General features: G+C 52.2%; 2 protein-coding genes across 3 annotated transcripts in view; one reads left to right on the top strand and one right to left on the bottom strand.

The window, feature by feature from the left end:
- Nucleotides 1–1,264, bottom strand: part of ZNF746 (zinc finger protein 746) — a 19,088-nt gene extending 17,824 nt beyond the window's left edge. For both annotated transcript variants that reach the window (XM_082661840.1, XM_082661841.1), the window contains exon 1: nt 1,214–1,264. In XM_082661840.1, coding sequence (XP_082517966.1) covers nt 1,214–1,237 — 24 coding nt within the window. In that variant the 5' untranslated portion in view covers nt 1,238–1,264. The remainder of the gene's footprint in view (nt 1–1,213) is intronic.
- A 51,453-nt stretch (nt 1,265–52,717) lies between these two features.
- Nucleotides 52,718–68,086, top strand: KRBA1 (KRAB-A domain containing 1). The gene is made up of 18 exons (XM_082661556.1): nt 52,718–52,766; nt 53,157–53,276; nt 53,937–54,071; nt 54,688–54,843; nt 55,562–55,693; nt 55,900–56,082; nt 56,989–57,144; nt 57,767–57,985; nt 58,472–58,645; nt 59,137–59,238; nt 61,366–61,518; nt 62,067–62,249; nt 63,053–63,247; nt 63,330–63,461; nt 64,393–64,497; nt 64,928–65,167; nt 65,421–65,510; nt 66,687–68,086. The coding sequence occupies exons 1-18, from the start codon at nt 52,733–52,735 to the stop codon at nt 67,568–67,570; spliced, it is 3,393 nt and encodes a 1,130-aa protein (XP_082517682.1). The 5' UTR covers nt 52,718–52,732; the 3' UTR covers nt 67,571–68,086.
- The last annotated feature ends 2,138 nt before the right edge of the window (nt 68,087–70,224 follow it).

The following is a 70,224-nucleotide window of genomic DNA, read 5'->3' as shown; positions in this document are numbered from 1 at the left end:
CATGCAGTTTTCTTACATTTTAACGGGGCCAGGGAGCCTCGTGTGAGGCCTTCACACTATTTGGTGAGAGGTGGCGACTGTTTCTACTCAAGCCCAGCTCCTCGCTGAATAGTGGGTGGACAAGATGGGGCTGGCCTCAGACTCCTGCCAGGGAAGCGGAAACTCTCTGCTTGAGAACAGCTGATGGGAAGAGAACTCCAAATCCTTCAATGGCTCCCCACCCATAGGATGAAGTCCAGGCAGGCCTTCAAACCCCTTCCAACTCTCCCTGCAGCCTCCTCTCCCCGTGCCTCCCTACCAAAGCCATCTTTTCCAGGCAAACGACTTCTGTCTCCTCCCGGCACTGCCTGCCAGTCTGTGTCCAAGCCTCCTCCCTACCTGAAAAGCTCCACGGGTCCAGCTCAGCCTGATGAAATCCTAGCCTTCCCTAAAAGCCCAGCTCAAATCACAGCAGCACAGGCCAGGAAGGTGCACGCACCTCCTTCTGCCTTGCTTTACCATCACCAGTGTACCTGTTTCCCCCAAAGCGCCAGTGTGTCCCAGCACACAGAGCGACCCTGTCTTTCCACACCTTTTCTAGCCGTGCGATCCTGGGCAAGTTAACTTCTCTAGGCCTCGGGTTTTTCTTTTTTATGACAGAGAATCAGAGCCTACCCCCTAGGTTTCCTGTGAGGACAAAATCACGCCTAACAGGGCTGGTGCCGTGCCTGCGTCCCTCTACGAACGAGAGCAGCTGTCTTCCGCCCCGACCCCGAGCGAGCCGGGCACGCAGAGGGGCCTCGGTGCCAGCGGAATCGCCGCCGCTCGGGACGCCTCCCAGGTGCCACCAGGCCGCTGGGGGGAGCTGGGGGGAAGGGAACGCAAGGCTGAGCGGTGGGCAGAGAAAGGAGACGCGGGGTGGGGGGCGCGGAGACGAGGGGGCCAGCGGATGGGGCGGGGGCAGGAAGCCCCGGAGGGCAGCAGGAACTCGGCGTGGGGCGGCCTCTGGTGCGCGGACGGCCGGTCCCGCCCTGCTCAGGCTCGGCCCGGAACGGGGGGCCTGGCCGGCGGGTGCCTAGGCCCCGGCGGACCCCGCGTCCCGCTCGCTGGAGCCCCAGGCCCGGCGGCCCGGCCCGACCCCCGGAGTCCCTCCCTAGGGCCTGCGGCGCCGTATGCTGGGCCCGGGCCGCCCGGGCCCCGAGTCCGCACGTCCGTGCGCGCGGGCCGCCCTTACCGGAGCCGCGGCCGCCTCGGCCATGGCCCTGCGCTGTCCGGCTCGGCCCGGAGGAAGTCGCCGCCGCCGCCGCCGCCGCCGCCGCCGCCGCGCGGCCGCACGCTAGCCGGCCCCCGGCCTCTCCGCAGGCGGCGCCTGCCCGGCCCTGCTGTCCCCACCCGCGTCGCCGCGCTCCTCGCTGGCCGGCCCGCGCCGCTCCGCCCGCAGACGCGCCGCCGCCGTCAGCGCCCGGCCGGTCCACACTGCATCCTGGGAGCCGGCGCAGGCCCGTGAGGCTTCCTGGAGGCAGCGCGGCCGCACAGCCCCACCTGCAGCCCGGAGAGGCGAACGGCAGGCGCGGCGCCCGCCCCGCCCCGCCCAGCCCCGCCCGGCGGCCCGTTGCCACTGTGCCACCCGCCTGCCAGCCGAGCCCCGGACACTGCCCGGCCCGCCGGCCTCCCGACCCACCGAACCCCCGACCCGCCGACGCGCCGACCCACCCTGCCGCTGACCCGCCAACCCCCCGGCCCCTGATCCACCGGCCCGCCGATCCCCCTGGCCCCTTGATCTTACCGACCCACTGGCCTGCCACTCCGCCGACACCCCGATCCCCCGAGTCCCCGACCCCTAGGCCCAACGAACACGGCCGGGTGCGCGCTGAGTCGCCGACCGGACTCAGCGCCAGACCTGCCGCCCGCCGCGAGAGCCTCGGACTTTGGTCCCCCGCGCCCCGAGGGACTCGGTGACCAAAAAGGATCTCCCCGCTCCAGTGGGGGAGCCGGGCCGCCCCCGGTGACCACGGCGACGGCGGCCGCCCCCCCCCCATGCGAACCCCAGGAGACCAGCGCCTTCTCCCCTGGGGCGCCCGCCACGTCGCCTCTGCTGCTTGAGGTCCTGCGGGGCGATCTGGGCTTCTTGTGTGTTTACTTACTTGGACAGCTGTACCTCATGTCTACCTTTGATTTGAAATGGAAAAAATTCTTCCAACAATAGGAATATAGCTCACTAAATCCCTGTGGGCAGCCACTTAGAACTTTCTATAAAGTGTGGGTTAGCTATAAAAAATATTTTTAATGGGATGGACAACGGAACACAATACCATCACCTAAAATTATTTTGGTGAAGAACTTTGTATGGGAAGATGTTCATGATATTTTAAGAGAAGTCTGTCCAGAATTATTATATTATTATATATATATTATATATAGTATATATAATATATATAAAATGATTATAAAATGATTACATATATTATCATTGGAAGGTTTGGAAGCATATAGTCAAGTAGTTTTCTTTAACAGTGAGAACACAAGCCATTTTTATACATTTTCTAACTTAATTTTTAAAAATTTCGTAATAGTAATATTTTTAATAACAAGAATAGTATTTTTAAGACAAGGAGAGAAAAATAAATTTATCAGTCGGAAAACTTAAGAGGCGAACCGGGGCCGGCGGATGGAAGGAGCCTTTGAATGGCGCCCCCATGTGGCCGTGAAGATGCATTTCCTTTGAGAATTTCCTCTAAGTGGGACTCTGCTGAAGAGGGACCTGCGCACCACGTGCTCTGTACTCTGCTGGGCTTCGGGTCTGGCCGCCGGGGTCTTAAGGTGCCCTTTGTTTTCGCTTCATCAGCCTGGGCTGAACGTACAGCAAGGGCGTCATCCCGGATGCGTTCTTTGGGTATGAAAGTGGACTCGCCCCAGGCATGGTGGTGGGGCGACACTGTATTCACACGGTTGCGAGAGGTCTGTTCCGAGTGCCTGATTTTCTTTTTCTCACTGATGCTAGCCCAGCTGTTTTCTCATGTCCCCTCCGCCCCACACCCAGCTCTCCGGGATTGCCTCTCAAATGTGGGGTTGAGGGTAGGGGATAGGGATTTCCCGATTGGAGCCCCTGCACCCTTTTGCCTTTTGGAGGAAACTCCTGAGCACGCAAAGTCGACCCTTCCACTACAGGAGAATGTTCTGGAATCTGCCCCGAGGTCCTTTACCTCCCCCACCAGCTCTTCTTGCACGTGATCTTTCCTTCCCAAATAACACATCTCCTCTACCAAGGGTGGACCCCTGTTTTGTGGGCCTGAAGCTTGTACAATTTGGGGAATATTGAGAAAAAAACCTTCACAAAATTACAATTTTTAAAAATTCGGTACAGAGCTGGTACAAGGGATGGTCTCTGAAACTCTTATCTAAGTCAATTTTTACAATGATGGTCATAAAATGAAGATTTTTATATTTCTACCCTTTTTACATTTATTGGTTGATTTGTTGGTAAAGATTTTGTAAAGCTTTCCTTTCTCTACCTAAAAATTTTTTTAAAAAAAACCTACTAACATGGATTCATGGATTCTCTAATTTAATGAGCTATAACACATTCCTCCATTTGTTTTGATGCTCAGATTGTCCCAAATTTAGCTAGCGGCGAGTCTCTTCAAGCTGGCCCTGTGTTCTGTTGACGTGTTCCCATCAGTTTTTGAGCACGTTCCTACTGTCTGGCACAAAATGTTCCATGGTTCACATTTTAGGTTTCTTACCCAGCTGTGGAATCAGCCAAATCTCCAAGTTTCTGGTTCTTTTTTTTTTTTTTTCTTAATTAATTAATTTATTTGTGGCTGCGTTGGGTCTTCGTTGCTGCCTGCAGGCTTTCTCTAGTTGCCGCGAGCGGAGGCTACTCTTCATTGCGGTGCGCACGCTTCTCACTGCGGTGGCTTCTCTTATTGCCGAGCATGGGCTCTAGGCACGCGGGTATCAGTAGTTGTGGCACACGGGCTCAGGAGTTGTGGCTCATGGACTCTAGAGCGCAAGCTCAGTTGTGGCACTCAGGCTTTGTTGCTCCACGGCATGTGGGATCTTCCCGGACCAGGGCTCGAACCCTTGTCCCTTGCATTGGCAGGAGGATTCTTAACCACTGCACCACCTGGAAGTCCCTCTGGTTCTTTTAAATGATATTTAATAACCACAATATGGGCATTAGGAGTGCTCATTGCAACTGAGATGTTGTTTCTAGCACCTTTTCAGAGGGCAGAGTTAGAAAATGTACGTGTGTACTTGTGTGTGTGTGTGTGTATGTGTGCTTGTGTATTCACACAGCTACTTATGATTCCAGTCCAACTCCACAATTCTTCCTTGCCTATCTTCATTCCATATTTATACCTCCTGTCTCCCACAATTAGAACTCTGGTTCCCCCAAATATCAGTATATTTACTCAATTTCTCAAAAACGTAAGTTTTGTGGGGGACTTCCCTGGTGGTCCTGTGCATAAGGCTCCACAATCCCAATGTAGGGGGACTGGGTTCCATCCCCGGTCAGGGAACAAGATACCGCATGCGTGCCGCAACTAAGAGTTCGAGTGCTGCAACTATGAGCCCGCATGCCGCAACTAAAGATCCTGCATGCTGCAACGAAGACCCCATGTGCTGTAACTAAAACCCGAGGCAGCCAAAATAAATAAATAAATATTAAAAACAAAAAAACAAAACCATACGTTTTGTAAGTTACACCAAAACAACTTCCTAGGTAAAGTTCAGTATCTATTTCTCCCCTTAGAATATATACCACTAAGGGTGTTTTCTTCTTTGTGGTCATGTTACTGATGTGATATAACATTAGGTTTTGGGATTTTGTTTATATTTATTTTCAGCTTCATCTCTTCATACTTGAGTTATTTTTTTGAAATGTAAAACAATTCAAAAGTCAAGACTATATAAAATTGTACACTCAGGGAAGACCGATTCTCTACTCCATCCCTTATATCTCATTTCCATCCACCTTGAATAATGTTCTATTTCTTGATCTGGGTGTGAGATTACACAGGTATATTATTTTTTATTATTCATAAGGCTGAATGATTCATGCAGTTTCGTACACGCATGAAAAAGTGAAAAAAAAAAAAAACCACAGTGAGATGAGCCAGTCAGTATTCATCAGAGAAGCAGAATCACTATAAGTATTACTGAACAATAACAATTGTTATGGAAATAAGACCTTACACAATTATATCATGAGCTGGGAGAAGTAACAGTCCAGAAGGGGGAGTTGGAGGATCAAAGAACAGTCACTTATGAGCCTCCCTAAAGCAAGGCAAGGTGGAAAAGTCGGAGGTGAAGAGGGATCTGGGAAGCCAAGCATATCCCACCCCTGGAGGGGAACTGTGAAAGGGCTGGTGAAAAAGTTGATAGGAAATCAACACTTCTGCTTAGTTACTACTTCTGTAGGTCCTCAGCCAACTATCTGGTGGTGGCACTGGGGCTCCTGTTGATGGACACGCAGCTGGGAAGAGAAGCTGGACACGACGGGGGTGGTTGCAGATAGGCTGGGATCTGTTGGTGTCTGTGTCTGGCTGTCACACACCCAACTGCAACAACTTTCAGAGAGCAGTGTCTGCTGCTTCACTTCCACCTCCCAAATATCATGCGAATTCTATTTGGGCCAACTCTAACTCTAACCTCTACGAGGAAATGATTCCGGGGAAGTAGTTCCAGCTATCCCAAGCATAGGTGAAGGTGTTCAATATCATCAGTCCTCACAGAAATGCAAATTAAAACCACAATGAGATTAAAACCACCTCCTACAATTGCACACCCCTTCGAAGATCTAAAACTAAAAAGACTGACCCTACCAAGTGTTGACAAGGATATGGAGCAACTGCCGATGGGAATACGCTCTTGGTTGAACGTAAAATGTTACAATCCCTTTGATCCAGCTGTTCTACTTGCAGATATTTACCCAAGAGAAGTGAAAGCATGTATCCAAAGATTTGTATGTGAATGTCATAGCAGCTTGATTTGTCATAGCCAAAAACTGGAAATAACACAAATGACCATTAACGGGTGAGCGGTGAGTGGGTAAACAAAACTTAATATATATCTATCCATACCGTAGAATACTACCGAGCAATAAAAAGGAGTGAACTATTGATGCATGCAACAACATGGGCAAATCTGAAAACAGTTATATTGAGTGAAAGAAGCAAGACAAAAAGAGTGCATATTGTATAATTCCACTTTTATAACCTACTAGAAAATGCAAAGCAATCTATAATAATGGAAAGCAGATCAGAACTTGCTTTGTTCTGCTTGCTCCTGTCAGTGTAGCCCTAGCCACGTCCCTCCACACTGGCAGCATTGGTTTTCATTCCCAGCTTTCGTTTGGCACTCCTAGGACCAGCCTTACCGTCAGTGCTCTGTCTCTGGGAGACCAGCCTTCTGAGCTCCTGAGGTACCAGCACCAGCTGGGCAGCGCCGCATCCTCACAAGTCTGAGTCCCAACTCTTCAGAGCCCCTCCCTCCAGCTTCTGCCTTCTGCTAACTGCAACCTCTTTCCTTCTTCTGTCAGCACAGGGAGTGAGAGGTGCTTCCTGGAGTTATATCTCTGCATTACCTTGCAGTTCTCTCTTTGCTGTTTTATTTCCTCAGTACCTATTTAACCAATTCCCTGTATTAAATTCTCTCTGTTGAACTGCCTAGTGTACTTTCTATTCTCTGACAATATCTCGACTGACACATGATTGACAAATCTCTTTTTCTGATCTATGACTCATCTTTCCACTTTCTGTCTGGAGACTTTTAGTACACAGAAGTTCTTAATTTCAATGAACTAGAATATATCAATCCTTTTCTTTATGGTGTTTATGTGTGTCATGATTAAGAAATCCTTCTCCTACTCCAAAGTCATAAAGGTTTTCTCTTATATTTTCTTTTAAAAGTTTGAAGATTTGTCTGTTATATTTAAGTCTTGAATCCTCCTGGAATTTATTTTGTGTATGGATATCCAATTGTCTTAGCACCATTTATCAGCAAGTCCACCCCCTTCCCCTCTGCCCTATCATATATCAGTTTCTCTCTATAGATAGGTCCATTTCTGGGATCTCTATTCTGCTTTATGGTGATTTGTCTATCCTTGTGCCAACACTACACTGTCTTACAGGCTTAAACTGTAATAACTTCATATCTGATAGGACTAATTTCCTTGTCCAGCTCTCATTCTTCAGGAAAACACTAGCTATTCCCAGCTCTTTCTTTTCCCACATAACTTTTAACATCAGTGTGTCAAAGACTATAAAAATCACAACCGGGACTTTGACTGCAATTACGTTAAACCTATAGGCTAATTTGGGAAGCATTAACATCGTTATAAAATTGTTATTTTGTCCTACCCCCAAACAGAGCCTATCTCTTCATTTAGGTCCCCTTCAGTGTCTTTCAGTGAAGCTTTAAAATATTTTAAATAAAGGTTCTGTACAGCTTATATTTATTCCTAGGGGTCCTGCGTTTTTGATACTATTTTTAGTGACATACTTTAAAAGATTTTATTTCTAACTCTTCATTATTGTGTATAGGAATTGATTTTTAATAACCTTATCTTGCAATGTATTAAACTTGATAGTTCAAATGACTTGTAGATTATTTTGTGTTTTCTATTGAGATAATCATACTATCTATGAACAATGGGTGTTTTGTTCCTCCTGTTGCACTTTTTTTAATCTTAATACATTGCCTCTGGTTTTAGGTACAATGTTAAATGGAAACAATGCTAACAGACATCCTTGCCTTGTTTCCAGTTCTCAAGAGAAGCCTTATGATGTTGACCACTGGGTGTGACGATTGGTGGAGGTGTGTTTATTTGTTTTAGAGATGCCCTGCTAGATATTTTTTGAGTCCTGTTTGTTTGTTTTTTTCTAAAGATGTAATTAATTAATTAATTTATTTATTTATTGGCCCTGCCACACCGCTTGTAGGATCTTAGTTCCCGGACTGGGGATTGAACCCGGGCCCAGGCAGTGAAAGCTCTGAGTCCTAACCACTGGGATGCCAAGGATTTCCTGAGTCCTTTTTTTTTTTTCTTTTGCGGTACGCGGGCCTCTCACTGTTGTGGCCTCTCCCGTTGCGGAGCACAGGCTCCAGACGCGCAGGCTCCGCGGCCATGGCTCACAGGCCCAGCCGCTCCGCGGCATGTGGGATCTTCCCGGACCGGGGCACGAACGCGTGTCCCCTGCATCGGCAGGCGGACTCTCAACCACTGCGCCACCAGGGAAGCCCATGAGCCCTTTTTTTTAACAAGAGAAATTTTTATATGGGTATTCTTCTAAGTCTTTCCATGTTTTTAAACTTTTCAGTAAGAGAGGGGAACATTTCTAAGGGAGCCAGAAGACTGATGAGGGAGAATAGCTGGTGAATGAGTTTCATGAAGTGTGAACTGGCTCATCTCTGGCAAGAAGGAGTCGAACCCAAACGCAGGGGCATGTATTTGCACAAGTTTGGAGAAACAGATGTGAGAATACCAGAAGTGTTCATGTGGCTGGTGGTATCTGAGATATTTTGCATTTATTCCATACTTAGGTATCTTTGCTAATTTTGCTATCTTTACTTCCATCCAACAAATATTTATTGCATACCTACTTTCATGCTCAATGTTGTGTTAGTCACTGTAGAAAAATAGAGAGATTACCTTTTTACTTTGCAACAATGTAAATAACGTCACTAAATTAAACTGATGGATGATGGGGGGATATTTCGCTTGTCCAGGGTTTCCTTTGCAAGCCCCTGTACGTTCCCGACGCTGGTCTCCTGGACACAGATATAACAGGCACTTTCAGCACCTTTGGGCAGTTGTCTTTACTGTACACTTTTGAGGTCTACGTGGCCTTTAGATCTCCGGGGGGTGTTGGCCAGGGGCTAGGTTCACTCCTTAGGAGCGCAGTGCTATGCCTCCGGCCAGGGGTTCATCCAGCAGAGGCATCCCTGGTCCTGATTCTCAGGGAAGTCCCTGCTGCTCCAGCTGTGCTGACCTTCTGGATTGAGGCCCCTTGGGACAGCTGGGACAGCTTCCTGGGCCCCAGGATGACGGTTGTGTCCTCTTCGGCAAAAAATTCAAGTGATTTGTCTGGATTCAGTCAAGACCCTGCCAAAAGCCAAGAAGTAGCTGTGATGAGAGGAAAGAAGAGCAGAGAGGATGAGTCGGGCAACGGAGCCCCCAGTCCATCCTGCAGGATAGCGGTGAGCGTGGAGAAGACAGAGCCGCAAGCAAGTTGAAAGCAGATGGAGCTTCCTGAGGCAGGAAGGAAGCAGGGGTGGTCCAGCTCTTAGCAACCAGCAGGTGCCTTCCAAGTGGTACCAAGAAAAATGAGACTGCAAGATTGTGAGCAGAGAAGGTTTCTGGGGGCCAAAATTCGGAGGGGGATCTATGGGGAAGAAGAAGCTAGCTTTCTGTAAGGCAAAATTCCCCTATCTCCAGAACGTTCTGAGAATCAATAGAAATTTCAGTGCACAGTGGATGTGGGCATTTCCACACAGGTGAAAGGGTATTTATTAGATCCTCTTAACAAGCAGGGGGCTATAGCTCAGTGGTAGAGCATTTGACTGCAGATCAAGAGGTCCCTGGTTCAAATCCAGGTGTCCCCTGAAATAAGCTTTGTTTCAGTACCTACACCAAATGGCACCTTCAGGTGGGCTCTTCTTACTCGGCAGATTGAAGGGTGCCATAATTGGTAAAGGAGGTGGGGGGGCGGGGAGGAAGGAAGCTTGTCTAGCTCATCTCCTGGGCGGGGGCAATGGAAAGTCCTAGAACCAGAAATGTGGTTCTAGCCAAGATCATGTGGACTCAAGGCTCACCCAAGCACTAGAACTACCTGGGATTGTGGGAATGTAAACATACACGTTCCCTGGGCCCCCTCTCCGGAGATTCAGGTTTTGCTGGCCTGCAGAGTTTTCCTTTTCAACAGCACGCGTCCTTCTTATCGTCCACTCACATCACAGAAGCAGTAGATGATTTTCCCGGTGCCACATTAGGCACCTCCTGATCTGGTCATTCTAGAAGCCCTTCTAGGAGAACATCAGCGGCTTTAGATGACTTGCCATGAATCGGGGGGGGAGGAGAAGCTGCAGGGCTGCCAGGTGGGAGGGGGTCCAGGCTTGGGGGAAGGAGAAGGTGAGAGGGAACGGGTTTAGTTTGCGGCGGAGCTGTCCTCATGGGCAGATGGAAAATAAACAGAAGTGCTGATGAGGCTCCACAGGTGCTAATTAGACAGTTAGAGCAAGCCTGCGTGGTTGAACCACACTGACCCCATCTTGTCAGCTTCATCTCAGGCCGGCAGTCCTACCCCCTCCCCTTCTGCATGACTGAACTTCAGCCTACTCAACAAGGAACGCACCCAAGACAGGTGAGTTCCTTATCACCTTTTACCCTTAGCCTTCATCTGAGGTGAACACTGGAAGAGTGCCTTTTGTTAACCCAGGTGGTTAATGGTCATGAGATCCCCAGGGCGAGGAACAAACCCGGGTTCCCGTCAGTGTGGACATGCTTCTGCCTCAGTAGTCAGATTTTAGCTTTGGGCCCTTTAAATCCCCCTGTACCCCTGTGGGCAGCGCAGAGTGCAGCTGCCGATGCTTCAGGCTTGCCGTCCGCCAGATCCCACCCTATGGAAGTCATCCGCAATAAACTTCGTGTGTGTACTTTATGCAGTCGCCCGCTTCGTTTTTCAGTCTTAAAGTTCCTTCTTGGTTAGAAGGATATTATTCAATATCTCCACCTTCCAACAACACCCTTTCAGGTTTCTACGATTGAAGAAATGCCTTTTTACCTCTGGGCCCTGTGGATTGAGTCTTCGTAGGACAGAAGAGAGGTTGGACAGTTTAGATCTTTGCCAGAAAGCCTCTCTAGCTTCTTGCAGCCCCAGGTGAACCTCTCCAGGGCTGACCCAACCCGATCCCCGTTAACACTTATCTTTAGAGCCTTGCAGATGTCACCTTTCCTGTGGGCACATCCCACCTCACCATGCACAGGCACCGCCGTTGGGGGCAATGGGAGCTTTGATGCCTCTTGTATGCTCCGCCCATTACGGAGCACAGGGCAGTGCTTGCAGGAGGCCCCCAGGGCTCCAGTCTCTCCGTCCTGAGCTGCTTCAGCAGGGTCAGCACAGAGCAAAGATCTAAAGAAAAGGCAGTGAGGGGGCTGTTTGCGGAGCACGCTGACTGCCGGCGACTGGCTGCTACATACTAGGGGCTGCAAGCCACTTTCAATCGTGAGGCCGTGTGCCACGTCTAGGGGCTACTTCCCTGCCCCCTGCATTCACGCAAGGACCTCAGTCACCAGCCTTGGACAGGGACCCTGGAAATGCACCGTGGACATCTGCTTCCGGTCTGAGCAGCAGAGATTCACAGAGCCCATGGGGATGAGTGAGCTGCAGCATGTTTCCTCAGGAAGATGAACCAGGTGACCTGCTTTAGAGAGTCTTTCAGTGCTGACCATGGAATATTGGAGGAAGGCTGGCAAAGGCAGTGGTCTCCGTCCTGTTCTCATTGGTGCTCAGTTATTCTTTGTGGCAGCATCTAGATGGTGGACCAGTTGTCTCTTGCAGGAGCTCCTATTTCAGGTCAATAAACCCACATCATGACCATATGGGGGTGCTTCTAGCTAGCTCACTCCTGCAGTCCACAGACTTCAGGCTATGAGTTTACTGCACTGTTTTATTCCACTTGAAATTCTGATTCTGAATGTCAGGGGACCTCTCACTCCACTCAAACTCTTCATACCCTCAAAAACAATAGTTAAAAGCAAAGAGCTGAAGTCAATCCTGCATCATCCCTGGCAGGTTTTCTCCTCCAAAGCAAGGGAATAATAATAACCAATAATAATATAGTCGTAGTTGCAATCCGCTTACTTAGATAAAATATTAGCCTAAGAGACATGAGGTTATCACCAACTCCAGGAAAATTAAAAAGATCCAGGTTAGGGACTCGGAAGCTCACCAACCTCCCCAGCTGTCCCCACCAGCACCCTGGGGATTAATGCACGGATACAAAGACCCCACCAGCACCCTGGGGATTAATGCACAGACACAAAGCTGAAGAGACACCCTCTGGTGTACGTACTGCATGTGTTTCCAAAGAGGTTGGGCAGGATCTCTTCAATTCGCTGTTTTGTAGTGCAGAACAAGAGAAAAACAGACAAATAAATCCTAAAGGCCGTTCCAGTAGTGAATATCAATGCTCCTCCAGGCTGCTGCTGTCACCACACACTGAGGAAAAGGGGGAGATGCAGGCATGTGAAGGCGTAGGCTTGTGGGACTCTGGGGCCTGGGGGATGAGCTCTCTGGACTGAGTTTGTGGAGGAATAAGTTGCTGGTCTTACCAGCTCTCTAGAAATAAGTAGAAACGTCCAGTATGTTGCAGGAGTTCTGGGTGTGACCATGAATGTGAAAGGTGTTTATGAGACACCTATAATAAGTAGGGGGTGTGTAGCCCAGGGGTAGAGCGTTTGACTGCAGGTCAAGAGGTCCCCGGCTCAAATCCGGGTACCCCCTGCCATATTGGATTTTCTATTCATGGAAGCTGTTACTCATCCCATTTTCCTTCATCCATCAATCAGGATCCTACCTGAAACTGGAAGCTACAGGTCAGCCCTTGTACAACAGCAATCTGGGTGGAGCCTCTTCTCATGTCTTCCTGCACGAATACTCTAGGTATCTATCCTCCTCATGGCATCAGGACTTTTTTCTTCTGTATGTTTCTCATTTCTCCAACTCTATTGGATCCTCAAAGAGAAGGCAAGGCCCCTGATGCAGACTTTTTTAGGGCAGACCAGAGAGCTGTAGATACAGATGACTTCCCAGGAACAGGCAATAAATGGTAACCCTAGGTCCCGGGTGGCACAGTGGTTAAGAATCTGCCTGCCAGGGCTTCCCTGGTGGCGCAGTGGTTGAGAGTCCACCTGCCGATGCAGGGGACACGGGTTCGTGCCCTGGTCTAGGAAGATCCCACATGCTGCGGAGCGGCTGGGCCCGTGGGCCATGGCCGCTGAGCCTGCGCGTCCGGAGCCTGTGCTCCGCAACGGGAAAGGCCACAACAGTGAGAGGCCTGCGTACCACAAAAAAAAAAAAAAACGAATCTGCCTGCCAGTGCAGGGGACACGGGTTCGAGCCCTGCTCCAGGAAGATTACACATGCCACGGAGCAACTAAGCCCGTGCACCACAACTACTAAGTCTGCACTCTAGAGCCTGCGAGCCACAACTACTGAGCCCGCATGCCACAACTACTGAAGACCGTGCGCCTAGAGCCTGTGCTCTGCAACAAGAGAAGCCACCACAGTGAGAAGCCCGCACACTGCGACGAAGAGTAGCCCCTGCTCACAGCAACTAGACAAAAGCCCACGCGCAGCAATGAAGACCCAACGCAGCCAAAAATAAATAAAATTAAAAAAAAATGGTAACCCTAAATTATCACTCTCACCCTTCCTTTCCTCCAAAACAGGTTGGCACAGTGGAGTGGGGAGGGTGGTCAGACCTATGAAAACAAACGGCTGGGAGCCCAGGTAGGGTAGGTGGGTAGTTTTGGAGACCTTCGTCCAGCTCTTGGGCTAAACCAAGGCAATGGGAAATGGGTTGGGGGTTCATCAGGCAGCTTCTCTCCTTTTCTCCTTATTGATGACCCCACCCAGGGACTGAGGACTGGAAAGCTGCAGGCCTGAGGGGAGATGTCTTACTAGAAGCCCGGTCTGGCAGCTTCCAAAAAGCCAGTCCTGGAGGAGATCTATAACTTAATTTTGCAGAGTTGAGTGTTACCACACAAATGCAAGATGTTAATTAGACTATACTAGTGTTCTTGGGGGTATAGCTCAGGGGTAGAGCATTTGACTGCACATTAACAGGTCGCTGGTTCTGGTTCTGGCACAAAAACAGAAACATAGATCAATGGAACAAGATAGAAAGCCCAGAGATAAACCCACGCACTTGTCAATCTGCGACAATGGAGGCAAGAATAGACAATGGAGAAAAGATAGTCTTTTCAATAAGCGGCGCTGGGAAAATTGGACAGCTACATGTAAAAGGATGAAATTAGAACATTCTCTAACACCACATACAAAAATAAACTCAAAATGGATTAAAGATCTAAATGTAAGACTGGATACTATAAAACTCCTAGAGGAAAACATAGGCAAAACACTCTTTGACATAAAGTACAGCAATATTTTTTTTGATCCGTCTCCCAGAGTAATGGAAATAAAAACAAAAATAAACAGATGGGACCTAATTAAACTTAAAAGCTTTCGCACAGCAAAGGAAGCCATAAACAAAATGAAAAGACAACCTATGGTCTGAGAGAAAATATTTGCAAACAATGCTACTGACAAGGGATTAATTTCCAAAATATACAAACAGCTCATACAGCTTAATATAAAAAACAAACAAACAACCCAATCAAAAAATGGGCAGAAGACCTAAATAGACATTTCTCCAAAGAAGACATACAGATGGCCAAAAGGCACAGGAAAAGATGCTCAATATCTTCAAGTATTAGAGAGATGCAAATCAAAACTACAGTGAGGTATCACCTCACACCAGTCAAAATGGCCATCATTAAAAAGTCCACAAATAATAAATGCTGGAGAGAGTGTGGAGAAAAAGGAACCCTCCTACACTGCTGGTGGGAATGTAAATTGGTGCAGCCACTATCGAGAACAGTATGGAGGGTCCTCAAAAACCTAAAAATAGAATTACCATATGATCCTGCAATCCCACTCCTGAGCATATATCTAGAGAAATCTCTAATTCAAAAAGATACATGCACCCCTATGTTCATAGCAGCACTATTTACAACAGCCAAGACATGGTAACAACCTAAATGTCCATCAACAGATAAATGGATAAAGAAGATGTGATATATATACATATATATATATACACACACACACACACACCATGGAATATTACTCAGCCATAAAAAGAATGAAATAATGCCATCTGCAGCAACATGGATGGACCTAGAGATTATCATACTAAGTGAAGTAAGCCAGTCAGAGAAAGACAAATATCACATGATATCACTTATATGTCGAATCTTAAAGAAATGATACAAATGAACTTATTTACAAAACAGAAACAGACTCACAGACATAGAAAACAAACTAACAATTACCAAAGGGGAAAGGGGGGGAAGGGATAAATTAGGAGTTTGGGATTAACATACTGTATATAAAATACATAGGGGCTTCCCTGGTGGCGCAGTGGCTAAGAATCTGCCTGCCAATGCAGGGGACACGGGTTCGAGCCCTGGTCCAGGAAGATCCCACATGCCGCGGAGCAACTAGTAGCCTGTGCGCCTACAGCTCCGCAACAGGAGAAGCCACCGCAGTGAGAAGCCTGGGCACCACAACAAAGACTAGCCCCTGCTCGCCGCAACTAGAGAAAGCCCGCGCACAGCAACGAAGACCCAACGTAACCAAAAATAAATAAATAAATTTATTAAAAAATAAAATAATATAAAATACGTAAACAACAAGGACCTATTGCATAGCACAGAAAACTATACTCAATACCTTGTAATAACCTATAATGGAAAAGAATCTGAAAAAGAATATGTGTGTGTGTGTATGTATATATACACACATATATATAAAACTGAATCATGCTGTACACTTGAAAGTAACACAACATTGTAAATTAACTATACTTCAATAAAAATAGAGGTCCCTGGTTCAAATCCAGGTGCCCCCTAGTTTATGCGCAATTTTGGTAGCTAAACTTAGCTACATGCATGTTACATGGGACCCCATTGAAGATTTAGGAGATCCCCATTCGTTGGGGTTTGTAGGAACAACCCTAGAACCTCCCTCTTATGGTGGCATAGTAGGAGGCCATGTGATGTCCCTGGATGCTATTGGGCTCATCCCCTTGACCCCATTATAATCAGTAAAGGGCCGGAAGGCATTAGTCCAGTGCACTCCTAGGAGGTTTTAGAAACTACTCAATGGTACATACAACTGAGTCACTTTGCCGTACACCTGAAACTAACACAACATTGTAAATCAACTACAGTCCAATATAAAATAAAAAATGTTTTTAAATGCCAAGAAACAACAACAACAACAGTTAAATGAATAAAACTATGCGTAAGTAGTGGGCATGGAGATGTCAACCAGAGTTTCTTAGTCTGCGGACTAGGTCTAAGCTACTCTGCGTCCTGTCACCCAGCAGATGAATGAACAGCTGGTACCTCTGCAGTGCTGGAGCCGCACCCCCGGCTTTGCGGTCCTGAATCAGTGGGGTTGGCCCGCAGGCAGCAGGCAGGGGTCTCTTCCCCTTGTCCCCCGGCCAAGCGGGTCCACGGGGAGCCCTCTGTCCGCAGCCCTGAATCCTCCTCTCCCCCATCTCTCTCTCTGTGGCCGAGAACAAAACCCAGAGAGCGATCAGTCCCTCAGTTACGCTCCTCAAATGCTTACTTTGCCGGGCAAGAGGCCAGGCCTTGAGAGGACCCAGGGATGAGTGAAATCTAGACATGACGGTTCATCCTTCACTCTTTCTCGCAGGGAGGAGTGATTTGCAACATGAAGATATGTTAGATGTGATAGAAAGGAGCTTAGAGCGCAGCTGGGCTGCTCTGAGGGCTGACTTCGTGACAGCTTTGCAGAGATGGGGGGGTCAGCTGGGTCTGGAAGGTACATGTCCAGGCAGTGTGGGGAAAGGGCATGCCAGACAGACAGTGTAAAGAAACAAAGATGCAATGCTTTGGGAGTGCTTTCTGGGTGGAAAAGGTATATGTGTGCATGTCTGTGTGTATGTGTGTGTGGCTGTGGGTGTGACCATGCATGTTGGTGTGAGTGTGTGCACGTGGGGTAGGTTGTAAGTGCGTGTGTGCCGTGACTTTGCAGCGGGGAGGGGGGAGAGAGTGTGACTGTGACCTACTGTTGGAGGTGGATGATTAGATCGAAGAAAATTTGTGTGTAAAATACGTTCCAGAGTTCGGACATTGTTCTGTGGGCGATAGGGAGGGCTGTGGCTGCAAAGAAGCGAATTCATTTCCTTTATTTCAGGAGGTCACTTGGGAGACATCGCAGAGAGCGGCTGGGAGTTTGCCTAAAGACGGTTCCTTAACTGATAGTATTTTTTGAGCACCTACTACGTGTTAGTACCATGCTGGGCAATTTATCTGAAGTTGCCATATTTATACGTCACGAGAAACTTATCCCTATTTAAGACCAAGAAATGGAAGCTTACAGAGTTCAAGAACTTGCCCAGTGACACATACAGAGTAAGGAAACAAATACAGAGGAGAAAAGGAATTCCAGAGGAATTTTCAGGTTATAATATGTGGGACATGGTGACTTATATAAGATATGCAGGATGAAGAATAGTGTGTGGGGGCAGAGGTGGAAAATGAAAATTACTGTTATCCAGAGAGAAATACAGCAGCAGGTACAGGGGAAGGTGGGAAACCTAATTTAACTTAGGCTAGAGACTTGAGCATACTTTTGGCTGTGGAGGGAACAGGACGGAGAAAATTGAATCAATTCAGTCCTGAGGACAAGAGTACAGATGGAGCCATTTATTTTGGAAGGGGGAGGGGAGGGGAATGTTCTTCTCTGAGATGGAAGGGAGAGGACTAAGGACAGCTGAGGAGAGATGTCTCTGAGATACGAAGGGAAATCAAGGAGTTGAGGTTTAGCTGAATCTGTTCTGTCTGTTAAGCAGAGGTAACCTCTTGTGCTGGAGCGAGAGCACAGACGCGGGGGTGGGGGGGGGGAAGAAAGCATGTCATTGGTGAGCCTGCAGTGCAAACAAAAGCAGTCGGAGGGTCTGCGGTGGGGAGGGGTGAGCTGATTCTGCACCTCTCTGAGGGCCAACTTTCATGGGCACTGAGAGCATCGCTTTACCCAGATACATCTGTCCCCACCCAGGTCAGCACAGGGCAAGTGCCAATGATTTTATTCTCTAGCTCTCTGTTTTTTATTCTATGTAAATTCCAACCTAAGGAGCTTAGGTTGCTGTCAACAGCAGACAAGGTTACTGGTTCCCTCGTGTACATCCCAGTCCCAGTTTCTGTCAGCCACACGCTAACCATCTTTTTGGTGATCCCCTCGGCAGAGGGGTCGATTAGCTCAATGGACACTTGTGGATTTTTCGCCAGTTGCATTCCAGGGTTCAGGGATCTCATCTCTAACCTCTGAGGGTCTTTTCCTATAGTCTACAAAAGAAGACAAAGGAGAGAAAAAGAAACTAGGGCTTGCAGGACAAAAGAGATAGAAAATTTAAACCAAAATATTGTCAGTATTAACATTAAAAATAAATGTATGAAATACCACAGTAAAAAGACAAAGAATGCCACTGAATTAAAGAAACAACTATATGTTATTCCCAGGAGGTAAATAAAAAACATAAGGATATAGACATATGGATAAACCTACGGATGGGCGGTTGCCAAAGGTGGGGGTAGGTGAGGGGTGGGAGAAATGGGTGAAAGGGGTCAAAAGGTTAAAAAATTTTTTAATGAAAAAAAAATCCATTTTTGGGACTTCCCTGATGGTCCAGTGGCTAAGACTCCACGCTCCCAATGCAGGGAGCCTGGGTCCAATCCCTGGTCAGGGAACTAGATCCCACATGCCACAACTAAGAGTTCACATGCTGCAACTAAATATCCCACATGCCACAACGAAGATCCTGCACACAGCAACGAAGATCCCACACACAGCAACTAAAGACCTGGTGCAGCCACATAAATAAATATATATATATATATATTTTTTTAAATTCATTTTTAAAAAGAGAGAGTGGAAAGAACTAGCTTCCTGCAACAGAAGCCAAGAGTACACTAGCTATTCCAGTATCAACAGAGATGGTTGCATTAATACTACTCTGGTGACTGCAATCAGATTCCAAGTAAGGATACATCTGGCTTTCAAACAAGAAAGGATCTCATGCCAGAGCTCAGTAAAGCAGTGAAAGCCAGGGATCTGACTGGATTGGGAAGGTGAGAATTATCCGGAACTGTAGTAATAATGGCTAGTCATATTCGAGTGCTTACTACACATCAGAGACTGTCCCAAGGATATTATCTTATTTAATCCTCATATCAATTGATATTTCCCCCAATTTACAGATAAGAAACTGAGGCTCAGAGAGTTTTTCGAATTTCCTTTAAATCACACACTCTGGCTTCTCTGCCTGAGGCTAAGGGGTCATGGGGTGTTGGGATTTCTCTTTGCTGAATATCAGTAAAATTCAATGTAGAGTTTCTAATACATATAGAATAATATATATTAATAATAATATTATATTATTGTTATTATATTATATATAATATTATATATGCAGGGGATCTTGGGCAAGAAGTTTAGCTTCTCTGGGCCTCAGTCCCCTCATCTGTGAAATGGAGATAATGAGATCCTGGTCCCCAGGGTTTGATGTATAATAAGCTGATATATGTGGAGGCTTCTCGGCTGCATACTGTTGACAAGAGAAATCCAGAGGACTTTAGCATCATGGTAGGAATCAGTGTTTCCCCAGCTTCTTGGCCAGGAGAGGAGGGGAAGTGGCTGCTGGGCGGCTAAGGCCCCAAGGGGGAAGCTGGGGGGTAAGAGGGAGAGATTCCAGTAGGCGGCAGAGAGAGCTTGCAGGAGAGAAAGCTTACCAGCTCCCGTGACAACAGCAGAAGCAGGGCCTTGGCGTGGCTGTAGAGATGGAAGGTGCCAATCAAAGTAAGCTCATCGTCTAGGTGGGATAGGGCTTTGTCCACAGATCAGAGAGCCTCTGGGTAGAATGTGGTTCTTCTCCAGCAGCATTTTTTGGTCCCTGAATTATGTTAGCTTAGGTCCATTAATGATTTGGGGGATTCCTAAGTCTACTCACCACCTAATTCTGACTGTTTCTAGGAGTGGGTCATTCTCCATGATTCTCCATCTATATTAACTGAAGACGTGGCGGTTGGGAGGGTCATTTGTGTCCTGGACTATAGTTTAGTAGAAAGCACTCTGAACTGAATGTTAGCCTAGGAGGGTCAGGCCTTCATTAGGTGGGTTTGGACAGACACCTCAATCACCCCGAGTTTCTGTTTTTTAGGTGCCCACCATGATGGGCACAGGCATCCGACTCTGAAGGCCATTCTGTAAGCCAATGTCAATGCTTCTCCAGGCTGCTGCCCACACCCTGGGGCTGTGGGCTGGGGCGGGAGTGGGTGGGAGGGGGGACATAGGCTGTTGGGCTTTTGAGGAGAGAGCCTGTTGCTTTTCCTGTGGCAGGTTGATGAGTTTTCACTGCAGTAGGCCTGGCAGTTCCCAAGAGAGGGCCGTCCTGAAGTGGTAACTCATAGGTTTACGGGGAGTCTGGGTGTGGCTAGACAGATGAAAAATATTAATTAAGTCACATCATAGCAGAAGGGGGTGTAGTTCAGGGGTAGAGCATTTGACTGCAGATCAAGAGGTCCCCAGTTCAAATCTGGGTGCCCCCTGCTTATTCTTAACTTTTACCTTTGGTGCTGCATTTCAACTTCTTCTTCCCCACTAGACATCAACAGAAAGACTTTTTTCCTAGAACCAGCAAATGGTGAAGCTTTACTACGGTAGTTGGCAGTTCTTAACTCTAAATATAAATTAGAATCACGTGAAAAGTCTATAAACATGCTGTTTCCCAGGCCTCACCCCAGACCAATTAAATCAGTGTAGTTGAGGTGGAGCCCAGGTATCGTAAGCAACCCCCAGCGCTCCTAGCCTGCAGCCAAGTTGAAACCAGCTTTAGCAGAGCTTCCAGAACCTTCTCAGACCCAGGTTCCCTCATGCCAGCTCTGTCTGCCCAGCATCTTATATTCGGGCTCCCCTCTTCTGCATCCTTATGTGGACATGATTTATAACTTGACCTTAATGGCATCTTCCAGGAAAATTTGCTGTTTCAGCATTTCATAGTTTCCTTAATTTTTCCCTTTCTCAGTCCAGTCATTCTCCATGGGACAGGGTGGAATTGGTCTTCTATTTGCAAGCCAAACCACCAGGATCTGTGCCTCTCAGGGAATGAGCCCTCACGGGGCTGAGAGAGTTCGTGGAGGATGAAATAGCCACATGCGAAAGTGTCAGTTTAGGTTGTGTAATTATTAAAGACAATTTTACGTCTCATTCAAGCTTTAAAAGTAAACTTCTGCAGAAGGGACCAGTGAATTATATCAGCTATCTCAGAACTAAAGAACGCCATGGCTTTCTATGGTTTGGAGAACAAACAGCTGAGCATTTTGGTAGATGATCTAAGAATTCATCGTGGGTTCAGAGCTCTAGCATGTAATTCAGAAGTACACTTCGTGAATTTTATTATCCCCGGCACCAACCATCTTCTAAGACCTTTCTCACAACTACCTAAAATATATTTCATGATGTTCCAGGTTTATATAAACACAGAAGTCTATACTTCAGATGGCCTAAGAACAGCTTCTCTGTAATAAAACTATTTGACAGCAAGAAAGTCTTAATGTCTTTCCATTGAATGGCAGGAAAACACAATACAGACAAAAAGCAATTTAAGACAGAACACGGTCAAGTCCAGTCTTCCTTGAGACTTTGTCTAACTTGATAAGCTGAGGAATAGCTCTTTGTCTAACTCCCCATGTTATAAATATTCTGTCTCCTCTGAGTTCTCTTATCAGCACAGGACATAAGTGCCTGTAAAAACAAAACTCCTTTTAGCTTCAGGGCTACACTTCAGTTTCCCTTTCATTGAAGCTCATTCATTTTGTTAACAAGAGACTTGAATTTTCTGTTTTTTTTTGCGGTACGTGGGCCTCTCACTGTTGTGGCCTCTCCCTCTGCGGAGCACAGGCTCCGGATGCGCAGGCTCAGCGGCCACGGCTCACGGGCCCAGCCGCTCCGCGGCACGTGGGATCCTCTCGGACCGGGGCACGAACCCGTGTCCCCTGCATCGGCAGGCGGACTCTCAACCACTGCGCCACCAGGGAACCCCCTCAAATGTTTTAAAAAAGGAAATATTCCCTTTCAAGATCTTTGATCTGAAAAGTCCTTTCCGATGCCTCTTCTAGTTTTTACTTCTTCCTGTCGTTGCTGTTACCGTGCATTGTTCTCCTTTTGACCTCAATCTCTTCCATCTTTTTGTGTTTCCGTGATTGCAGAGCTACCTTCTGGCTCACCTGTCCGCCCACCCATCATGGACCCCACTATTGGCCTCGCAGTCACAATTCCTCGGCCCTTTGTGGTCTTTGGCTGTGGTCTGTCTACCTTCCTCACACTCTTCTACTTCTGTGGAAACTCTCACCCATCGCTGTGGCTCTTCCAGCGCTGCCTCTACCTGCGCCCCGTGTGTGTCTAATTCTCCCAACCCCTTCTCTAGATAGTTCTAGATAGTCTATGTCTAGACAGCATCTAGACAGTTCTAGATGGCTCTTGGCATGTTCTACGCTGCCGAGTTGGGACGCCAGGCGCCAGTCTTCACTGCACTCCTAGCTCCTAGGAGGCAAGTTGTCCTTTATAGAGTTTGCCGTTACAAAAGACGTGCGCTGGTCTCCTCTCCTCCCTTGCAGAAGGCAGCATTCCAGCCTCTGGAGCTGGGGCAGGGGGAGCAGCAAATCTGCTTGATAGCGAGCTATCCTCTCACTTCCCTGGCCTCTGTGTCTTCGTCACCGCCTGTGGTTTTGTGAGCGCCACCCCTGGTGTGGCCATGTCTGGGGTCCCCACTTGCAGCCCTCGATACTCACGTGCCTTTCAGCCGGAACCTAAGTCAACTACTGCCGCCTCGACCCTTTAGTCTCCCCACAAAGAGCCCGCTGGGCTGAGTGGTTTATGCAGTTTTCCTTGCCGGAAGGTTAGGGCAGCTTCATAAGGGAATTATAATGCAGGAGGTGAAAAGGCGGGTGGGTCCAAAGGCTGGGCCAGTGTGGCCATCGGTGCTCCAGTCGATACCTTGTGGTATTCCCTCCAACAAGAGCTGCAGGCCGGCTGGCTGCTTGCATCGGTGGACTCAGTAAGCGAAGCCGTCTACCAAGGACAGGCACTGGCGCTTTTAGGGTCGGTACAGTCCAAGCCCAGATGGAGGGGACGGGCACCCCCTGGCGCTCACAGTCAGTATCCATTTCAGGCACAGCGGCCTTAGCTTCCTTCTCCGCCTGGGAAGAAGCTGGCTTCGCCTCTTTCTTGCCTTCAGGAGGCTCCCCAATAGCCCCCCTCCTCCCCAGTGCAGCCATCTCCCTCTGACCGGGAGGCCTTGTCAGCTGTGTGTATGGTTTCATCGCTGAGCTGGGGCCTGTCCCTTCCTTGAATACCTTGCTCCAGGTATGAATATAAAAACCTTTCTCTGCCTTTAAAAGCGCTGCCTCCTCCTATTGACCTATGGCGAGACTCAGCTGAGCTGGGACGTGAGCGATCCTCTCATTATTCTCAGACGTCCAAGTCTGCTCCTTGGGTGTCCCTCAGTCTACCTGGGCGCCGGTTCCTTTAAGTCTGACAGGCCTCTGGGGAGGCTGCAGGAGGGCAGGGCGGAGGGGGCAGGTGTGGCCGAGGGGTCTGGGACCTGCTGGGTGTAGGTCTCAGGCAGGGGATTGACCTGGCCCACTGCAGGGGTGCCCTTTGCCCTCAGTCCGACATCACAGGACATCCTGCCTTTCTAGCTGGGTGGATGCTGGAAAACCGGTGTGTGAAACAAGAGTGACGGCAGCGCAGAAAGAGAAAGGCCTGAAATGAATGTGGCAGAGGTGACGGACTAGGGAGAGACCAGGAAGGGCTTGGATTGGGAAGTGACTGGGGTCTGAGGGAGAGGGAGGGCAGGGGTGGCCGCCACTGGAAGGCGGCAAAGACTTCCTGGACAACATCTGCAGTGCTTTCTCTCATTTATTTTTTTCCCACTCAGGACCTGGAAGGCTGCAACCGTGTAGACATTTGGGTTATTATTGGACATGCAAACATTGGAAAATAAAAGAACCCCCTCCCTACTCTCTGGGGGTTGCCATTATTAACTATCTGGTCTATTTCCTTCCATAGGTGTATATGTATATGTATGGACATGTAGACACCTATGTTTATACGTAAGTTTCTTTGTATGTGTGTATAATCTTTTTATTGCATAATAATACACATACACAGTATCTTTTCAAAAGCCCAAAAGAGCTCATATCATACATGTATATGTCATACAATTTGCTTTTTTCACTTAATGGTATTGTTTAATCATCTTTCTGTGACAGAACTCCGGACCGATTTTATCTTTTACTGTTGCATCATATTCCTATGACTGTACCACAGTGTGTGTAACCAGTTCCCTGTGATGGATATTTAGGTGGTTTCCAGTTTCTCGCTAATCCAGAAAAAGGCTGCAGGGAGGCTCCACCCTCACTGTGCCTTCATGAATATTTCTGAAGGATACCTAGAAGTTCCTAGAAGTGGAACTCCCTAGAGTATCATTTTTCCTACGTAACTTTGTTTTTGTTTTTACAAATGCAACATGCTCAATATAGAAAAGTTGAAAAGGGAAATAAAAACACATAAAACACATAAAAACACATAAAACACATAAAAACACATAAAAAGCTGAAATCATCTATAACTCCTGACAGACTGTTCTGTAACTGCCTTTTCACTTGACGAACTCTCACGAACATTATTCTATGTCATTAAATAACCCTTGGACATGGGCTCTGAACCTTCTTTCAGGCAGGAGAAGGCACTGTCGCCTAGTCACAGTTATGTCACCATCCCAGTGCGCCTGACACACAGTAGATGCTCAATGACTCATTACCAAAGAGGATTATCTGGATGATTTGAAAGGTCTCCCCACCTTTAAAGGTCAACCAGGCTACCAGGGGGTCCTCAGCCAGATGCACATAGAAGTGATGAGGGAAGAAGGGCTGGTCCCTGGAAGGTGGGAGGCCAGGGTTCAAAGAAGCAGAGCTGACCAGGACATCCCAACCAGCAAGACTGAGTCTGGGTGTGTCAACACAGGTAAAAGGCATTAATTACACCACTTTGTCAGGCCTGGGGGTGTAGCTCAGGGGTAGAGCATTTGACTGCAGATCAAGAGGTCCCTGGTTCAAATCCGGGTGCCCCCTGCTTTGTCTCACTTTTTTTTTTTTTTTTTTTTTTGTGGTACACGGGCCTCTCACTGTTGTGGCCTCTCCTGTTGCGGAGCACAGGCTCTGGACGCGCAGGCTCAGCAACAATGGCTCACGGGCCCAGCCGCTCCGCGGCATGTGGGACCTTCCCGGACCGGGGCACGAACCCGTGTCTCCTGCATCGGCAGGCAGACTCAACCACTGCACCACCAGGGAAGCCCTTGTCTCACTTTTAATCCCAGAGTGGGTCTGGCATTACCTGTTTCCCCCTCCCTAGGCCAGGGCACCTGGAGAAGAAAGAGAAAGACTAAAACTCTTTGACTCACAACTCCTCAGAAAGTGCAGATCCAATCTGAAATTCAAAGATACACCTTCAGGTGACTTACAGGAAAATTAAAGTTTACAAGGCACAGACCCCTGCCTCCTCCAACCCTTCTGGGTTTTCCTCAGCTCCAGCCAGAGATTTCACCTTTCACAGATCCACACCTTCTCCACGGAGGGGGCTGGTGTGTCTTCATTGCACCCCCACGGGTTATAACCTGAAGTACATGAACCTAGAGGAGCCCTTGTACTCCTGCAGTGGGGTAGCTGCTTAGCTTCCTGAGCCCCTCATGCTAGGCTGCAGGTCAGAGGTCCTGGACTTAGGCTCCATGTCCCCAGGTCCTAACGCTCCCACTGGGTCTACTCCAGACTCACAGACCCAGACCAGGGTCTGGGGAAGAACTAATGCCAAGGAGCGAGGGGTGGGGGAAGGGCCGGCCTGACCCTCCCTGCCTCTTGGTTCTTTCTCCTCCATGCAGAATCATTGGCTCCGGCCAGGGAAAGGAAGCTGGAATTATATTCCCAAATCAGTGAAAACGTAAAAATAAGAAACAGGTAAGAAGCGTCTGTCCTTAAAAGCTCATCTCATTCCTGCCTAATGAAGACCTCTGACCTCTGTAATTATATTCAGAACTCCTTCAGACTCTGTGCAGCACCTCTGTCTAATGAGTCCACGAGACCTGCTCTACCGCACACAGAAGGCATCCCTGCTCGCCACCCGCTTCTGCACAAGCCTCTGCCCACGCCCAGCCATTCAGGGCCAAGGACATCAGTGTAAAAGCCATAGCTGTACCGGTGGAGGGTCTCTGAACTAAACTAAGGCCACAGTCCCCCAACTGGGCTGCCCACCACACACAGGCAGGTGAGGCGGTGAGAGCAGGAAGGGCTTTCATGGAAAGGAAGTTCAAGGCTCCAGGTTGGACCTCCTGAATTAGAAGGGTTGGGAGTGAGACCAAAGGACTCTATTTTTAACAAACTCCTGAGAAGATCCCAAAGGAAAGTGAAAATTAGGAACCACCAATTTAGTTTTGGGCCCCATATTATAGGGTTGAAAATTATGGCCTTTTTAATTAAGAGACACGTCCAAGCACACACACCTGATTAATAATAGGGTTGAGGCCAGATCCACAGGGCTAGTCTCAGGTTCTTCCTGTTCCCCCAGCCCTGGGGCAAGGCACGACCTGGCTGACTTCATCTGCTTCCCACTCCCATGGCCAAGCCCTGACTGGGTGGAGGGAGATAGGCCTTCCCAAGAGACGACCTGAAAGGTTTCTACCCGATGTCTGGTACTAAATGAGATAAGCTTGCAGGGGCCTGAAAATCTGAACCACACACCTGTTCACCTGCAGTCAGAGGCTCCTCCCCTGCTCCAGGAGCCCACTTCAAACCCTTTCCTAAGTGACACCATCTCATGGTTGTGGCCTCTCCAGGGAGGGGTCCTCCAGCACCCCAGTCATTTCCATTTCTCCCTGGTTGGCCCCATGGCCTGGCTGACCCACCCTCTCCTGACCATAAGCTCCTTTTCCTACTGGGCCCTCATTTGAGTGCCCAGAAGCTTCTTCTGCTAAAACAGAAGAAGGACGTTCCAGTGCTGGGCTGACAAGGAATAATTCAAAAGTCCACCTGAAGCCACGGGAAAGGGACTGACCAGCACAGTGGGGTTGGGTGACGGACCAAACCATCTGGGTTTGTGACAAAGGAAGGGCTGTGACCAAGGGGTCCTGAGCCCACCTCTTCTCTCTTCTGTCCTCCTAGAGATTTCAGTGTGGGGGGGACAGCAGCTGTTTCAGGGGATAAAAGGAGGCTCATTAGGGGGCACCAGGATTTGAACCAGGGACCTCCTGATCTGCAGAGCTGTAGCCCCTCCCTGGGGGGCGTGTGGTCTAGTACTGTTCACCAGTGCACGCCACCCGCCCCCGCAGCAAGAGCACACTGGCATTCCTAGTCACCCCTAGTCTGCCCCTGGGCACCTGGCAGACAGGTCTCACCGCAAACTCACCCTTTTCTGGCTATGACCTCATGCTCCCCTGTGCCTTGTGGGAACCCAGAAGCCTCCTCTGAGGTTTCCCTCCCTCAGCGCCCACCTGGGGCCACCTCACCGTCCCCTCTAGAAACACGGCAGGGACTTTGGCTCCCTCTACCAGCTCATCCTCTGTGGTCTTTTCCCCTCAAGCCCATGACCTTGGCAGAGTCTCCAGAGACTTGGTGGACATCAGGGCAGGTATTTGGCCACAAAGACTGCAGCCTCCACGCGAGGCCCAAATGCAGCCCCGGTTCCCGCAGGAGGCCCCAGACCAGCAGGTGGGCACAGCTGCAGCGGTGCCAAGCCTGGCCCTTTGGGACCCTCCTTGCCAAGCCTTGCCCCACAACAGGACAGACCACCCCCCACTGAAGGATGGGCTCCTTTCCTCCAGCAGATACGTGGCGGTGATGTCACTACCTGACCCTTCTTAACAGCTAAAACATCGGATGGCTGCCACCCAGGGGGCCATGGAGGACCCTGGAAAAGTCCTGTTAGGAAAGGGACTCCATTATTCTTATAACACGGATAAGTTCTGTATGGTGAAAAGAAGAAGAAGGAGGAAGAAGAAGAGGAGGAGGGGGGAGGGAAGAAAGGAAACATTTGCTTCTTTTAAGAATACCTTGCATCAGTGCCTTGCCTGTTGTTGAGTACATTACAGATTTTCAACAAACATTTGTTGACTAAAAAACATATAGAAAAATTTAAAAACACAATTAAGCATCAGTAAGAAAATAAAAATTAATTCTCACAAGTGAACTAACTGCTGGTAACAGTCTGGTTTCTCTTCTTCCAAACTTAATAATACATAGCCCAAGGCTGGGGGATCCAACTTTTGCTGCTACGGTGGTTGAGTCAATTTCCAGCTACTTTCAGCTGTCATCCTATTCAGGCTGCATTTCTCCCTTAACAATGTTCTCTGTCCTGTTCTGTAAAGATAAGAACTGGGGGTGTAACAGCACGCATATGCCTGCATTGGTCTTTCTTTCATGCCAAAATTACTGTAATTCTTAAAAAGTTGGTGGGTAGTTTCCAAACAGGGCTGGTGAGAACGTAATTGATGTATCTTTGCTGGAAGGCTATTGGGTAATCAAAAGACAAATTCATGCCTTTGTTTTATTCATATGGGTGTGCAAAGTTGCATGTACATGGTTGGGCATCGCAGTGTTGTTTGTGAAAATGGAAAAATGAGCTGCAGAGATGTGCATTCTGGGTAGGTCCTAAGAACTCCACAGGGACCCTTTGGATCAAGGCTGTGGACCTACAGGCTGTCAAGGCAGTCACTTCCCGCCAGCGTGTGGTGTGGTGATCAAGGGCACACTTTAGCCCCTTCCACTAAGAACCTCCATCCTTAATTCAAATTAGAGGACGTATCTCAATGACAGCATCTCTCACCAACATTCCCAGTCTACAAAGACACGTGATGCAAATGGTTTTCAAAGATGCGAAAACTCTAGTAAATAATGCCTTTTTAAGGTTGTATGGTTGGGGCTGTCTTCTAACCCTTGTGTTGGTTGAAGCTTTGTGGTGAGAGTGGGGGCATGTCACGCCTCATCAGTACATGCCACCTTTCCAATCCCTTCAAGTCTTTAGATATAGTCTTCAAGAATTTTCTGGCATCTCCATTTCATCTATCCTTGAACAACTTTGATTCCTGGTTTTGATGAACGAGTTGAGCAAACAATCAAAATTATGACAACGCTTCAAAGTAGGACACTGGATCCAGAGTTCGGCAGAGTTTAACACTAGATTTTTCCTTCTCGTCCAAAAGCCGTCAAGAATTCATTTCCACACACATTCCCTAGACTTTTGTTGTTATAAATCAGCCGAGTCTTGTGATTATTTTTGCGTTTAAGCGTTCACCTGCAAGGGGGACTTTTTAATTGGCTCTCCAGGGTATGGTGGGATTTTCTCAAGTTATAGCTCAAAAGAAAAAGAGGAGGCGGGGCGGGGGGTGAGGTGAGAGAGGAGGTAAAGCAGGAACCGTATCCACAGGAGAGAAGGAGGGGCTTCTTCAGCTGGCAAAGGAGGTTCCGAAGTTGTTGTGGTGAGGTGTTTTCGGGGTTCTACAAATCTTCTCGTGAAGCCTCATGACAACTCTGGGATCTCTTTCCACATAAGAGCCCTAAGCTTTCACACCGGGGAGGCTGTGAATTAAACTGACGTTGTCATTCAGCAGTCTTGCAGCATCAAACACTGCCTTTGGTTTTCTGCTAAATCATATGGCTGCTAGAGAGAAGAGATTTTGATTCTTCTCATTGGGATTTTCATTGTTTTTCTAGACTCCTTTGGTGCCTTTAGCGTCAGTCAGCTTCCAGTTCAATGATAAGAAGCACAAAGGTATCCGGAAGCCTTACCCCATAGGCACTGCATTCCTGATGGCCACTAGCGATAATTTACTTTCCCATCGTGCCAGGGTGGAATATAAGTTATGACAGATTCCCAGGCCTGAAGAACTAATTGGATTTCCCCTAACTGTAGTTTTAACTAGTCTGGGTAATTAATACCATTTTCATGAGGCTGTGCTGCCTGAAACCCACTCCTAACACCAATTTATGTACCAGGTAGGAAATTTGGGTGCAAAACCAGAAATTAATTTTGAAACAGATGAGGCAGCACTTGTCAGGTAGTTCATGACACCGAAGGGAAAGAGGTGTAGACACTCGATGGGCTCCGAGGGGAACCAAGATTGCACAGAGGCCCAGTCTGTGAAGAAGGGTAAGGCCGGAGCCGATGCCACATCCATGTCACCAGACGGAAATCTCAACTCCTCCTGCTTCTGTGTTTCACTCAATGTCCAAAGTCTGCGGTGGCTATGCTGAGGGCACTCGCCCGAGTCCTCACTACCAGACAGTGGGAGACCAAGTGTCTAGTATTTTTGGCTTATGGAGTAAGAAATGAGGGTATGCCTTTCAGTAAAATTCATGTAATTGCATATTCGCCAAACATGTGATAGGGTTCAGATGCTGTGCGTCAATAAAAGAAAACGTTCCCCACAGCCCACGTGAGTGGGGATATGGATTATGGAAGTCACCTGGGGCTGCAGGAGCGCAGAGGAGCCTTCCTGTAGATCTGATCTGATCTGATCTTCCTGTAGATCAGCCTGTGAAAGGAAACTGGAATCGCAACACTCCGAGTCCGGATTTGAACCCGGGATGGCATGACCTGCTTTCCTGAGCAAGAAGAACGAATCTCATCTGATGAGCGCATTTTCATCTCCTGGACCAAGTCCTGAACTTCAACACTAAGACCTCTGCTTGCTTGTCGGGTGTGCCCTGGTGAATTGGCCCCTCCTGCTCCGTTTCCCGCAGCCCCCGGACCTGGCAGCTATCTATGCCTGTAGCCTTACAGAGGGAAACGCTGGTAAATCAGCTCAAGGAGAAAGAAAAGACAATCAGTAGTGTTTGATTTGTAGTATTTGCCAAGTTGCAAATACTCCCACCATGGCCAATATCGAGCTGCCAATGGTTTAACGTTGCTCCCTGGCTGGAGGCACCAGCTTTGGTATCTACAGCTGGAAGTGTCTTTAGCATCATCGTGAAGAGTGGTTCCCATAAACTTTGGTTGTCTCTCAGTCTTTGGAGTTTAGGAGGGATTAACAGGAGGCTGTGCCCGTCAGATGTAGTGTATCAGGATCCCCAGGGAATCTGAATTTTTAACAAGTTCTCAAATAGTTTGAATGTATGGTCAGGTTTGATAAACACTGCGTGGTCTCATCTCTGTAGATCTGGCTGACTGATCTCACTGCTAACGAACCCTCTTGTGTCCGATAACTCACCTCTCCTTCCCACAGGCTGCTCCCTTGGGTGCCCCACCACCTCTTTTCCCCACTATCTTGCAGCCGTCTCAGATTCCAGGCTGAAGGCACTGCTCGTAAAGCCATGGCTTGTAGTTGGTACTGAGGCTCCCTCCTTCCCACCCTGTATCTACTCTGTATCCGATCTATATCTACATCCACACTGTAATTCCTGAAGTCCCACCCTTTCTGAACCACAGACCTATTTTCAGCAAGGAGACTGCTGAAAGCTGTAGATTCCACTGACATTAACGTTTGGCAACCCTCAGGAGCAGCTTCCGTTTTCAGCTATTTCAGGTTGTGTGACCGGAGGTAAGAGATGATCCCAATACAGTCAGAGAAAGTCCCGGGTTTCAGTCCATACAGAGTGACACTTGAGCTTATGATTCACTTTCTTTTAAACTGCTAGGATGGGCTTCCCTGGTGGCGCAGTGGTTGAGAGTCCGCCTGCTGATGTAGAGGACACGGGTTCGTGCCCCGGTCTGGGAAGATCCCACATGCCGCGAGGTGGCTGGGCCCGTGAGCCATGGCCGCTGGGCCTGCGCGTCCGGAGCCTGTGCTCCGCAACGGGAGAGGCCACAACTGTGAGGCCGCGTACCCGCAAACAAACAAACAAAAACTAGTTACTAAACTGCTAGGATCAGCCATCCAGGCCTGAAGCCACTTCTAGTATTCCATGGGAACTCGACTTGATCCCTTGGAAACAGGAGGCAAATATTCACTCAGCTTTTTCTACTATATCATATGGGCTCCTAGATTTGCATCCCCTCAACTACCTAGATTTTCATTATCTTCAGGTCCAATAAGGCCAGGATCAAACCACATTCCCATCTTTTCTCTGAGGGTCTTTTTCCTATTACTCATTCCTGGTACCAATCAGGACACTTTGATTAAAGAAGAGGCCATCCCAGGCTAAGGGAAACACAGAAGGCAGTCTTGCCAGGATGGCAAGGAGCTCAGAGCACTGAAAGGAGGCCAGAAGATCTTCCCTTATAAGATGCTCATAAAGTGGGCAGGATTTCAGCAGGTCCTGGTAAGGGAGCCATTGTTGCCACCACAATGGATACTGGCTGCAGCCAATGGCCTCACTGTCCTTGCCACACCTCTGCCACCTCCAGAATGAATTCCAAGTTCTCCTACTTCTAGGTGTGATTTATTCTACATTCATAGTCTTATTGATGGGCCTATAGTTGGCCAAGCTTAAGGCATTACCAACTGTGCTGGTTAATTTTATGTGTCAACTTGTTTAGGCTCTGGTACCCAGATACTCGGTCAAATCCTAATCTAGACGTTGCCATGAAGATATTTTTTTAGATGTGATTTACATTTACATCAGTAGACTCTGAGTAAAGCAGGTGACCGTCCATAATGTGGACGGGCCCCATGCAATCAGTTGAAAGCCTTAAGAGAAAAAGAAAGACTGAAGTCCCCTGAGAAATAGGGAATTCTGCCTCCAGACAGCCTTCGGACTCAAACTGCAATGTCAACTCTTCCCTGGGTCTCCAGCCTGCTGACCTGCAAGATTAAGACTTGCCAGAGCCCTCAATGTCATGTGAGCCGATTCCTTCAAATCAGTCTCTCTCAACAAACGTATGGACACCAAGGGGGGAAAGTGGCGGGGCGGGGGTGGTGGGGGGATGGGTTGGGAGATTGGGATTGACATATATACACTAATATGTGTAAAAGAGATAACTAATAAGAACCTGCCATATAAAAAAATAAATAAAATTAAATTAAAAGAAAATCAATCCCTCTCTCTTTCTCCTGGCATTTTTGTCTACCTCAGCCACAGACAGGTTCCTGTCTTCCTCCAAGACTGAGACAATTGTGAATTCCCCAGAAAAGGAGTTAAAAGGATTCACATGCTGGGCAAAAAATGAAAAAAGAAAAGGGAATAAACGTTCACTACGGGACCTATGAGAACTGACTCCTCCTTGAAGAAATCGGGTTCATCTAGAGCTGCAGGTGTCAGGGGAGGGGTTCTGGTGAAGACTTGCACTGCTTCTTCCCTTTGCAGGCTGAATCAGTGTGGTGGAAAAAGCTGGAGGTAGAACCTTGTGTTCAGTGAGTAAAAGCAAGTTTGGGCAGGGGGCACCTGGACTTGAACCAGGGACCTCTTGATCTGCAGTCAAATGCGCTTCCCCTGAGCTATACCTCCACCTACTCACCTATGTTTAATAAGCACCCTAAACCTGCAGAGCCACACCCTGGGTGTCACGTTTTGAGATGTGTACTTGCTACTGCTCTTCCATCCCACACCCCTGCAAAGGGATGCTCTTCTCACTGTGCCCACCCCCTTCCCCTGGCTGAAGGCACTGGCGTTGAACTCACTGAGGTTTGCAGCTGGAACATCCTTCCGACCCATCTAGAAGAACAGGACTCGAAGCATTGGCTACTCAACAGACTCTTTGAGGTTACAGTGGAAAAGGCAGGGCTGGGCAAAGGTAAGTGCTCTTGGGCCCCACCTGAGAATCCCTAAACCAGACTCTCTGGGAAGGGGACGAGGGGACAGTGTGTGCCTCTAACAAGCTCCTAATGATTCTGACTCACAGATAGCTTTGGAGCTATTGATTTAATCTTCATGGTACAGATCTGACAAAAATGACAGTAGTAATTAAAATCATGGCCAAACAAAACACAACAGATTAATGACCAAGTCACAGCCAGAATCCACAGCTATGCTTAAGGGCCTCTTTGCACTAAACATATTGGGCAGGAGAACCGCCTCCTTTATCTCTTCTCTTCTTCCTCTTCCCTCTCCATTTGCTGCATCCTTCCAGTGTCAGATGCAAAAAGCAACCTAAAGAGAGGATGCAATGCATGGAAAAGTGATGACGTGGGAATGAGAGAGATTTATGGGCAGAAACTCAAAACGGCGAGCCCAACAGTGCAAGCAGGTTGCAGGCCTCTGCTTGTATCACGTGAGCTAACATCCCATCAGTCAAAGCCAGTCACAGGACCAAGCTGTATATCAAAGGCAGGGAAATATGTCCCACTTCTAATGGGAGGATCTGAAAAGTCTTGTGGCAAAGGGCACAGATAGAATAAGTGAAGAACGGGGGCTAACTGTTTAATCTATCACGGTCTGCCTTCTCGGTCATAATTATTTACATCTCTCCCACGTGCAAAATATACTCAGCTTTATCCCAAGTCCCCAGAGCCTCAGGCAGTCAGAGTCCAGGATCTACATAAGATCCCTTGATCTGGAAACATATGAACTTAAAGATAATTTATCCACCCCTCACATATGCCAAATCCAGTGACAGTACAGGAACAGACTTACGTCAATAAACATCTACATTCAAAGACTGAACAAAATAGGAAACACATGGGTATGCAAAAGAAACTTCCATGCTCCCTTCTACATTTGGGTACAGCCAGAGCCTCCTCCTAGATACCGATTTCAGTATCTGCCAGTCTTATTCACAATAATGTTGCATAACAAGCCCCCCCCCACCACTAACACACAATGATAAGCATTTATTGTCACGCCCATGGGTTTGCAGGTTGAATTTGAATCGGCTGGTCTAGGCTGGGCTTGGCCGGGTGGGTGGCCTCAAGCTGTGGGTCTAGTTGGCCTTAGCTCCTCTCAGTGAATTGGGCTCAGGGCTGGGCCTTGTGTGTTCATGTTGGGGCCCAGGCTGAAGGAGAGAACCTTACTGGGCCAGCACATCTCAGGGTAAGAGTGGAAGTCCCAGAGGGTAAGCCCAACCTTGCAAGTAGATCTCAAGGCCCTGCTTGTATCATATCTACCAACATCCTGTTGGCCAAAACACATCACATGGCGTGCCAGTTATCAATTTATTGACTGGTAGCTCCAAATTCACCCTTCTGTACCTGCTGTGGGATAACGGACTGGATTCTTTAAGCATTTCTCCTTTAAGTGAGCGCAATGTTAACAGTTGTCAGTAGAGGGCGCAGGAGGGACACTGCAGGAGAAAGGGGTCTTCTCGCTCTGGCTCCTGTTGCAGGTTGGGCGGTGGTGCAGCTGTGTAAGGACACCTGGTGTGCTCTGCCCCAGGCACACGCCCAGAGAATGAAGTCCCTCGGTGACCTCGCTGGGCTGGTGACCACCTCCATACCCGACCCCCAACCCCACTCCCAGGCCCCCAACCCCCTCTGTGTACCTACCTGCCAGCCTCGGCTTGCCTCTGCCCAGAGGTCTGGCCCCTACGTCCTCCAGGCGCAGACACTGCACGCTCCAGGATCAGTGGTTGCTAGGGATTTGTTGCGGAGGGAGAGAGGCTGGCAGGCAGGTACACAGAGGGGGTTATTCCTCATAAGTATAGCAGGGGGAATTTTTAGGGCAGTGACGCTATTCTGTGTGGTATTTCAATTGTGGGTACATGACGTTATGCATTTGCCAAAAACCCACAAAACTCTACAAAACTGTACAACACAAAGAATGAACCTTAATGTAAACCATGGACTTCGGTTAATAATGTATCAATATTCATTCACCATTTTTATCAAATGTCACACTATTGTAAAATGTTAATGATGGGGCCACCGGGAGGCGGCAGCTGAGGTGAGGGGTAGAGGGGAACTCTCTATACTTTCTGCTCCATTTTTCTGTAAACCTAAAACTGCTCTAAAAAACAATGTCTATTAATTTTTTTTAAAGTGATAGCAGGTAGGACTACCTGGATTATGAATTAGAGGCCCCATGATCCATGTTTAAATGATCTACCTATGAGCTGTTATTATCTAAGAAGCATCTTTCCACCCATAATGCTATCTGGATCTGTAACTCAGCCAGCCACCTGGGTATTCGTGGCCTTCCACGAAGCCGGGGGTCTGCCCCATGGCAGATGAACACCTTGCCCACCAGGTCTCCTTCCCACCGTCTCCCTCCTTGCCCACCTGGCAGCTTCTCAGGCCCCTGCAAAGGGCACTGGCTTTGATAATCATACACGTTTAGGCAAAATGCCCTTTAGAATCATCCAGTATCGTCTTCCCCCAAACGTGTCTGTCCGATCGGCTAGTGCTTGCAGGGTAGGAAGAGGTGGGAGGAAGAGCAGAGTATGTGTTGTTTTTAAAATAAAGGGTATCCAGATCCCTCCTTAGGGTCTCTGGGGCACAACTGCTAATTCAGTCGGCTCCCTGGACCTTCCTGCCTATCAACTCACTTGAAAAGAGAAATAGTAAATGGGAGAACTGACCTAGCACATACGTTTCTCCTCGGATCAAGACAAAACCTCTAATTCTGGATGAGGAAAACTTCCAACCATTTCCTGAGTCAGAAGATGACCTTTCCTGCCTTTTCTCCCCTCTCCTGTCCTGTCTGCTAAGCCCCTCTAGAGGAAAGTAGCCAAATTTAGAGAGCTATGTAACAAGGGGCGGGTGTCGGTACCGAGGAGGTCTACAGTGACCACCTGTGTGGATGCAGGATGGAAAGAAAACTGACAGGGGGCACCCGGATTTGAACCGGGGACCTCTTGATCTGCAGTCAAATGCTCTACCCCTGAGCTATACCCCCGCCACAGATTCCAGGTTCTTAACTTGCATCATGTCAGTATGTCTCAATATCCAGGTATGCTGTACACTGCAATTATCGGCCGTTCTCGGCGAGCTGGTGAGAACCTGCAGAACTGCCTCCCTCAGCGACGCCCTCTGGTCTCCAACCTCCCCTTCATTTCCCACAAAAGTGCTTCCTTCTTGTTGGACGATTCCTCTACAGACTGAATGTCAGCTGTTTGTTTGTTTCCTTTTTTCTTCTGTGTGAAACTAATTATCCCTCATCCATCTGCTTTTTGTCCTGTGGATTTATACATTTTTATTGCTTTATTATAATTAGGAAAATGTTATTTCTAAAACCTGTATAAGTGAAAATATAGACATAAATAAAGTAAAATTAAATAGCTCTGACAGATATGTATTGGGTTGGCCAAAACGTTTGTTCAGGTTTCTCCATAAGATGTTACAAACTAATGTTTTGGACAACCCAATATTTTAGCAGGGAAAAAACACATTTTTTCCCCCAAGGAAGTAAAAAACTCAAACCATATCTCCAATCTCTGCAGCCTCAAATGTACTGTTTGCACTGTTAAATGTAGGTATTTTTTAAAAAAATTTATATTGGAGTAGACTTGATTTACAATGTGTTGGTTTCAGGCGTACAGCTGTACAGGGTTTTAAAAAACATAAATATTCTGAATTAAACCCAGGATATTCATAGTTACTAAGGACTGTTCAAAATGTATATTTTCTCATTGTTTCTAAATTATGTACTTTCTTCCCTTACTATTTGTGTGTTACTTAAAAAATGTGTTGTAGCTAAGAATTATAATCCAAAGTACTAAGCACTGATAAACATATCCTTTTATACACATGAACCATGTATTTCAAAATTTTCTAAAAATTTGATGCTTTGGTGAGAAGTGCAATTGAATAATAAAGTTGTCTTTACTGACATTTTATAACATTATAAAATAAATATTTTTTAGATATGAAGAAAAATAACTTCCAATCTAGAATTCTGAACCCAGGTAAACTAACATTCAAGCAAGAGGACAAAATAAAGACATTTCAGTTGTGCAGAACCAAGAGCATTTATTGGAGCAGAGCCTCACAGAAGGAGAAAGAAGGGAGGTGAACCCGGGGAGAAATAGGAGAATGCAAAGTTGAAGGATGACTCCCCTGTGGTACCTTCTCTCCTGAGCTAGGGTCTGCTACTTGATATCTTCATTTAGAGATCCTGTACGCTTCTCGAACCAAACATGGGCAAGAGGAAATTATTAGTTCTCACCCTTAACCTGCTCCCCACCCCTCAACTGTGTTGCCCAGCTAAGTAAAGGCACGATTCTCCCAGCGACTCTGCCAGCCACCTGCCAGCCACTGTCAATTCATCCCTTTTGCATCCAAAGCCCACGGCAAGTCATGCCGGCTCTTCGGTAGGATGTATCAGCATCTGAGCCCATCTGGCCGCACACCATCAGGACTTGCGGTCAAGGCCCTACTGTCTGTCCCCCACCAAACCCACCGTCACACTCTCCTGACAGGTCTCCTTTCTCCCCGTCCATCTACTTCCACTGGGCACCAACGTGATCTTTTCAAACGTGAGTCAGATTCTGTGTCCCGCTTGGTTCGGCAGCTCCCTGCTCTGCTCGGAATGAAATCCCAAGTCCATCCTCCTTGGAACCCGCAGGAGCTGGCCCTGGCTGCTTCTCCCCCCAGCCCCTTCCTTTCTTGTTCCCAGCGCTTGCCCCCAGCCACACTGGTCTTTGCTGTTCTGCCAAAGCATCAAACACGCTCCACCTTGGAGCCTGGCACCTTTCCCTGGACACAGGCCGGGGCCCCTTCCCATCACTCACTGCTCCGTCCAGAGTCTGCTCAGCAGCAAGGCCTCCTCTGGCCGCTTTGTTTAAATTGCACCCCATCATTTTTCAGCCCTTTGCTCTGTTTTTGTTTTTCTCACAGTCCCTATTATGACCTGCATTACAGCAATATAGATTTTTATTAATTATCTGTCACCCTCACCGCGATGGAAGCTCCGGGAAAGGTGGACCCTTCATCTGTTTTCTTCTGTGTGTCTGGCGCTTACTGAGCTCTCAAAACTATTTGTTGTATAAATGGATGAATAAACGTTAAACAAAGAAACGGATCAACACGCAGACAAAGAAGTTCACCCTCACCTATAGGGCGGGCAGCATGCAATCCGCGGAGGGGCTGGACAGAACACAAAGGTGGGGGAAGGGTGAATCTGCTCTCTGCTTGAACTGGGACGTCACTTTCTCCTGCCTTCAGACCTCAGCGCTCCTGATTCTCCAGCCTCTGGACTCAGACCAGACCTTACACTATTGGCTATCTTGGTTCTCAGGCCTCCAAGCTTGGATGGAGCTTCACCACCTGCTTCCCTGGACCTCTAGCTTGCAGAAGACAGATGGTGAAACCTCTCAGACTCCATAATCACTGAGCCGATTCCTCACAATAAATCACTTTCCATTTCTATATATAACTATATGCATCCTAGTGGTTCTGTTTCTATGGACAACCCTGACCAATATGGTGATTCTATGTGCTAATTTGCTTGGGACAGTCCCAGCTGATGCGTGTGGTCCCAGCATCAATATGAATAGCATGCCTTTTCTCTCGCAAAGGTTTCCTGGTTGGATGATAACTAGATGGTTCTCCGACACATGATGAAAGTGGAATTACAAACGAGCGGGGAAAGGGCCAAATTGTTCAACAAATGGTACTGAAATAACTGGTTTTCCATATTAAAAACAACAACAACTACTACTACTTAAAAACCCTCACCACACAGAAAGGTAGATTCCAGATAAATTAAAGACCTAAATGTGAAAAAAAAATTTTTAATTATTTGAATTAAAAATAGGAGACTTGGGTTTCCCTGGTGGCGCAGTGGTTGAGAGTCCGGTTTGTGCCCCGGTCCGGGAGGATCCCACATGGGCCCGTAAGCCATGGCCGCTGAGCCTGCGCGTCCAGAGCCTGTGCTCCGCGACGGGAGAGGCCACAGCAGTGAGAGGTCCGCGTACTGAAAAAAAAAAAAAAAAAAAAAGGGAGACTTTCAGGAACAGTTCTTGGAACTTTCCGAGATGCTGTTCCCGGGTTATATTCCTCAAATTTGGCTCAAATAAAATTTTCCACTTCTTTCATAAAAAAAAAAAAGGAGACTATCTTTATACTCTCAGGGAAGGGAAGGATTTAACACAAAAGACACATACTATTTCTTAAAAAAAGATAGATTGATTTGTTTTCATCAAAAGAAAAAGTAACATATAATATTTTAAGATGAGTAACAGTTGTTTCCATGGAGAGAGGCATGATACCATTTGCAATCTTTCACCAAATTATCTTTATCTGGCTTAATGACAGCTAGCTTGAACCATAGGTCAGATTTCCAAATCTGGTGATTTCATTTCATATTCCTTATTTCTGTTAAGTCATGATAACTTAAAGGTCATAAGGTATAGTGGCAAGTGTTTGGTGATCCTGGCAGATAACTATGGTTACTCAAATTTCTCACTAAAGACTGCTCTCCACAATCGCTCAGATATGAGGTTGACAAGCACATGGTCCTTAAACCTGGGAGTTGAGTACACCAACGTGGGAGAGAGCAGTGAATGTATTTCTAGTCCACTCTGGCTTTGGGAGGTATTTCCTTAGATTCTTCTGTAGCATTTGGATGTGGTTTTCACATATGCCTAGTAACACACCATTAGTTCCTGTCTCTACCGTGAATGAACAAAATCATCATGGACAGGGAATCAGCTAAACACAACTATTGAATTATTGTTCCACAAACAGGTCTTCTTAACCAAACAACGAAAAAGCATGGTATTAAAGCCCTGGAGTGATAGATTCTGGGTAGTCAGAATATTTGTACACCTGAGATATTCCACTTGTGCCTCAAGGCCATAGAAATGGGTCTTCTCAGCCTTTTGAAGAAATGTTTTAATCTCCTCTCTCATTTCAAAAACTCACACAAGCACTCTTAGCAGCCAATATTTGTCAGTGTGGAAATGCAGAATCGTGTATTCACTCCCATTTCTCCCATTTCTGTGGCCAGGATGCTAAAATGATAGCTCCTGGGGGTAGCCGGCAATCCTGTGTTCCTTGTCCTGTAGCTGCATGACTCCAATCTCTGCCTCTGTCTTCACACGGCCCTCTTCCTGTTTGTGTGTCCGTCTCTTCTCCTTTTATAAGGACACGAGTCATTGGATTAGGACCCACCCTAATCCACTATAACCTCATTTTAACTAATTACTAATAATATCTGCAAAGGCCCTATTTCTAAATGGGTCACTTTCCCAAGTACCGGGGTTAGCACTTCAGCATACCTTTTGGGGGGCACAATTCAACCCATACAAAAGCCTTCCTGCTCCTTAGACACACAGAAGCAGCAGTGAGTTCCTGGAGTCTGAAAGTGGCGTCAAGGGTAAAAGGTACCCACTAGGGGTTGTTGACATGCGAGGGCTTGTAGCTCAGAGGCAAAACTTTCTGGCTACAGATCAAGAGGACACTGGTTCAAATTCACATCCACCTTATTTATTCCCTACTGTTCCTCACGAAGATGTCTGAGAAAGTGAACATGAGCTCAGAGGGAGAAAATAAAAACCTCAGGTAACACCGAGGCACTGCAGTTGTAAAATGTCAAGTTGTAAAATGCCTCTTGGAGAAACGTTCTTCTCATCAGAGACGATCAGAAACTGCTGCGTGGAATTTTATCAGTAAGAATGGAACTGCCCACTTTTCCCGGAGCTGATACCGTTCACCCAGTATCCCCGGAGCCCAGCACAGTTTCCAGCTCATGGTCAAGTGCTCAGAAACGTGTGTTGCACATGTGTGCCCATTTCTTCTCCTCAAAGAGCACTGAAATCTCAGCTTCTGCTGAGGGTACCACAGGGCCCAGCACACAGTAGGACCCTAAGAGATGAAGGTTGAATAAAAGCTCCAAGAAACCTCCAAAGTCAAGGACGTGGCTGCATCTCTAGAGAACTCCAGGCTTCCACGTTCCAACCTGGATACTCTCCTTTGTGGGGCCGAAGATACCCTCTCGTCCTCTGTTTCCTCATCTGTGATACGGGAGGAATAACACAACCCCCTGGGGCTGGATTTTTCTGAGACAAACTGGGATCTTCAGCTCGAATTGTGCTGCTCTGGATGGAAGAGGTGGGTCTGCTCCTTGACTTGCTTGAACGAGTTTTCCCCATATTGGGGAGGGGGGCAGAAGCTTCTTAAGATTTAGCTTCCTAAATGGTAAACTGGGAAGAGGGCTAACCCAGGACAAAGAAGACCACCCTCGGGGCTCCCGGCAGGCACTGGGAGGAAAGGGAGAGGGTCTCAGGACACACGTCTTTGGTGGAGTAGAGGCACCAGTGCTCGGTAAACCCACAGAAGGAGCAATGGTGAACAGGCGCCCTGGGTGTGACTGCGAGTGTGAAAGGGCCTGGTCACAGATGTGTGGATCTAGAGCAGTGGTTCTCAAAGCATGGCCCCAGACCAGCAGCATCAGCATTACCTGAGAACTTGCTAATCAGAAACTTTCAGGGGGAGCCCAGTCATCTTTGTTTTAACAAGCCCTCCAGATGATTCTGATGCGCCCTAAAATTAAGAACCACGGGTCTAGAACAGATTTCAGAGGATGAACAGTCTGATCGTGGTCCTTGGTTTTCATCCTGCCTCTTCCCACCAGCTCTGGCTGACCCTGCGGCCAGTGATAAAATTCCTAACCCATCCCCTTCTTGGGTGTTTCAGTACCTAAGTCTTCCTGCAGGTGGCGCAGAAGAAGCCGATGTAGATCTGTGGCAGGTGTTCCTCAAAGTGGGGTCTCCCGACCCTCTATGAGGAGCTTGTTCCTAACCCCAGATCGCATCTGCATGTTTGACAAGCTCCCAAGATGATTCCTAAGCACAGGAAATCTGAGGACTGGCCCAAAGGGTGCAGTCCACGCACCAGATCAAATCCTAGTGTCCCCATTAGCTTTTCCCTGTTGTTCTTGAGCTGCATGGCACTCTGCTCCGCTAAGCCCACATTCTAGCCCCCTTGATGGTCCCGAGTAATTTCTTCAGAGGCTCCCATTATGTAGTCTTTACATTTTCTGATGAATGGAAGATAGGGACAAGAGGAAGATGAGAGAGTCATTGGTTTAATTACAGGGTCCTGAACCCAAAGTCAGGAGGATGGATTCAGGTCCTGAGCGTATCTGTAAGGATCTGTGTGTGCTTGGGGGGACCAGTAATCCTGAATCTCTGTTTTCAGATCCCACTGCGAAGGGCACAGACTAGCGACCCTGAAGTCTCTTCCTGCTATAAACATATAAATATGTGTCAGTGCTTTTCCAGAAAGAGCAGGGAGGTGGCTACAGGGAGGGGGAAACTGTTTCTTATTTTGCATCAAGGAAATAAAATTAAAGTGAGGCCAGCTTGGCAGCTTTCAGCAGGCCCAGCGTGATGAGTATCTGTGGCAAAGATTTATAGGAATGTTGGGCATGGCTGCACAGGTATAAGGTAGTACTAAGGCCTGTACCTACGTCAGGGGGTGTAGCTCAGGGGTAGAGCATTTGACTGCAGATCAAGAGGTCCCTGGTTCAAATCCAGGTGCCCCCTGCTGTCCTTCACTTTTGCTAGTTGGAGCTGGTGTTGAAGGCTCTGCTCCTTTCCCTAATGCCGGGCCGCAGTACACCGAGCCTTCTCAAATCTGGGAAAAAGTCCAGGGTAACTTAAAACCCTGTCACTGAGCACTACAACCCCAGAGTGATAAGTTCCTCCAACCCTGACTTTTTAATTTCACTTACCACAGGTCTTGTTCTACATAGGCTTGTTTCTACATGTTTTCATTGCCCTAAATCAGTGCTTGCTGGTTAGTGTTTAACAATCAGCTCTTGGGGTTGTTGCTACAAAGCACTGATTTGTAGTGTTTTCCAATTTCATGGTGTAAATAATCTCACCGTATCCAATGTCAAGCCACAAACATAAGATCACTGATCATGGAGTTGGGAAGACATGCTAACAAGTGACTCTCTGGTGTAAGCCAGCTTGAACACACCACTGTCCCTAATCCATCTTCTCTACAGTGGCATGGGCTCTGTGACCCGCCCCCTCACTCTATCCTCACGATGCTTACAGACATCAGAGCAGTGGATGTTATGGAATCATCCACTTACTTAAGACATATTTGAGTCCTAATCAATGCCAGACACAGGAAAGACAGAGCTCAGCAAGAACTGTTTGTGGTGAGCAAAGGAGTCAAATTAAGAAATGGTCAGGGGCTTCCCTGGTGGCGCAGTGGTTAGGAATCCGCCTGCCAATGCAGGGGACCCTGGTTCGAGCCCTCCCGCAACTAGAGAAAGCCCCCGCCCAGCAACGAAGACCCAACGCAGCCATAAATAAATAATAAATAAATGGTCAAATGAACGATAAGGATAGCTAGACAAAAGGAGTGTGCTAATCCCTTAAGGGATTTTAAAGTTTAGGGATTGAGACTGAAGGTGGCACGTTGGTGCGAGCTGGAAGAAGGGACACCTATAAGGAGGAAGCTGACCTCAGCAAGATGATAGGACATAGGCCCAAAGCACAGGTAAGGCACTTACCAAGGGGCTCTGTGGCCTTTAGGAATCCTGAGATCAGATGTTGAATTTTAAACTGTCCTTTTCCATGGCGTGAAGCCTTGCGATATCTTCAGATCCTCAGGACAGTGGGCTACACAGACACGGGTCCTGTGTCAGTGATTCCTTGGGTGTGGAGGAGGGGGCTTTGCCCAGGTATGGGGCTGGGCAGGGACTGAGAGTGGTCTCCCTTGGCCTCTCCCTGGAGGCCAGGCCAAGATCCCTCAGGCAGCCACTCTGACCCACACACTATCCCAGCCGAGCGGTCTGGTCTGCAGCCCCCTCCGCACCTCGCGGGACCCGCTTCCCCCACGCCTCCCCGGCGGCCCTAGTCAAGGTCGGTTTACGGGATGCGTCCTCTGGAAGAGGCGGTTCCCGTTTAATCCGAGCATCCCACCTGGCACATAGGGTGCGCTCAGTAAATAATGGATGCAAGAATGGATGGATGGATGTGTGGATAGATGGGTTTACGTGTGCAAGCACACCGCAAGCTGACCACCCGGCAGATCCCGGCGCCAAGCCCCCCTGGCAGCTTCTCGGGGTCTCGGCTGAACCAGCGGGCAGAGGGCGCCCAACAGGCTCGCCCCGCCTTCACCTCGCCCCGCCTTCACCTCGCCCCGCCTTCACCTCGCCCCTCCTCCGGGCGGCGCCGCGGCGCCTTCTGGGAAGTGTAGTTCGCGCCTGCGCCCGGAGGGCCGCGGAGGCTGGTCCCCCTCTCCTGGGATGCGACGCCCCACGCCCGGCCCTCCTCAACGGCCTGCGCGCCCGGCCCGGTTTCCTCCTGCGCCGACCTAGGTCGCAGCCGCCGCCGCCGCCGCCGAGGGTCGCGACGCAGCCTGTGGGCGGGGAGCGGGTGCCCCCGGCCGTGCCGGAAGCCAGGAACGGAGGCTGAGTCCGGGATGGCGCGCCAGGTAAGGCTAGCGCGGACGGCGCCGCGAGCCGGGACCCCGCCGCCAGCCGGCGAGAACAGACGGACGCCTCGGCGGATCTGCTCCACGCGGCGATGTGCGTGCCTGGAGGGCGGGGGCGAGCCTGGGACCCGCCAACTTTGGCCGGGTGGGGGGGAGAGTGCTGGTGCGCAAGATTTGGTGCGGAGAAGTCTAGGTCCCCGGACGCCCCCCTCCCTTCTCCCCGCCCCACAGTGTACGCATACTTGGAGTCTCTCTCCACCTTTGGAAACTCGTTCCTTTGGGTTAAGCATCACCCTCTCTTCTTGGCTTTTAATGATAAATTATACTGGGAGCGATGAGCACGAAGGCCTAAGGAGAATGAGTAAATCTGTTCACTTTCATTCTTGGTAGGATCCTGGACTCTGGGCGGGGGGAGGGCATAGAACGAGGTACCGGGTTTTATCCATTAGGTGAGATGTGTAGGTCCGAGAGGTGGCGGGAGAGCCCCATCTGTCATAGCCTGGGACCAGTTTGGGCAAGTTGTGTGAAGGTGCTAGGAAACCTGATGGTACCAAAGGGGAGTTGCTGCACGTTCTGCTGGGTGGGTCCCTGGGGCTAGCTCTGTAATTGTGGTGGCTCATGAGCTTGGGCCAGCCTCAGACAACCGTGGGCTCCGTGGTTTGAGGGCGGGGGAAGGGGTGGTGGTGTTGGGAGAGTGGCTGGGGCAGTCTGTGGCCAGGCAGAGCAGCACTGTGCCAGGACCTTGGCGACATTAATGCCCCACAGGCTCCTGGGAGAAAGGGAGAAGCCAAGCAGTTTGGATGCTGTGGGAACAAGGGCAGTCCCCTCTGCAGATCTGGTTGTGTAGTTAGGGAGCCCACGGACACCCAAGCTCAGATATGCCCGCTGGCCCCATGCTCAGGCCTCCTCGTACCATAGTTAACTCTTCTGTACAATGAGGGGTTGGATCTTTTAGATCTCATGTTTTGGAGTGTGTCCTCCCATTGTGTAGCTTCATGGAGAAGGTGCCCAGGAGTGGCCTTGAGGAGTGGTAGATTACAGTCAGAGGGAGAGGAACAGGGACGGCCTCCTGTCTTCCTGTCCAGCAGGACTGCCAGAGGGTCAGGGGCGTGGGAGCATAGCCCGCAGGTGGGGCAGCAGGGTTCGGGATCTGATCTGGAAGCCCAGAGTCTGAGCCTGAAACATGCTGGGAGAGCGGGTTTGCGCTGATGTGCGCGCGCGCGCACACACACATACACACACACTCCTCCCTCTTCCTCTGCTTTTTCTGGGTAGGGGGAGACTACTGATGGAACCACCTCCCCTGGCCACAGTCAATTCCCATTCCCGTTTCATGAGAACTTTGTCATACAAGAGTTTATCTTTTGGCTGAGGTGATGAATGGCCTGGAAACCATCTCTTCCAGATGTCTAAAAGAGCTGGTATATTTAGCCAGGAGATAAAGAGGCACTCAAGGTCAGGAATGGTGTGTGTAAGAGCCCACTCTGCAGCTGGAGGTGGCCGGCTGTGACCTACAGGTGGACGCTAGGCAGACAGATTCGGCTCTAAGAATAGGAATCGTAGCACTTATCACGTCCCAGCATTTGTTCCAGGCACTTTTCCTATGTTAATTCATTTAATCTTCACAACATCCCTATGAGAGAGGTTTGGGGTTTTTTAAAAATATTTATTTATTTATTTATTTATTTGGTTGCACCAGGTCTTAGTTGCAGCAGGCAGGCTCCTTAGTTGCAGCTCATGGGCTCCTTAGTTGCAGCACATGGGCTCCTTCATTGTGGCATGCGAACTCCCAGTTGCGGCATGCATGTGGGATCTAGTTCCCCAACCAGGGATCGAACCCGGTCCCCCTGCATTAGGAGCACAGAGTCCTATCCACTGCACCACCAGGGAAGTCCCAAGAGAGGTTGCTTTGATCCCCGTTTTATAGATGAGTTTGCCGAGCCCTTAGCTAATGTGAAGCAAAGCAGGGATTGGAATTCCAGCAGCCTGGCTCCTGAGGTCAAGCCCAAAGCCCCACACTCTGCCCGTTCGTGTTCCAGAACTTCTTAACTGACAGATCAGGCCAACGATGGGACTGTGGTGAGCCCTCCATTGCTATAGGTGTTCAAGGAGAAATTGAAGAACCCCCCTGTTGTGAGTGGAAGTTGGCACTAAATGTTCACTGAGCCTTGAAGGTGTACAGCAGTTGTCGGTGATTTCTAGTTCACAGACATACTGTGGTGGACAGCTGGCCCCTGGCGGGAGGAGAGGGTCCCGTTCACCCGAGTAGTTTTCATTCTGGCAGGCGGGGCAGGTTCTGTCCAGTCACGGGGCCGTGACTGGAGGGCGGCTCTCCCCTGGCCCTGTGATTCTAAACTTAGAATGTGTCAGAATCATCTGGGAAACTTGAAAATGTCAATTTCTGGGCTCTGAAAGCACTAAACATAATCATGATTTAGTAGATCTAAGATGAGGTGAGAAAATCAGTCCTGATTAAAAGGAAATTCTGAAGTAAATCCTTTGAACCTAAAAGCCTTTCTGTTTTTTCAGATGTTAGGTAGTAAATAGCTTCTGATGGGAGAAGATAAGGACAGAGTATTTTTCACCCAGTTTGACAAACAGAGAAGCTGTCTGCTGACTTGAACTAGCTCTGCAACAGACCTGCCACTGCTGGACCCTTACTCTCCCCACTTCCTGCTCCAGCAGGAAGCCCTGCTCCAGCAAGGGCCATGCCATTTGGACTCTGCCATTATCAGTGGCTACAGGATCATTTTATTTTTACCCAGGACCCTACCCCTCCCCTCCATCACCACCTTGAAAATCTTGTTAAAAGTTCAGCTTTTATTAAGAGGTTACTGAGAATGAGAATTTGTTTGTTACAGATACTCCCACAATCTATCGCCACAAACTGTACTGGGTAATAATGATTTTCTAAAAAGTGGATGTTTGGGACTTCCCTGGCAGTCCAGTGGTTAAGACTCTGTGCTTCCAATGCAGGGAACGTGGGTTTGATCCCTGGTCTGGAAACTAAGATCTCGCATGCCGCAAGGCGTGGCCAAAAAAAATAAAAGTGGTTGTTTGATGCTTGGTTTGTTAAGGTTTACTGATCTTCTGATAGGTTATAGTCACAGTCAAGCAGAGTCTAGGGTCGTAGACTTGGCCCCTGGCTGTCTGCCTGCTCCTGCTGCATCACCCCTCCTTGCTTTGGAACCTTCGCCCCAAGCCCAGGATAAAGTGCCTGAGCAGCTGCCTGCGTAGGGCCATCCTGTCAATCAAACGAGAGATCTGAAGTGCTCGGAAGCGTGTAGGGATCACCCCTCTGCTGATGTTTAGGCCCCCTGTGTGTGACATCTCACTTAGCATCCGAGTGGGTTAGAGGGATGGACAGAGATGGATGGAGCTGAGAGGCTGGCTGGGGTCTCACGCACCTGGTCCACATATAAAATGTGGCGTGTTGGGGAAAGTGTACAGGCAGAGAAGGTACCACGACCCCAGCTCTCATCTCCAGAGAGGGAGGTATCGAGGCCCTGTCAGTTCTCAGTGTGGCTGGTGTTCCCTAGAGAGGGCCGGGGGCGGGGCCTCTGCAGCTCGGTAGCTGGGATCTGCGTGTTCTTCCCTTGAGCTAAGGGACTTGCAGAGCCAGCCCTGTGTGGAGCTGCCAGAAGGTGGAGAAGACGTGGCCTCGAAGCCCACCTTGGCTCTCCTTACCGGCCTCCTATAAAATGGGCGTGTGTTTTGGGTGGCACTTTTGTTTTGCAGGTGCAGAGCCTGGTGTCGGTCGGTGCATCCCCCCCCCTTATAATTCTCAGGGGGATCAACGTACACTAACCAGACTCACAAAGGACAGAGAGATAAATCAGAATATGCCAGTTCCTTAACTTACGGTGAAAAATAGAGCTGACGATCAAACTGGAACTATGGTGGCCGATTACGTGTTTGACCACCTAACGTGAAATCTGCACGGGAGGCCCAGGGTTAACAGAGTCCGAGCACAGAGGTTTGCTGGGTAAGCTGGCACCGTGGAGCCAGGACGGCCTGAAGCACCCGTCTCCCTTAGGAAGAGCCCTGCGGTGCAGGACAGAGACTCTTGTCACCTGGGCAAGGCCAGGAAGCCCAGACAGACTCTGGAGCCCCCAGTGCCCTTCTCTAGGCGTGGTCCATGGTGACAGTGCCGCAGTGTTGGTGCCAGCCCCTCCGCCTGCCCTCCAGCCTCCCTGACAGGTCCAAAGGCCAGGACCTGGGGCTTCCAAACTCCCTGCCATTGCTAGGCCCCCTCCAGTGGCCGATCTTTCCTCCAGGGCTTGGTGTGACTTGTTTCCAGGCTCTGGGGACACTTACTTTTCTCTAGCGATTGGTCATAGTGGGAATTTAACACGTATTTGAGTGTCTAAGGGAAAAGAGAGTGAAGTAATTGTAACTCCTTGACCCTCTCCTGCCCCCTCCCCACTTTTCCTTGGCTGTGGTGGTGAGAGAGTGGGACTACTCATAGGGGGTGCCAACCTTTTTGATTCTGTGACCCTCTTTCTTAACGTTGAAAACTTAGTACATTAGAATTTAGCCTTTCCATGTATTTTAAAATAAATTCAGTATTTAAAGGACACACATGTGTTCATCACAACAGCATCTATAAACGTGTGCATGCAGCCTGCTGGCAGCGTTTGTGCCCATTCAGCCCCTGGGCCTGTTGGGACAAGTCTGAGCCTCCCGAACATTGACAAAAAGCTAACCAGTCGTCGATCTAAAGGAGAAATAGAGAATTTTATTCACGCCAACCTGAGGATTATAACCCGAGAGACAGTCTTTCAGAAAACTCTGAGGACTGTTCCACTTGTTAGAGGTCGAAGGCACAGTTATGTACATTCTAGAGACAAAGGATCGTTTGTCAAAATGACACACTGACATTTTACATAAAGTTCACCAAAGATACACAGTCCAGATCTACACGTACAGCAGGTCACCATGACCCCATACAGAATTAGGAAGAGAATGAAGAAGGAAAAAACGCATTGATCTTTATGGTTGAGCAGACATTCCTGCCTTTGTGGAAGTCTGCTTAACGTATGATGTAGATGCCCATTGCACGTTAGGGGGGCCCAGCACAGGCAGGGAGTACGTTGTGCTTCGGTTTCCTTGTTCTGCCTTAAAAACAAATTTTGTTCCATCACGGTCCGCAGAGCAGACAGGGACTCCCGAACCAAAGCGTCTCCCTGCTCCACCAGCTCCAGGGTTCCCGAGCCTGCCTGGGATTCAGACTCTGGGAGGGAGAGACGGAAGAAGAGGAGAGAGGAACAGAGGACAGAGCGAGGCAGGTGGGCTGTGGATGCCAGGAGGGAGGCGTGAGTGGAAGCAGCGGGGGACGAGGCTGCAAAGCTAGGGCCAGGCTGGGTCGTGAGGCCTCGCCGCCAGATGTGCCAGGTGGGACACCCTCTGGGCCCGCACAGTGCTCGTGTCCTGTTGGGACGTGTAGTGGGACCCTGTGTCGGGGTCCCTGAGACCACCCCAGGGTCAGGGATTTGCTAGGAGGACTCCCGGGACCCGTCGTATAGTTGTATTCACGGCTGTGATTCATTACAGCCAGAGGACGCAGTCACGATCAGCCGAGGGGAAAGGCACGGGGCAGAGTCCCGACGGAGCAGGAGACGCGTCCTCTCCTGGCGGCGTCACACAGGTCGTACTTAATTCCTCCAGCCGTGAGTTGTGACAACCGGTGTGAAATGTCCTCTCCCGGGGAAGCTCACTAGAGACTGGATGCAGACCATGTAGACACCCTCCTCCTGGCATGTACTGAAATCCCAGAGCCCCAGAAGGAAGGCAGTGTTCAGCATCAACCACACTGTTTGTACAAACAGTCTGGGCCCAGCAAACCGTCCTCATCAGTCAGGAGACCGTGGGAACCTCCCAGAATCCAAGTTCCCCAACACCAGCCTCAGGCCAGCCTCGCAGGCAAGCCTTTCTCGGGGCAGCAGCGTCAGGCCTGCTCTTCCATACGGACCTGAACTTTGGCTACGAGCTCTCTGTCCAGAAGGCCAGGAAGAGATGAGAGTGGCTCTTTGAGAGATGTTTCGGAGGGCGTCTGAGCGTGTTCCCGAGAGGAGGTGCCCATACCCAGCCAGGGGGCAGAGGTTAGTTCAGGAGAGCCCGCTGGCCTGCTGAGCGGCTGTCCGGTGGTCAGAATGCACAGGGGGCCGAGGAGGAGGAGACTGCGGTGTCTGACCACTTGTGGGCCTTCGGACTCTGGACCGAAGGCAGGTAGCCCGTGGAGAGGCTGCCTCCAGCCGGGTGTGTCCTCGTGGTGCCCGTGGTCAGCGGGAGACAGAGCGGGGAGCAGATGCCATTGGTGACAAGGCCGTGGTTGGTGGCGGCGATGGTTTTTACATTTATTTATTTATTTATTTATGGCCGTGTTGGGTCTTCACTGCTGCGCGCAGGCTTTCTCTAGTTGCGGCAAGCGGGGGCTACTCTTTGCTGCAGTGCGCGGGCTTCTCATTGCGGTGGCTTCTCTTGTTGTGGAGCACGGGCTCTAGGCGCGCGAGCTTCAGTAGTTGTGGTGTGTGGGCTTCAGTAGTTGTGGCTCGCGGGCTCTAGAGCGCAAGCTCAGTAGTTGTGGCACACGGGCTTAGTTGCGCCACACCTGGACCAGGGCTCGAACCCGTGTCCCCTGCGTTGGCAGGTGGATTCTTAACCACTGCGCCACCAGGGAAGTCCCACAGCGATGGTTTTTAAAATCACTCACTTGAGTTGATGAAACAAGGCAGTAGATTATCTTTGCTTTATTAGGAGTGTCTTCATTTTATTTAATAATTTTTTTCTTACAGATAAATAGTTTAGCATTTGTTCCTAAGCCAGAAGGACCCTTCCCGTAATTTATATTCTGCTTAATATAAATATAAACTTTGTGCTTAATTTGCATGAAGTTAATTTTTGCTGTAATTTAAAATACATGCCTTCGAGATGCTGGTCATCTTCTAGGGTCTGACGGCCATTTTAAAGCCCACTTAATGACTATTTTTGAAGAAATTAGGACACAATGTCTCTTTAATCTTACGAAGCCGCTCCAAAGGCTCTGGAGGAGGCTCCTGCCTCACCTCTGCCGGCTTCTGGTGGCCTCGGGCATTCCCTGGCTTGTGGCTGCATCACTCCAGCCTCCATCTCCATTGTCACATGGACTTTTCCTGCCTGTGGGTCCGTCTCTGTTCCTCTTCTTTTAAGGACACCAGTCATATTGGATTAAGGACCTGCCTTATTCCATTATGACCTCACCTTAACTAATTACATCTGCAGCAACCCTATTTTCAAATAAGGCCACGTTCTCAGGTACTGGGGTGAAGTCTTTGGCGTAACTTTTGGGGGACACAGTTGACCCCTGTCACTGTCTCTTGAGCAGACTCCCGTTGCCCCTTTGCCCGTTCTCGTGTGTCAGGCGCCCGCCCCACGCTCTCTGTCACTACTGCCCCCCCTCTGGTGTCCACCTGGAGACACAGGCAAGCTGAGGATGACTAGGCGGGCCTTGCCGGGAGGGAACCAGCCAACTCCCCTGAGATTGTGCCCACAGGTGTCCATGGCCTTCCAGGACCTGGCCGTGCGGTTCTCCGAGGACGAGTGGCGGCTGCTGGGGGAGGGGCAGAGGGCGCTCTACCTGGACGTGATGCGGGAGAACTACGAGACGCTGGCCTCCCTGGGTGAGGGGCAGGCAGGAGCTGGCTGGCGGGTGGACGGGAGGCCGGGTCCCGAGTCGCTCTGGACCCTGGGACCCACCGGGCCTTGGGCTTTGCTTACACATGAGGTGGCGTCGGGAGCCTTGCGCTGAGCTGGGGGCCTCGCGGGTCTTCTATGCTGTCGTTTCTGTGGACTGTACTAGGGTGCTGGGTGTGATTCGGTGGGGGCCCTAACAGACTGGCAAAACAGCACTGGTCCCCGAGGTTCTGACCGTCCCTGGGGTTTGGGTGCTCATACGGACACACACGTGCACAGGTGCGTGGATTGCAGGTGCCCGGGCTGCTGGCGCGATCGCGTGTTGGGGGGCGGAGGCCGGCTTCCACTCCCGGGACTGTCCCTCTTTTCCTTCCCAGGGACAGTGGAGCTGCTGCCCCTCTCTGCCTTCCTGTGTCCCTCGGAGCCTGGAGGAGCCGTGGGGGGCGGGGGCTGTGCTGCTGATGGGCAGGACCCTCCGCGGGGAGGAGGGCCCCTGGGTGAGTAATCTTGGCGGACGAGGACAGGCCCTTTTGGGGTCCTGGTCCTCCTGGGTAGGCTAGGCCCAGGTGGACTCACTCGTGTCCTTCCCACGTGTCCTCAGCCTCTGGCTCCGTTCCTTCCGGGACGCTGTGACCGCAACCCTCCCCGCCTCGCCACACCGACCCCTCCATGACCTTTCACCCCTCACCCCTCTGGGCCGGGAGCCTGGTACACTGTTGCCCATCACATGAAGTGCTCAGAAGAAAGCTGGGGTCACCTTGGAGAGCTTTCCCCGCTTAGGCCCCCTTCCCGCCACCACCCGTGCAGAGCCAGCCTGCAGCCCCTGAAGGTCCAGAGGCTTTGGGCGGTGGATGTGGTCCAGGGGGTGCCAGGAAAGGCAGGGGCCCGGATAGTGGCAGGGCACGGGGAGGCAGCCCTCCTTGGCGGTCCCCTCGGAGGAGTAACAGGGAACGAGCGACAGGAGCTCAGTTACCCGTGGTCCCCAGCGTCCTGCTCCTGGCTGTGCCCTGAGCCCAGGTCCTCTTTGTCTGCGGACATGGGTCTCTCCTTTGCTGCCCCTCACGTGGTGGGAGGATTACATGAGACGCAGCATGACGCCGCAAACAGCAGCATGAGTGCCGAGCTAATGCGGGGGGTTCCCTGTGGCCTCTTGGCAGGAGGAGCCCCCCAGCACAGCCTGCACCTCAGCGCCCTGGTGCAGCTGGTGAAGGAGATCCCAGAGTTCCTGTTCGGGGAAGTCAGCCCTGAGAGCAGGGGAGCCAGCCTGGACGGGGAGGGGGCGAGCCCTGAGGGTGAGTCGACAGCGGGCAGGCCCTCTGCATCCCACAGGCAAGTTCAAGCTGTGGGCAGCGCTGTGCGCCTGCCCGGCCCCTGCCAGGCCCTGGGTGGAGTCGCCCCACTGCATGAACCCGGACGGCGTGCCTGTCCTCTGAGAGAGCGTGGATCGTGGTGAGACAGCAGCTTCTGACTCTTCTCTACTGGCTCTGCCTGGCTTCATCCACGCCCTTGGGGCCCCCGTCGTGCCGTGCCCTGCGTGGTGGGCGAGGCCAGCCCTGTTCTGTAGATGAGCGGCCAGGCCCCCCGAGCCTGCACTCTTCCCACCTCACCAGACTCTCCCTCCTTCCCCAAGCTCTGCTCGCCGGCACTCTCACCTCCTCAGGCGTCTGTCCCCAGCAGCCCCAGCCCATAGAGTTCCTTTGAGTCCGCTCAGCTGATGATGGGGTGAGAAGGATCTTATCAGAACAAGACCTAGACTATGAATCTACGGTCAGAGCCCAGAGATGACAGGGCGGAGGTTACTGACGTCCTGGTCGTTGTTAGTGGAACACGGCAGGGAAGGGCCAGGATGGGACAATGGTGGGGGCATTTTGCCTCCTGCAGGGCTTAATTCCAGTGTCCCGCCCCCAGCAGCAGCTGTGATGGGGGATACTTGCCCTCTCCGAGGCTTGCTCAGCTGCCTTCCGGACACACCAGTCGGCCGGCCTGGCCTGGCCGCCATGCCCAGCGGCAGCTCATCCCGCAGCCCGCCCAGAGCCAGGTGGCAGGGGAGCCCCCTCCCCATCAGTGAGTATGACCCAGCACGGGGGCCCCAGGGAGCAGGCCTAGTGCTGGGCCTCCGCCCGTGGGCCAGCGCAGATGCGGGGTGCTCGGCCCCACTCGCGGGGTGCTGTGTGCAGCGTGCCTGTGGCCCCGGACCTGACTCTCAGAGCTTCTTGCCGGGGCAGCGTTAATAGTCGGGGAGGGCAAGGTGGCCACTGCAATTTCTCTGGGTCTCATTTTATTTTAAAATTTTTGCAAATTATACATTTGTCTGAATATCTGTTTTTATCTGAAACGTTTCAAATTAATATGGCATAAAATTGGCACTCCTGAAAAACATACCCCATTTAGCCTGTAGTTTCAGGGGTCACCTGGCACCTTTGCCACGTGCCCAGCTTTGAGAAACATGTACAAGGCTTGGGCCTGCGTGTTGAGGCTATGGGCATATGACCTGCTGAGCCAGAGTCAGAGGCTGGGGGTGGGGGAGGGTCCCGGAGTGGACAGTCTTGTGCTTACCTTTACACCAGAAGGAAACAGGGAGAGACCCTGCCTTCCCCAGGATGGACTCCTGGAACAAGCCTGCGGGAGCTGGCTCTGCCGCAAATCCAGGTTCCCAGGACTTGGCTGCCCCTCAGGGATTTAGGGCCTGGAGAGGCCTGTCCTCTCGGGGGACCAGATCCTGCGTGACTTCTCAGGGTCGGGAGCTGGGGCTAGAGAGGCCCTCCTGTCTCTCCTGCAACAGAAACTGCTGACATGCCAAGGCCTGTGGAGGAGGAAAGCCCAGGGGCCCCCAGCCAGGAGCCTAGCCCTCCGACCTGTAGCCCCGGCAGGCGGAAGAGCCACAGGAATCAGGAGAGAGGGGCCACGGGGGCAGGTGAGGGGCTGCCTGTCCCGAGGGCGGGGCCTGCGCCGGAGCTGAGGGGGTGGGAAAAGGGAGGCGTCGTGTGGCTCCCACCTCAGCCTCCTGACCGCCCGGCGTGGCGCTCAGACGTCGCCCGCATTCTCACGGGTGGGAAATCTGACCCTCAAGGTCCCGCAGCTGCCGCACTCAGGGCTGCCCTGAGCGTGCGGGCCTTGCAGGAGCTGCAGGAACCTCTCCTGGGAACAGCCCCCTGCAAGGCCTCATCAACTGCCTGAAGGAAATCCTCGAGCCCGGGCCCCAGCACCCCGAGCGGCCCCTGCGCTTACTGCCACCAGCCCGCAGCCTGGGTGCGTCCCAGCTGACCGGAGCAGAGCTGCGGCCCGGGAGCCCGCCCTGGGCAGGTGAGTCCCTGCGGACCCGTCTCCTCGCGCCAAGGTTTCTGAGCCCGCGGAATTGCCCTTGGATGGATCCTTGTCTATAAATACAACATCCTCCCTGAGGATCGTCGCCAGCTTGGCCGTTCCAGTATCGTCAGTGTCACATTTCTGGAGCCAGATGGCTGTCTTAGGGGAGCAGCATTGGTCAGCTGGTGTAAGAAAGCTCAGAAATAGACTTTGCCCTGGGTTCTTTGGGTTCTTTACTCGTCCTGATATGGGACACCTGAGGAGGAGATGATGCGTGATGTCACTTCATGTTGACACGAAGTGGGATGCTTGCGGTGGGCTTGGGGGAGCAGGGTGACGCGGTGGGGGCAAGAGCCCCAGCCCTGGACCCTGACGCCTGTTAGCTGGGCAGACTGTGAGACGCTCCTCCAGGCTTTGAGCCTTGGTTTCCAGTCTGTAAAAGGGGATAATTGTTCCCACCTTAGAGGGCTGTTGTGAGGCACAGGTACACTGTGTGTGTGTTTGTGTGTGTGTGTGTGTGTGTGTGTGTGTGTGTGTGTGTGTGTAAAAAGCTTGGGCCTCCTCAAATTAAGTTCTGTTCAGGGCCCAGAGAACCATCTGCAAGCAGCAACCCAGTCCACCCACTTCCTTCGTTTGTACCCAGAGTAGCACCGTATGCTCTGCCCATAGGGTGCATTTTCACATCCTCCTTTCATCCATCCAGTTCTGGGAGGTGTGTAGACAGGCATTTTTAAACCAAGCACTAAGAAGACAGTGGCCTGTGCGAGGCTGAGTGAGTTGTAAGAGGACCTGCATCTCCAGATTTCTGGCCTTGGACCTTTTAACTGAATTCCCCTTTTGGGTGTTTGTCACCGAGCCTGAAGGCGCCGATTCAGGGGGAACGTGTGTTCCTTTTTTCTGTAGTGAAGACAGAGACAGCCTCAGGGCCTTGTCCCCTCCAGAGTCTGCTGAACTGTCTGAAGGAGATCCCAGAGGCCCGGGACAAGCAACCCAGCCCCTCAGGAGCAAGGGACCCATGGCTGCAGGAGGACCCAGGGGCCTGGAAAAGGAATTCTGGAGGTAAAGGCCACTGGCTGGGCAGGGAGGCCCCTGGACGCCAACCACTGCCTTTCTCCGCTCCAAGCAGGGCAGTAGGTGACCCTCCACAGCCAGACACTCGGGCGTCCACATCAGTGTGTCGGCTGGAGTAGCCAGACGTCAGGGATCGTGCTGTAAAAGGGCGTAGGCGTGTAGGAGGTGCAGCAGTGCAGTGACATTCCAGATTGGCTCTTACAGTAGGAGCTGAGGGTTCCAGAGGAAGCAGGGGATGGTTGGGAGGGAGAGAGACGGAAAATAGGAGACATAGCTCCAGGCAGTAGACGTGCCGGGTATCATTTTGACGAGGGGGTTCTTGTCACATTCGCACGGGCTCACCACTGGTCATCAGCGTCCCGGAACTTTGAGAAAGTCGATCTGAGACGGGCGCGCTGCCCTTGAAGGCAGGACCCTGGCTCGGTGCTGCCTGGGGTGGGCTGCTTGGCATCATCCCTCGGCAGAAATCCCTGGAGGCGAGGGTGGGACTGGGTCCATCTGCTGATGACTGAGCAGCGACGACCTTGGAGCCGAGGCGGCTGTGGAGGCCGGGGGCCTTGGATGCCCCATCCTAACCCTATGAGAAGGCCTCATGTGGGGCTTCCCACAGGGCCCCGCCCCTTCCAGACCCCTCCACCCGGGCCTGGTCCTGGAGCTGGCAGCGTGCTCTCTGCAGTGAAGGTGGAGGACGGCTGGGCCCAGGGGCCCCCAGAGCCCACAGCCTGTGAGCTCAGCAAGCGGACCCACGGCCCTTCCGCCGCGGGCAGCCCTGGGGACAGTGGAGGCACCGCCCGTGTCCAAGTGCCCAGCTGGGGCTCTGCCGCTCGAGGTGAGGCCTGGGCTTGTCTGCTCGAGTCTTCCCGGGTGGGGTTCTCAGCGCCCCAACAGAGTTCTGCCAGCCCACAGGGGACGGGGCAGCTGCCTGTCTCCTGGGTGGAGAGGCATTCACCTGGCCGTCCTTCCCAGGCAGTTAATCCCTTCCCTTAATTCCCGTCCTCCTTAACCCAGGCCCTTGCCCAGGAAGCCTTCCACTGTAAGGACCGTGGTCTTGCAGAGAATTCCCAACAGTTGGGAAGCTGGCCCCTACGTGTGGCTCTCCCAACGCTGCCCCTGGGCCTGAGTACAGCTGGCGTTGCTTCCCCAGATTGGGGAGCAGAAAACAGATCAGAGCCCGCACAGAAGGGTGTCCTGCCCGGCAGGCTCCCACGCCTGGTACAGGACTCGCCACCCCTGCGGAAGGCAGGCCAGGCAGCCAGCCGGGGCTGGGCCGGGGGGATGGGCCAGAGATGGTGATGGGGCATCTCCCCTATCCCAGCCGGCAGCGCCTCGAGCTCACCCCTGGAAGCCCTGGAGGCCTGTCTGAGGGGCATCCCCCTGAGTGGGTCGTTACCTTCCCAGCCGCCGGCCAGCTCTTGGTCCCAGAGCCCCCAGCCAGGAGACCCTGGGTCTCAGAGGCCCGAGCTGCAGCGCCTCGGATCACACAGCAGAGGTAGACTACGTCATGGGCTCGGGGTGGCGTTTGCCCCTGTGCACAGAAAGGGGGATGCCAAGGACACCGTCAGGTCCACCCTCCTCATCCCAGGCCTCAGGGGTGCAGCCCTTCTCCCCCAGCCCCCTCTCACACCTACCCCCAAACAGCCTCTGCATTTGGTGGAAGCCAGTTAAACTCTTCTGCCCACTGTCTCCACTGAGAGGTTCACCTACCCTCTAGGCCCACGAGACCCGTGGTTGGGTTTATGTGGGTTGACGTGCTACAGGATTTTAATCAGCGCCACGAGTGCCCTCACCTAAGGGGAGATCCCAGTGGGAAAGGCGTTGGGGCCGGTCTGGGCGCCCGTCCACAGCCCAGGGCCCAGGGGACCTCTTCTCCTGTGGTTTTCCCATGATGCCAGCTGTGCTATTTCCCGCAGAGGTGGTCTTGGGGCCTCTTCTGGCTCTGGGCCTGCGGGGCTGCATGAGAGACCCCTGCCCTCCCTGCAGGATCCCAAGGTACCTCCACCAGCTTCTCTTCGTCCAGCAGCATTGACGGGGACCTGGATTTCCAGAGCCCTGAGGGCAGCCAGGGGCATCGGCCTGGAAAAGGTGAGCTGGCCGGCCTGAGGCTGGGAGTGGATTCTGGGGAAGGACGGGAGGCGTGCCCTGCCCACCGCCATGTGTCCGGCCCAAGCAAGTCAGGCCATCGTGCCCGGTGCTGGCAGCAGAGCGGGGATGCCACGGCGGGAGCAGATGCAGGACCTGTTTTGGGGGGCGGGGGTCTCTCTTAGTGACTTGGCTCAGAAGGGGCAGGACGACAACTAAGATGTCTTAAAAAGTAAAAAGATCTCCTTTAACATCAAATTCTTCCTTATCCCAGCCACGAAGAAGTCAGTGTCTGTCATATTCACTGACTTTCCAACTTAAGGAAAAATGTCATGAGGTTTGTGTGAAACCACCTTAGAGGGTGTGTTTGGTGGCTGTGCGTCGGGGTGCCTCCTCGCGGAGGCCGCCATGTGAGCTGTCCCCTCTTTGGGACCTTGCAGGACTGGACCTTTTTCTCCACCTGTGCTCTCTGCCTGCCTTGTCCATGGACACCCGGTCCCCGGGGCTCTCCTCTGTGTTTTGGCCTCACCCACTGTCAGTGGAAAGGCCTGGAGCTGCACCCAGGGCTCTGCGCCAGGCCAGCTGGGGCCATCGGGCCGGCCTGGGTCCTCCAGTGTCCCTGGGCCTGGGTCCCTGCACCTGCCGCGGGTTAGTCCCTTGGGTGGGTGGGGGGGCTTTACCTCCCAACATGCAGCCGAATTTTCTTTTTAATTTTTAGTTCTTAGTAGGTAATAGATCGTTCAGTCTTGCTTAAAAGCTGCGGAAGGTTGCAGAGGAAGGGTGGCGTCTGCCTCCCTCTGCTGCCCTGTGTTGCTGAGCCACCGCTGCCGTGACTTCCAGGGACGCTGCGTGTGGCCCCGCATCCTGCGCGCAGCTTCTCCACCGTGCTTTCTGTCTTCATGCTTCCCTTTGGCGTCTTCCCACCTTTGGTCTTAGCATCCTCAGCGCTGTGCTGCCCCCTCCTCTCTTCCCCGCAGCTGCGCGGTGGGCTGCGGTCGGTACCAGGACATTCCTTCTCGAGCATCCTCTGTCAACAGACCTGGTTTTCTAAGTCACCCAGACGGCGGGCGATCTCACGCCGCCTTGTAGAAGCTTCCAGCCCAGCTCCCCAGCTCCCCGCGTTGCCCCAGAACTCAGCAGCGTCCGTGGGGAAAGCTGTGTGTGGGGTTCCTCTCGTGACTTTGCAATTCCAGCTTCACAGGGGCCTGAAGCTCTGGAAGTTTCTCTTTTCTCCTGCTCTGCCTGGCCCAGCATCGGCAAACGCCTTCAGGGAAGAGCATGGCTGAGGTGACAGCTGACCCAGGAAGGGCCTTTTCTAGAATTTCCGTCCAGGGACTTCCCTGGTGGTCCGGTGGTTAGGACTCTGCGCTTCCATTGCCGGGGGCGCGGGTTCAGTCAATGGTCGGGGAAACTAAGATCCCACGTGCTGCGTGGCACAGCCAAAAAAAAAGAAAAACAGTTTCAGTCCATCTAGTTCCTATCGTATCCACAGCTCTGTCACTAGAAATACGATTTTGGCAATTTGGTTTTTTCCCAAGTTGAAAGGCATTAGCGTTGCCTTTTTTTTTTTTTTTTTTTTTTTTGCGGTACGCGGGCCTCTCACTGTTGTGGCCTCTCCTGTTGCGGAGCACAGGCTCCGGACGCGCAGGCTCAGCAGCCATGGCTCACGGGCCCAGCCGCTCCGTGGCCTGTGGGATCTTCCCGGACCGGGGCATGAACCCGTGTCCCCTGCATCGGCAGGTGGACTCTCAACCACTGCGCCGCCAGGGAAGCCCACGTTGCCCTTCTTGACCTGCTCCATCCTTGGCCTTTCCCTCTTTGAGTAGCGAAGGCAGCCTGACGATGTTCCAGCCTCAGGGCCCATCTCCCCCACCACAGCCCGCTGACCAGTTTCTGTGTAGGCGGCCGAGCTGGGGAGGCCTCTCCCAGGGCGGCCGGGAGGCAGGAGTGATGGGTTTGGGGCCAGGTCCGCCCCCACCCCCGGGTGCCCTGAGCCGGCGTGACCGGCCTCGGGCCCTGCGCCTCCTCCAGTAGCTCCGGCTGCACCGGACACAGGGCACAGGCGAGGCTCCTGCGGTTCACAGGACCGAGCTCTGACCAGCCAAGACCGCGAGCGTTGGGTTTTCACAGGAAGCCGCGAGGGAAGCTCCCCGCTCCAGGGCCTGGAGAACTGCCTCAGAGAGATGCCTGCACCTGGGCCGCAGCCCACCTGGCCCTGCTCCTCGGCAGGGCACAGGGGGCCGTGGAGGGTGGAGCCCAAGAACTGGACGGCGGGCGTGGAAGGTAAAGCGCTGCCCGGCGTCTGAAGGATCTTGAGGCTTCTGGAAGGTTCCCCGGCAGCCTTCCAGAGCAGCTGGAGGCCAGCACCAGGGACCGCCCTGGGCGCTGCCTCCCCAGAAGCTGGTGGGCCCCCATCCCAGGCTGAGATGAGATGATGTCCTGGAAACGGCCTGGGCAGAGGCTTGGCGGCGGTGAGGCGGGACGGGACACCCAGCCCCACGGCTGCTGCTCCAAATCCGGGCCTGGGCCGGGGCCTGGGCCGCAGAGTGTCTGTGTCCTGGCTGTCGGCCCCACGTGCCTTGGCGTCCAGCACGGCCGCTGAGCTGTGGGGCTGCTGGGAGTCTGGGTAGCTGGGTCGGGGCATGAGGAGATCCTGGGGGATTCGGGAGGCTCCGGGAACGTCTGCGGGGCTGTTGTATGACGCGCTCCAGGAGCTTGTGAGCCCGAGAGTCCAACGTGACAGAAGTTGTTCTCTGTCCAGTGACTTCCTGGCCTCGGTGCCAGCACGGGGCCCCCGGGCTGACAGGCCTCTTGGCTTCTCATTGAAACAGGACTGAGGGGCGAGGCCTGTGAGCCAGCCCACCTGGGACAGCGAGGGGGTGACGTGCCCACCAGGAGCCTCCGCCTGGCCAGCCCACAGGCACTTGCCCCTGGCACCATCCCTGCCTGCCACCAGCAAGGTCCCAAGGACCCCGGGGCCGCCAGGCCAGGACCGTGGAGGTGGCTCCCAGATGGTGAGCTGCCTCTGCCCCGGAACTTGCTGGCGTGTCTTCCCTCCCGGTAACGGTGTTTGATGAGGGAACAGATGTCCCCTTCCCTCTGTACTCCTCTGTTCCTTCCTTATCTCACCCATTCGGGACTGCCAGCTGGAGTGTGTGTACATTTCCCAAAGACTGCTGGCTGGAGCACCCCGAGGTGTGCTGAAAAGAAGTGGGGAGAGCACTGCTTTTATCCAGAAGTTGCGTTTCTCTGGGGGAAAGACTGGTGGTTTCCTCTGTTGTACTAGTTGCCTGGGGGTGGAGGCGTGTGTCCTGCTGCTGCAGCGTAGCTGAACTCACAGCAGAATTCCTTCCTAGACTTGCTGAGGTGGGCTGGTAGGGTCTGACTCACTTGAATAAGTACAGTATTTCTAATACTCCCACCAGGCAAGAAAGAGCTGGTTTGGAGGGCCTCCTGTGGGCATAACTGAATCTCTTCTCAGGCTGCAGGTCCTGAGTGAGTGCAAGTAGGGGGTGCTGCCTAGCTTATAAGACCCAAATCCTGGCTGGAACCAGACTGCTAATGGCTTCCAGGGTCTTGAGACTTCTGGAAGGGTCCCCGGCGGCCTTTCCAGAGTGACTGGGGACCGGGCCGGGCTCTGGCTTTGCATCTGTCCACTCCCCATGGCCAGAGAGGACGCTGTTCAGGGTCCACCAGAGCTTGTATGGGGCTGAGCTGAAAAGGGACCAGCTCCACGAGCCCGCCCGTTTAGGCAGAGGGCCCTCCTGCCGGGCATTGGGCTGATGGACAGAGGGCTTCTTTATTGCCATTTGCCCAGGGCCAGCCACCAAGCCCTCCCCACTCCACTGCCTGGAGAACTCTCTGAAGGGGATTTTGCCCGGGGGGCCCCTGCGCTTCGCCTGCCTGGCTGACCCTGTCCCGGGCCCCAGCCCCAGCCCCAGCTCCAGCTCCAGCAGCTCAGAAGGAGAAGACCCAAGGCTGGAGCCTGAGCTCTGGCAGCCCCTCCTGCAGGGTGAGCTTGTTGGGGAGAGGAGAGCCGGCAGCCCCGCCCCAGGGTGCAGGCACCGCCCTGACTCCGGCTTTGTCTGTGACAGAGAGGGACCGCCTTCCCAGCTGCAAGGGCCTTGGCCCTCCTTCCCCACGCCCTGGCGGCCCTCGCGCTGGCAGCAGCCCTGGTGAAGGCCGGAGAAGAGGCGAGACCGGGGACCACCGTGGTCTCAGTGCAGGTGAGCCTGGGGTCTCCTGAGAAGGGGGCGTGTCCTCCAGAAGGGCCAAGGGTCCAGAGACTGGGTTCTCTGAGTCCCACCCATCACTTTGCCTGACTCTTGGCCAGAAAGTTCTCTACTTTTGTCACGCTTGAGTTCCCCATAGGATGAGCTGTGTCCAAGAGAGAAGGCGGGGACATTGAGGCACATGGGGCCCCAGGAGTGTTAAATGAGTGTGTTTAATTGGAAAGTCCGACAGTAAACTTGATATATATATATATATATATTTTTAATATGTGTATATACTATATGCACATTACACACACTTAATAACATATGTACGTATATATACTGTTGTGTCGGTCCCAGTATATCGATAGTGAAGCTCTCAGCTAGGAACACCTGGGGCCCTCACCCCAGCTCATGTTACTCGTAGCGGGCCAGCCCCACACACTGGAGCCCCACTGGAGCCAGCGTTGTGTGCTGTAGGACGCACTTCGGCAGAAACCGTCAGGGAACTTGGAGGCACAGGATGTATTACTTGCAGGTCGTGGAGGTTACGTGGCACGCCCACCGGCAAGGTGCGGGGGAGAGAGCGTGCGCAGCCCTGACTGTGTTTTTATTAGGGTGGAGGGTAGGGTGTCTAGGGTTTGGCAGGTTCACTCTTTATTGGCTTATTTAAAGCATAAGCGTGGAATTGGGGCCCAAGAAGGGAGAAGTAGGGTCACTCAAGTGGTCACTGATCTAGGTCACCCAGATCTGGGGGCTGCCTGCTTCCTTACCTGGTTGTGTTGCCAGTAGCTTTGGCGGTAAACAGAAACAGTGTCACAAGTGAGATCCCTCCACCTGGGGAAATGAAGCAGTCGTCCCGTCAGGAAAGCTGGAAACGGCTGCCTGCTACGCCAGGCCTCCGCAGTTCTCAGTCGGAGCCTGACCCAGTGTTTGCTCCCAGCAGGAAAAGCAGAAGAGAAGGTGGGAGGCCGGTCCCATCCGCCCTGGAGAGAAGTGTGCTTGGAGAGCCCGGGCCTGCCTGGTCCCCTGGGCAGCGCCGGAGGAGGTAGGGATGGGTGGGGTGCAGGGTCGGGGAAGGGGGCTCCCCCACCCCCGCACTCAGGCCGGTGGCTCCGCCCACCGCTTGGCCTCTGTGCAAGCCCCGGCTGTACCCACATTCCTCACCGGCTGTGGGCCTGTCGGGAAACAGCAGAGGGGGCCAGGCGTGGACCCACAGGGCCTCCATCAGGTCTCCAGAGGGGCCTCACTGGGGGTGGGAACTGCAGGCATGGCGCTCTCCAGCCCCCACCTACTGGGAGAGCCAGAGGCATCATGCCGGAGCCGCAGAGGACTCCGGAAATAATCTGGGCCACCCTCGTCCTGTGTGCCCTGGTGCCCAGAGATGGGCATCCTAACGAGCCGAGTGTATCCCTCTTGCGTCTCGTTTAACCCGTATTTGAAAGTTGAAAGTTTGGTGGTTTTGGGTTTGTTTTTAGGTCGTGTCCAAGTATCCCCGGTCAGAGTGGCTCTGGGAAGACGATGTGTATCCACACCCCAAGGGCTCTGTGCTCTTCCTGCGGGGGCAGCTGTGGACCCTGCCTCTCAGCTGGAGAAAAGGTCGGGGTCTGGGCCCTGCCAGCCTCCTGGGTCAGCCTGTGGGCCCCTGTCCTGGAATCCGACGGCTGGTGAAGAGTCCAGGGGCCTGGGGCCCGGAGACAGAAGCCCAGGTGTTACAGGTGAGCTGGTGGCTTCCCCGCCCCCTCAAGTATCGGGAGCCCTGCAAGCACGGGGCTGGCGGGGCCTCAGCGTCTGCACGGCCACCCACCCTCTTTCCCCGCTGCTTAGCTCACTGTGGCGGGGTGGGCCAGCCAGACCCCTGGGCTCACAGCCTGGGAAAGGCGTTTTCATAACAGCCTTCCAGGCTCGTCTGGGTCACAGGCAGGAAGAGTCTCAAGTTGAACTCACTTCGGCTTGCTTATTTCATCTCAGGGTTTTCCTCCAGGACTAGTGGGCTGTTTCATAAGAGTGTGCAGACCCTTTTTAGAGGCAAAACAGACATTGAGACTTTCCCCAGAATAGGTGCGTCCAGGATCAAAGCTCGGGGTCTGAGGCGGCTTTAGAGGACAGAGCGGGGAACAGGCGCAGTAGTGAGCGGCCCGGCGGGGGCGTCCCCAGAGATGTGGCTCTGCGTCACCCGGCCCCGAGGAAGCTCTTCCCTACACCACGTCAGAGACCCGCCTCGGGAGGGCAGGGCTCGGCCCCTGGTCCGCTCTGGGCCGTGCACCCAGATCCTCACACTTGAAGCCTGCGGTGGGGGGGCTCCGTCGTGTCGTGGGCTTGGCGCCCCTGCAGGTGCAGCTGCTCTATCGGGAGCGCTGAGCTGGCCTGAGGCCAGCAGCCGCGCTGCTGCGCGACGGGTAGAAGGGCGCGTAGGACAGCAGCACTATCGAGGGCCCTTAGCCGAGGTCCTTCCTGAAGCACGTGGCCGGGCATCGTTTGGGTCCTTGGGCTCCAGTCTCCGCTTTTTCTGTTTGAAGCTCTGGGGTCCTGAGAAGCGCAGGCCAGAGCCGGGCTGGGGACTCAGACGTGGCCGGAGAGCAGGTCTGTCCTGCAGCTCCGGGTGGTAACGGGGCTTCTTTATGGGTGGAGTGCATCGGGTGGAGACCAGTTCCAAGGGAACTTAGGGTGAAGGAGGAGGTGATTTTTTTTTTTTTAAAGTAACTGAAGACTTAAAGTCCTATGTCTGTAACTTCTGAAGAGGGAGGGCAAAGGTCAGGAGGGAGTGGGGACGCTTGTGGTTTACTGGTGACCAGTAGCACTGGGTGCTGATACAGCTCCCTCGTCACCCCACTAGCAACACCTGGGACCCAGGCTGGACTGGCCCTCCTGGGCCCTCTCCAGATGCTGCCCACGGTCTTGGCCTCATACCATCTGCGGCTTCTCCAGGCCCTGCCCACTGACTCCCAAGGGCAGAGTTACTCGGGACATCAGTAGGGCCCAAAGGTGGCATAGAGAACCCACCTTTTCCTAGAAGATGGGAAGGCCACTGTCCTAAGCAAGCTTGGTTACCATGGAGACCCGGTCTGTGATTTAGCCTGCCTGTGACTCTGGGGAACAGCCATCCATAATTCCCCATTCTGAGTCACTAGGATCCTACCCGTCTGAAGCCCGGCCTTAGCTGAAGGGACGGACCCTGGGGGGAGAGAAGGTCCTGAGCCTTCAAGGACCCTCACCCGCGTACCGCTCTGGTTTCAGCCGGGACCCACCCGAGGCCCCTTCCCGGAGATCCGCCTGGGCCTACCCCCGGAGCCGCCATCCCTGGGGCTTTGCCGCACGCCTCCCCACGGCCACCGTGCCCCTGCGCGAGTTCCTTGCAGCACGAGCTCCGCGGCCTCGGTGCCGCCCTCTCGGAGAAGCTGGATCGGCTGGCCGGGACCCTGGCCGGCCTGGCTCAGGAAGTGGCCGCCGTGAGAACCCAGGTGGATCGGCTGGGGCAGCGCCCGTGGGGCCCGGGGACGAAGGGCCTCCTCTGGGGCCCTCGCTGGACCGGTGGCTCTGCTCACAGACACCCGCCCTACTGGAGGCACAAGGGCCCCCGCAGGCTGAGACCGAAGATCTTGCGGGGCCAGGCGGAAGGCTGCAGGGCCGGCGACTCCTCAGGCCTGGCCAGCGGGAGGCCCCGCCTGGTGCCTCAGCTGCCCCCGGACGTGCCCCTGGCAGAGGCTTCTGGGCCCAGCTCCGGCCCTCTCTCCTCGGCATGCGGCAGCCCCGCTGTGCTGACCGCTTGTCACCCCCTCGGACTCCCGGAGAGCCACTGGAGCCCCCCACCCCCTTTGCTGCCTGCTGCCCCACCCCTCCAGGTGGCCGCCAGTGCAGGAGCAGAGCCTCGGGCTGCAGCAGCGGCACCGCCCAGGACCCTAAAGTGGCCCAAGGATCCAAGCAGCCTGTTGGCGGGGCTCCAGAGAGCCCTTGAGGGGGAGCTGTGGGGTGGGGAGCACAGGGACCCCGGGTGGGGGCCCCCTAGCCGCCGTCTTAATGGGCTGCATCCTTCCGAGGATGCCCCACCCCTGGCCTCTTCTGGAGGCCGGCCTCCGCCCTCGGCCCCCTGCAGCAGAACCTTCCCTGTGTCTGGACTGTGAGGGGGCCAGGGGTCTGCCCTTGGCCTGACTGCCCCAGACTTCAGGATGCCTGTTGCTCAGGGAGGTGCGTTCCCCAGCCACGCCTCTGGCTTTCTTGACTCAGGTTCGTTTAGATGTCGCTTCCGCTCCTGCCCTTCGTGCTGGAACTGCCAGCGCCGGCAGGGGGTGGTATGCGTACACGCGTGCGCACACCACGTTGCCGGGGCGCTGCGAGCCACTGCAGGGGCGCCACGCAGGAGAGCCCCTCTTCCCGCCTGCTGTCCTGACCTCAGCGCTGAGAAGCCATGGCTGCCCTCTTCCTGGCGGATGGGGGCTTAGCTTTCATTTGGGGCAGAACTCCACCCCTTGGTCTAAGCTGGATATACCTGTGGTGGATTCTAAAATTACTGACCCTGGTTGCTAATGAAAAGGCCCATGGCTCCTACAGAAAGGAGTCCAGAGGGGCCACACCAGCGCATGGCTGTTTGGTTGTCACCAGCACTGGGGACAAGCCTGCCCTCCCAAAGCCTCCAGAGAATCAGCAACCCCCTACCCCGCCCCCCAAGCCCCCTCCGCGGCTGGGAGAGGAATTCGCACACGACTCCCTGGGAAAGAGCAACACGTGTTGTCTTCCTGGGGCCGCAGTAACAGTACCACAGGCCAGGCGCCCTAAACAACACACACTTACATCCCCGCGGTTCTGGAGGCCAGATGTCCAAGGTTGAGGAGTTGGCTCCTTCTGAGGCTGTCCTAGGCCCCTCTCCGTGGCCGGTCGCTGACCGTCCTCATGTTCGCAGTGTGCTCTCCCTGAGCTCATGCCTCAAATGTCCCTTTCGTCTGAGGACACCATCCTCATGCCCTGACTAACATGATTACTTCTGTAAAGACCTTGCCTCCAGCTAAGATCACGTTCGGTGGTACTGGGGTTAGGACTCCAATATACGATCCGCGGGAGTTGTGCACACTCCAGCCCCTAACACACGTGAGGGGCTGAGCTAAACTTGGGTTCCTCGTGGGGGAAGAAAGCATGAGCGGGGTCACTAGGTCTGCTTTCCCGGCGGCCACCAGCCTGCCCTGGGCCCCGCCCCTCAGGTGGCACTTGGTGTAGCACGGGGAACGGCCTGCCTGTCGTCTGCCGCATTTCCCTCCCGAGGGTCAGATCTTCTCTCCTGATCTTTCCCCGCCTGAGTCCTTACTTGATCTGAGGAATCCTCGGGATGGTTGTGCACACATGTCATCCGGGAAGGCCCTGTGGCGTGGTTAGCTGTGCTGTCAGGGAACCCGGGTGCAGCGCTGAGGCCCAGGCCGACTCGGGGCCAGAGCGGCTGTAGCCACGATGGGTGCTGAAGGGGGGCCTTGTGGCTGCTGTACCCAGTGCGCCCCTAAAGTCAGGGTCTTTGGGGACACACGCCGGGCCTGGCCTGTGCTCCTTGCTGCCTCTGTGGAGGGAGCAGGCCACTCATGCCGACGGCAGTAGCCTGCAGACAGACCATGGGAAGGGGGTGTTAGAGCAGTTCCAGGACTAGTCCCAAGGTGACTGTCTCAGAAGCTAGTGTTCGTCAGATCATGTAAGTAGGATGTTTAAGAGACAGTCTTCACAGTTAGCCATACTTTTTTTTTTTTTTTTGCGGTACGCGGGCCTCTCACCGCTGTGGCCTCTCCCGTTGCGGAGCACAGGCTCCGGACGCGCAGGCTCAGCGGCCATGGCTCACGGGCCCAGACGCTCCGCGGCATGTGGGATCTTCCCAGGCCAGGGCACGAAGCCGTGTCCCCTGCATCGGCAGGCGGACTCGCAACCACTGCGCCAGTAGGGAAGCCTCCGGTTAGCCATACTCGATGGAGAATAAGGAACAGAAAAGTTCTAGGCTTTCCACTCAGGAAAATGAGTCCAGCTCGTTCCCAGGCTGTGCAGGAGCGACGCTGGGCCCGTTTCAGAGCCAGTAGTAAGGGTCTGGCGGCCTGGCGGGGAGAGGGGTCGGTGCGGGCGAGGGGCCCTGGCCTCGCGGAGGAGGCCTCCGCCCATCCGCCTGCCCATCACCCTGGGCGGCCTCCCCTCCGCGCGCCCTTCTCAGCGGGGGGACGGGGCGGGGCGCGCCGTCCTCCTCTGCGTGACGTTTGAAGGCTCGGTTTTGTGGGTTTTACAAATCAGCCTGCACGTCAACGCGCGAGGGAGCACGCGGGCCCAGAGGCCAGGAGGAGCGGTTGCTCCGGGCTGCGCGGGCCTCCTGCTGGCGCTGGCGGGGGAGCGCGCACGGCGGCGGCTGCGGCCCAGGCCGGGGGCTCCGGGTCCACCTGGACCCTGTAGGAAAGTGCAAGTCTTTTCTCAAGAATGTAGAAAACGAGTAATAAAATAAAGGGTGAGACACTCCTTGGTCTGCAGCCACATTCGTCCCCCAGGTCCACTGCCTGCCACGTGGACAAAACCCTTTATTAACTGAAAAGCCTTCTAGAATCTGTGATTTGGTGAGCAATCTGTGTGCAGTGTAGGAGTTTGATCCTGTGTCCATCTCCAACTACTTCGTGAGGAAATGGGGTCACTCTGGTGGGAGAAACCGAGGGGCCTTTGGAACTCAGGAATTCCCGGGGTCTGGAGATGGGGGCAGAGAACCTTTGCTCCCACGGAGCTCCCTCTGGTCAGGGTTCCCGGCGGCCCACCTGCTCCGCCAGCCCGAGGC

The sequence above is a fragment of the Grampus griseus genome, assembly GCF_964374135.1.
Source record: "Grampus griseus genome assembly, chromosome: 9".
Lineage (NCBI taxonomy): Eukaryota > Metazoa > Chordata > Mammalia > Artiodactyla > Delphinidae > Grampus > Grampus griseus.
Note: the sequence above shows the minus strand (reverse complement) of the source record. Positions and strands in the feature narration are given on the sequence as shown.

Coding starts and splice junctions, on each gene's coding strand:
- KRBA1 (XM_082661556.1), top strand. CDS start 52,733: ATGCGGGAGAACTACGAGACGCTGGCCTCCCTGG. Junction 55,694..55,899: donor GAGAGGGGCCACGGGGGCAG/GTGAGGGGCTGC, acceptor CGGGCCTTGCAG/GAGCTGCAGGAACCTCTCCT. Junction 63,462..64,392: donor CCACCGTGGTCTCAGTGCAG/GTGAGCCTGGGG, acceptor GTTTGCTCCCAG/CAGGAAAAGCAGAAGAGAAG.